Genomic DNA, 72,089 nt, shown 5'->3' on the forward strand with positions numbered 1-72,089 from the left:
CGCCTCCTTGCAAGAATTCTGGGGATCTAGAAAAAAATCGAGACTTCCATACACCTAGAATTCTTAATAGATTTAGACAAAACACTAAGAGACAAATTTAAAACCACTTGCTTGCAGGAGGAATTGCTCTAGCTTCAAAAATCTTCCTCTAATTGGCTATGTTTAGGTGATAGAAACACCTCCTTTTACCACACCAAGGCGCTCATGCAGAAAAGAAAGAACCGAATCATACAGCTCCGTTTATCATAAAGGGAATGGATCAATGATGAATCACAACTCTTTGAGATGGCCAAAGAATTTTTCAAAGATCTTTACTCCTTGGAGAATAGTGTCTTCACACCTTACTCGATATCAGGTACGTTCCTGACGATCTCGAAATGGTCTCATGCTTTTTTGAGTTCAATGATTTTAATGGAAGAAGTTAAACATGCCCTGTTTGAAATGAAACCACTTAAATCCCCTAGAATTGATGGTCCCCATACTCTATTTTTTCAAAGTCAATGGAAATTAGTTAGTTAAAGTCTATACAACCTAATCAAAGACCTCTGGTTGGGTCAACCCCTTGACCCATTGCTCAATCACACTTTAATCTCCTTGATTCCTAAAGTTAACAAACCATAATACATGAAGGAGTTTCGGCCTATAGTCTATGTACTGTAGTCTACAAGGTTATCACTAAAGTCATAGCAAATTGTCTTAGAGTTATTCTTCCTGAAGTGATTACCCCTAACTAATCAAGTTTTATCCAAAACAGGAGCATTATTGATAACATAATTATTGCTCAAGAGGTCGTCCATTCTATGAGAAAAAAATCAAGTAAGATGGGATGGGTGGCCATAAAGGTTGATTTGGAATAGGCATTTGATAAGTTAAGGTGGGATTTTATTGAGGATACATTATGGGATGTGGGACTATCGAAGCCTATGGTTAAACTCATCATGGCATGTATCACTACACCAACAATGCAAATCCTTTGGAATGGGAAGCCATCTACAACCTTCTCTCCTATGCAAGGAATCAAACAAGGTAGCCCTTTATCACCATATATTTTTGTACTCTGTATGGAAAGACTTTCTCAATCTTTTACCGCTGAGGTGGATATAGGATCTTGGCAAACCATTAAAATGGGTAGAAGAGGTATGCCTCTCTCCCACCTTTTCTTTGCCGATGATCTTATCCTCTTTGGTAACACTTATGTAGAACAGTGTACAGCTATTCAACATGTCTTGCAACAATTCTACGCTTCTTCTGATCAAGTTATAAGCCAAAGGAAAACATAAGTCTACTTTTTTAAGAATGTCTCAACTACAATTAGTAATGCTATTTGTAGTACTTTGGGCTTCCAACGAACAGATTCTTTGGGTCGCTACCTTAGAGTCCCTCTTATCATTGGAAGGGTCTCGAGCAGGACTTACAATTATATCTTAGAAAGAATTCAAACCAAACTCTCTAGATGGAAGAGCCAAGCTTTATCCTTAACAGGACGCATTACCCTTGCTAAATCTGTCCTCACTTTAATTCCTTTCTACACTATGCAGAGCACTTTACTTCCATTGTCTTGCTATCGCCATCAAAAAACTTATCAGGAAGTTTATTTGGGGCTATTCAGAGGACCACCATGGGGTCAACTTGATCAAATGGGAAGAGCTTTGTCAGCCTCTGAAACATGGAGGTTGCGGTCTCTTAAATGTTGAGGCATAAAACAGAGCTTTCATATCTAAATTGGCTTACAAGTTGGTTACTGACCCAAACAGTCTCTGGGTGCGTGTTCTCAAAAGCAAGTATAGAATACCTACTGGCATTCCTCATGATATTAGTAGGAATAAATCTTCCTACTTGTGGAGAAGCATTACTAAAGTATGGCAGGATACATCTTTCCATATAAAGTAGAAGCCAGGTAATGGCTATGGCATACGCTTTTGGTCAGATTTTTGGGTGGGTGACTCAGGTCCTTTAAACCTCTTATCCTTTGCTGATATACCTAGCCATGAGTTAGAAAGACCTATAGTAGATTTTGTTGATAAAAACGGGAATTAGAAATGGCCTCTTTTTGGTCACCTTCTTCCAGAGAATATTCTTAAGGAAATTGTAAATGTAACTCCCAATGTTAATCCCCACGATAATCCTTCTTGTTTTTGAAATCTAACTAAGGATGGAAGTTAAAGTATCAAATTAGCTTATAATGATTCTCAGACTCTTCACTGGAAAGCTGAGGAATTCAACTGGATGTAAGTTTGGAAATTGTCGACTACTCAGCGAGTTCGGACTTTCATGTGGCTTCTCTTCAAAGGCCGTCTCCTTACAAACTCTGAACGTCTCAGGCAAAAAATGATAACGAACCAGATGTGTTCTCTATGTGATAGCCCACAAGAGAATATTAATCATGTATTTAAGGAATGCCACCTGGCAACTACTGTTTGGAAGAAGGTGCTCCCTCTAGATATGCAAACTGACTTTTACAGCATGAACATTGAAGCTTGGCTGTCTCGCATTTTGTGCAATCAACATGTTAACATTTCTTGGAAAATAGGAGTCTCTATACTGTGCTGGAAATTATGGGAGGCACGAAATCTTCAAATCTTTGCTAATGAATCTTCTACTGCTGATAATATCTTATTTAAAGTCAGAGTGCTAGTAGATCACACTGTTAACACCTGTAGGATATTTGATGCTTTACTGTAATCTTGGCTCTTAGCCTTTTGTTCCTGTACAGTCTTTTTAAGCAATACAATCCTTTCCACTGAAAAAAATAAATAAATAAGAATAGCGATACTTACCATGGGACAAGGTTAAATACGTAGGCATAAAAATCATATATGTAACCAAATAAATAAATTATATAATTCAAAATTTGTAGCTTCGATAAAAAAAACTTTCTAAATTTATCTTAATTTATTGTTTATTATGTAAAAAATTTTATCCATAAAATTTAGGTCATGATTGTTGCTTTACCGTTTTCTCTAAAACAAACTAGGGATAATATTTTTTCTATTTCTCATGTTTGTCTCAATTATTAATGCAGTTCTTAAAATTTCATAGTTATCAATTAAGTTCTTAAAATTTCAAAATTATATACAATTAATCCTCTTAGTTGGAAAGAAAATGACATCATAATGACCAATAGTGTATGACTATGAAAGTTTAAGGACTTAATTACTAATTATTAAATTTATAAAACTAAATTGATAACTGAAATAAATATGAAGGATTAAAAGTTTCATTACCCTAAAAGTTATTGTACCTTCTAAGAAATTTTATTTGAAAAAATTCAATCTACCTATATATCCCAAATTATGTTTTAATAAACAAAGAGTATATTTTTTTCACAAAAAAGAGTATATTTTATTAATTAATAACAAGAACGATCTGAAATTCATAATTTTAATTTAAAAGAATGCATATAAGAAAACAAATTACTTAACTGAAAAAAAAAAAAGTTAATATTTTTATGATAAAAGATAAATAAAAAATTGAGTAAGATAAACAATCTAAAAAGTAGAAATTAAAACAAGTGTCTCCATTTTTGCCCAAAAGCCCAAAAGAATACCAAATGGATGAAATAAAAAAGGTTAAAAACCAAAAAAAAAAAAAACCTTAACAATGCAGACGCCCACACACAAATCACTCAAACTTGGTTAGTAGAGTTTTCAAGAAGTTGAAGGCTAAACTTACGTTCATATTCAAATACGCAGTGTTTAAAGGTTTGACATGTGTTTGTATTTTGCATTTGTTGCCTCCAAATGTATGTTCAGCAAAAGCAAAACTTTCCTGCGTCTCACAAATGTGATATGAACTGTATAAGAAACTTTTTTGCTGGTCTCTTGATTTGTTCTGCCTTAATTCTGACATATAATAGAAGTGTTTGGATATATATATATATATATATATATTATATTCACAAAACTATGATTTTAGTGTGTGTTTAATTTTTAGTTTATTAAAAAATTATTTATTAAAAATTCATTTAATAAAAATTAGTCCAATAAAAGTTAATTATTATAATGAAATTTATGTTTAGATATATTTTTTAAAAAAATTAATTTAGTAAATTAAAATTTATTTGTATTAATGATGATTTGTGCTTTTAAAGTATGCTTTTGAATATACAATGATTAAAAAGAACATTAATTTATGACTATTTGTAATTTTTGTTATATAAATATAATATATTAGAAACATTGAAAAAATGTGAAAAAAATTTAAAATAGCATAAAATTTAATATACTAAATAATGAGAATGAAAAATATAAAGTTTAATATGTTAGAAAAAAATTATATAATAAATAATTCAACATTCATTAATATTAAACATTAATATGACTAACAATTTGATTCATAATATACAATTTGATTTCTAATTAAATCGCAAACTCTATTTATCTCTCTATTAGAAATTACACTAGAAAAGGGGTGATGGAAATATATGCTCTTAATATTATCATAAAAGTTAATCATTTTTTCATCTTCAAAACACCTAAAATTAAAATTAGTTATAGATTTTCTTCAAAAATAAAGAACAGCATGGTTATTTATAAAATTAGGTACATATTTATTCTCTTCATTAAATACTTCAATTCTCATTTGCATTTCAAATCCATCCCAAAATTGCTTTTCAAAATCTACATTTAAAGCCTTTTTAAATCCATATTTTAAAAGTTATTTTGCCCAAATAAAAACTTTTCAAATAACATTTAACATTTGAAAAGCTAGGAAGTACTTTTCAAATGTCGAAATGCCATTTACCCAAACCAGCACTTTAGCCTCCAAAACTGATTACTGTGAAGTATCCAAACATGAACAATTGATAATGTATCTACCTCCTATTTTACCACAGTATTTTTAGCAGGAACAACCCATCTGGCCACCCAAAAAAAAAAAATATATTGAGATTTTTGTTCAAGTTTGCAAGGGAGGGAGTATATTGACGATCCACAATATTTGATTGGATGGTTTTGACGATATTATGTGTGAACTGTATAGGAAACTTTTTTGCTGGTCTCTTGATTTGTTCTGCCTTAAATATTTATGAGGCATATCTTTGAGTTTAGCAATATAGACAAAGGTGAAATGATAATTGCAGGATTTTGTAAATATGGAATTTGGATCTAGTGAAATAATTCAGGTTTAAAATAGGTGTTTTTACATGTGATGTACTTGTAATTTATATTTTACATATCTTAGTCTATCTCTCTTCTCAAATTATAGACTTAGGGTCCATCCACTGCAGCTGTTCAGGCCGTTAAAAAAATGTATATCTTTGATGTTCTATTCTTGTAATTATAGAATTGTTTATATCAATGTTTTAAGACTTGCACTATTAACTGGCTCAATTTGACTTGTTAGCTTGTTTGGAGATGGGCCCATTTTAAATCAAGCTGGGTTGACTAATTCAAAATTTGGAGCAACTGGGTCATTTCGGACCATTATGATTATCTCCTACTTTGCATTGAGCCAATTTTTTTATTTTAACTCTTAGTTCAATAATAAAAAATTTTATTCCGTTTAGAAAGATTAATGTTAACTTCCCTTTAGACTGTTATAGTAAAATTTAAATTTTGAATGTATAATTTATTAATTAGCATTATATTAATCAAACTATCGAGAAAATTGAAAACTCATAGCATTAAAAGGACAAATGAGGTAGACCACAAAAATATAGACAAATGATAAAAGTGAAAAGTTGAAACTTGATGTGCATTTGATTTTTTGTTTGTCAAAAATTTATTTAGCAAAGATCAATTGTTATAATGAAATTTATGTTTGAATATATTTTTTTAAAAGTTAATTTAATAAATTAAAAGCTGTTTGAATTAATAATAATTTGTGCTTTTGAATACGTCTCTAACATGCCTGTTTGAATATATATTATGAATGTTTAAAAAATGTAAAAAATAATATGAAGTTTGAAAAATTAGCACCTACAAATATCTCATAGAGAGACAAATGTACGTCAGCACCTAAAAAATAATATGAAGTTTAAAAAAACAGCACCTATAATCGGCACCAAGTTGAAAAAAAGAGGATAGCGATTGGAGATGGGTAAGTCACGTTAGAAGAATGAAAGGATTTGCATCATGTGGTTTGTGATGTTTTAGAGGGTATAATTGTAAAATAATGAGTTTTGACTCAATCATCAATGCCCATCTGTCACATTTGGGATGTTCACGTTGAGAGAAAATACATTTGAAGTTTTTTAGAATGGACTCTTGGAATAGACTTTTAAAGAGAAAATGAAAACAAAATAACTTCCCACATCTCAAAAGTAAAAAAGTACTTTTGAGAAGTGAAAAGTTGGTAATCCAAACAATACCTTAACATGTTAAGGCTGAATAACTTTAAACTTGATGACTTTTAATATTTTATTAAATTTATCGGTGTTTTTAATATAATTGAAAGTCATTTATTTAAATTTTATTAGCAAAAATATGATTAAGTAGATAAGTGTGTGTGAAAATGGGTTTGAAAATGTGTTAGAAATTAGTGGACCAATTTTAACATTAATTTTGGGTTTTATATATGTAGGGAGGCCCAATTTAGGGGCCCAAAAAAGAAAATTTTGAAGCTCAAGTCGAAAAAATTAAATTTTAAAAAAAATTTAAACAGGTCATGTTCGTTGTAGTAAAAATGTATTTTGCTATAGCGAAGTGCAATTGTAGTAAAACACATAGTTTTGATTGTTAGTGAACTTTTAAGGCTTGGGCATCTCATTTTCATGCATTTTTCACTTCCAGCAGCTACAGAACATCCAGGGAGAGGGGAAAAAGCCAAAGAAGGGTTGGAAAAGTTTAGATTTGGTGAAAAATTAAGGGTTTTGCTCAAGATTAATCCGATTAATCTATTTTTCTCCTTCTTCTCTTTACTTGTCATATATATTGTTGATTTTCCTGTCATGGAAGCCATGTGTGGCTAATTTTCTTTTAATCTAAGGTAACTATAAACTGATTCTTGAATTAGAGCATGTTTGAACCATTTATTTGAGCTTAATATTAGTTTTATTTATTTAATCTTGTGCTTATTTGTCTACTTAATACTTGGCCACCATTGAGTGTGAAGTTGGGGATTTAGGTTTTGCCTTGGAAAAGAAAGATCTGAACTTGACCATTAAATTGAGTAATATAGAATTAAAATTTATTATAATTTGTCAATAGGATAGGAATATACCTATTAGACTCATATAATCACATTAGAGTGAATTTGTGCCATTTTGCCTCTTCGATAATTATGTTAGAAATAGCAAATTAATTCAAGAGAGGGGAGCAATTAATCGAAAGATAATTCCTATTAATACTCTAGATTAGCAAATTAATATTAAGTGAATTTATTTGGGTAATTACATGCTCTATGAATTGAAGAAAGGATTAGCCACCCTAGGTTGCCTTGATTGTTTGTGATTGTTGAAATTTTAATTTTAATGCATTTTTTTAATTTCAATCCTTATTTTGCAAAAATCAAATCCATATGTTGCTTTGCTCAACTTAAATGAAAATGGAGACTTTGTTGCCTAATTACCAATTAACTTGATTTTTCGTGGGATCGACTTTGATTTGCCATTTACTAATTACGAACCATACACTTGTGGTAAAACATAATTGTGTGTATCAAAATTGAAAATGGCATTATCATTATTTTTAATGTTTTATTACTTACCATACACAATTACACACATAAATACTACACCCCCAATTTAAAAATATAAGGTTTTTTTATAAGGTGAAATGTTAAAAAATATTAAGCATTTTAGATCTTTCAAGATACATGTAATGAGGTTTTTCCAAACATACCCTCAATTGGGAAGTGTAGTTGATTTTTAATTGAGTCATCATATTAAATAAGAATAAATATGAAAAAAAGATGTATGATTTTATTGACAATCAATGGACTTATTGAAAGAGTAATTCAACTAAAATGACTTGCAATATTAAATTGAAGAAATATTTTTTATTTAATTATTATACCATCAATTCTATCTTCAATCTAATCAATTGAATTATAAAAATTGTGATGCTCTCACTTTTTCAATTTATCATCAATCTGATTTTTAGAACATCGATTTTTGTTCATTGATACTCCATGTGATTTTAAAGCTTTTGCTTGCACATTGCATCCTGTTTCTTTGCCCTATTCCTGAAACAAGGGTTTCAGTAAGATTAGCACAGGTGGGCGCATTAATTACAATAAGGCAGAGTGGGCCAAGCCCAATGCTTAATTACAATACAGTTAGAAAGATTCAGAAGATGATAGTCTGAAACAGAGAAGTAAAAAAGAAGACCTTAGACACTGCACCAATATCAGAAACTCTAGATAGCAGAAAAACCAATATGAACACAGACCCCAAACACTGATAAACCCATATGCTTCCATTTTGAACTCCGCTTGGCGATAACAATGACCTGCAAGTTGTGAGAGCTTTACAAATCTGTAAAAACACCGGGGAAAAAAAGAGTTCATGGTTTCAGCTATTTCGCCAGGACTATAGCCCACTACTCTCTATCATCTCAGACGTTGATTCCTTCTCTTCTGTGATGAAGTCTGAACTATCTTCAGCAACTGATGCCCCATCATTGTCATCTAAACCTGGATGGTTTCTGAACAATTCATTCTTTCCTAACTCAGATAGCTTATCCTTAGATTCTCCCTTAAGCAGCTCTACCACCTCAAGCATGGTAGGTCTCTTCTCAGGCTCCCTTTGAGCACATACAAGTGCAACAAGAATCATTCTTTTGAGTTCTTCCTCCACATACTTACCCTTTAGCTTTGGATCTGCAAGTTCACTATATCTCTTCTCAATAGCCAATGGTAGTGCCCAATCAGCTATCGATCGCTTCATTGAAGTACTCAGTTTTTCAATTGGTTTCTTGCCACTAGCAAGTTCTAGTAGGAGAATTCCAAAACTATAGACATCACAACTCTCTGACGCCTTGCCAAGCATCGCATATTCTGGTGCTAGGTAGCCAAGGGTTCCCTTCACTCTTGTTGTCACATGGGTTGCCCCATCAGGAATCAACTTAGCAAAACCAAAATCAGCAACCTGAGCCTGGAAATCTGCATCCAATAACACATTGCTTGATTTGATATCTCTGTGGATTATGTGTGGTGTTGCTTGGTGGTGAAGATATCTGAATGAAAACAAAATGTATAATTAATATACTGACTTGTACAGAAGATCAGTAATGAAGCACAAATACTTGAAAAGAATATCATACACAATGTAAAACTTCAACTTGTACTTTAAAATTATACTACTCCAGTTTCAAATGAAAGTCACAAAAGGTTGGTTAAAGTTAGTTTTGCGGTTCCGAGTAATTTTTTGTTCCCTTTTTGCCCTTGATGATTAATGTTTCTCTCACTTTGCTTATATTTGGCACCCTAGGACTTAAAAAAATAACTCATATTTAGAACTGAAGAAGCATATGTTATTTGTATTGCCCTGTATCAATGTCACAATCTGTGCTCTTTAGGTCAAGGAAGGCCACGTAGCCACTTACTCAATTCCCTCAGCTGACCCAATTGCGATATTCAAGCGCCTGTTCCAATTAAGAAGACAATCTGAAGAGTTCTGTCTATGAAGATGAGAGTGTAAGCTCAAATTTGGCATATAATCATACACGATTAATCTTTCTTTCCCTTCAGCACAATAGCCGCGTAGACTAAGAAGATTCTTGTGTCTTACTCTGGCCAGTATCTCAACTTCTGAAGCAAATTCCATATCTGCTTTGTTGCTCCAAACTTTTAATCTCTTCACTGCAATCTGAAGGTGTACATGGATTATATAAGGATATGAAGTGACAAGCAGCCACACCAAAGTGAACTCTGAAACTGGAGAGAAGTAACAAAACTATACTACTCTATCGTGTGTTAGCCATTTACGCATTCCAAATAGCTTCATTATCACAGGTGCCAGAGAAATGCCTTGATCAGAGCATTAGCAAATAGCAACTGAAACTTTAGATTTTATTTTGTTGGGACAGACACGACATTATGACCTTATCCAACATCACTACAGACCTATCCTCCAAGGAACAGAAATCTCACTTGAAATGAATGTCAAATTTCTATGTTTCACACATTTAATTTGGAATAATTTATCAAGATGAGCACTATAGTGTCCTAGACCTTCCCAATAGCAGTAAAGATTGTAGCAGAAGAAAATAACATTTATGGCAGAAAGCAATGAGATCACAGCAAGGATAATTAAATGGAGTACAACCATCAACTGAAGCTGATTTGATAGCATGCAACAAAGAATTAAAAGAGAAAGTATTAATCTCACTTGTGATCCATCCCAGAGCTGGCCCCAGTATACACTGCCAAATCCTCCTTCTCCAAGCTTGTTATCATAGTTAAAATTATTTGTTGCGGAGTGTAGTTCCTTCAAAGAAAAGACTCTCCATGTAGACACTTTCTTACCTCGTGCTTTTCTGCATAAAGGAGATTCAACTATCAAATCTCAATTGCTCATTCAAGAGAAACAAAACAGTAGCATTTAAATCTGAATCTTCACAATATATATGGTTTAAAACGTCTTTAGGTTTCAAAGTAAAGAAATACCACAAACAGTTCAGCAATCGAATGATTTAGGAATGCGTTTTAAATTATCTCTCTAGTTTACCTCCTTCAGATCAATTAGCTCATACCAGAAATCTGATAGAAACCCATAATTTAAAACCCCCTTTAGTTCTCATTTTCCACCAAAAACACAACAAACCAGGATGACAGAACAGAGCCTTGAAGCCATAATATAGAAATACCTAATCCAAAATCAACAATGATAAAGTAAAAGAAACAGAAGCATGAACAGTTATTTTAACTCACCGATTGGAACCTTTTGCACAGAAAAATAATGGGCAAAAAGCCATACCCATCCCACCTCCTGTTTCTCTTTCTCAGTTTCACTGTCTATATCTCTGACTTTCTCAATCAGTCCCAGCTAGGAAGCAAAGTACAAACTTCCAATTGACCCACAAAACAAAATATTAATCTTAATCTTCCTTCACTGTGAAAGATAACAAAGAGTCAAGGACGGTGTGCGAAACATGAGGATTCAAGAGAGACTAGACGCATGGTTTTGTGGGGTAAAAGTGGATGATGTTGCGGCGTTATGGCGACCGTTGCGTTCTGCGAAAAGCATGAAGAGAGTACTGAATATGCATTGCGTGGTTTTGGAGATGCATTGAAGAGATGTACAGGTCAAGTCGAATTAATCATTCCTTGATTTGTCAAGACAAAATACAGCTGCGAAATGCGGTTTCAACAATGGGGTCCATTTTTCTTTTTTGTTTCCGTTTCCAAGTTGAAGTTGACAAGTATAAAATTGAATACTCCATGAGCAGCTGCCCAGGGCTAAAGCTAAAGTAATTTGCGTCATAGTGAACCTAAAATGGCCAAGCTCTTGAGAAAAGATTCTTTTATGAAAAAAATTTCAGTTTGACATGTCAATAATTTTGAATTTAATTTTAATTTCAATTTACTTTTAAAATTCTTAAAAATATTATTTATAATTTTTTTAATAGATAGATTGTTTATTTTTTTCCTTGGCCAACAATAGTTTGCTTGCTTGACAAATTAGAGTAAATTGTTTGAAGTAACCAAATGATTTCTAGGGCAAGAATTTATTGCTGACAAGAATAATTGTAAATTGTACGCGGAAATATGATAAAAAGAAATAAATCCTGTAAAGATTTTAATGATCACCCAATTAAGTGATCAAATCAAATGAAAAAAAATTGTACTACTATAACAATAACAAACCTTATTTTATTATATGAATCAGTTACATATATTGTATGACATCATTATACTCTAAATAAAAAGTGAAAAATGAAAAAGAAGCCTGTATTTCAAATTTAATTTCATATACTTAGGTAATTGATTTGATGGAGTAAGATTGAATTAAACGTTTACAAATAATGTATATATTTGCTCATTTTGTTGAATCAATGCATTGATATCTGTCGCAGAGGAGAGTATGTGGCTGATACAAGATACATGAAATTTTACTTATGAAAAATATATAGTAACATGGTGGTAGAAAAGCCAAGGAGAATCTCGAAATTAGGATAAGCCTTATGAAACTTTCTTGATTGCATTATAAATGTAATTACCCTTTTAACCCATTGTTTGGATTCCGACAGGAAACTTGAATATTGAATTCAGGCATCTTCCCCCTTTTATATATATATATATATATATGTTCAATCAAATATTGTCCATATGTATTTCATAGTCCAACTGTAGTGTCACGGGATATATCCAAAGATGTCGTCATATGAAGAGTATTCCAATAATGCTTCGGGGTGGATAATACAAATAGTAAAATCCCAGCTATTGTGTGTGCTTTTTTTTTTTTGGGTAGGTATAAAGAGTAAAGTTCCCCTGATAACAAAAAAAAATCTCATGGGGTATTGGCAGTAAGAAGTAGACCTTTCTCAATTAAATTGTTACATATATATAAAGATTGGCATGTGATTGTACATACTATCGTAGTATTCTGCAGTGTTATAAGAAAACAGAAAAACAAATGGGAAAGATAAGATTCACTGGACTTGTAAGACTCACTCATGTATTGATTTCTTTTCTTGTAATATGGTGTTATACTAAAATTTAGGATCCTATAAAGATATTTGATTTTGTGACAACAACACAATGTTACAAGGATTCAAGGTTTTATTTCTTTGCTAACTGTATGTTTTATTTCTTTCCTTGTATCATGGTGTTGCCATAAAGATTCAGGGTTTTGGATCCAAATATATGAACTTCTCATATTGTCATAGAAGTGTATTGCAAAGTGGGAGAAAAATATATAAGTAAAGTATTTTCTCAAGCTTAAAAGACATTTTTCATAAGTTATTGTTGATTTAAAATATAAGACATCTTGTAATTTTAAGAAATGTCTTCTTTTTATTTTTGACCCCGTTTTGATTAATGTAAAAAACTTTAAGCGTTAGTTGTGAATAAGGCAACAGAATAAGTCACTATTTTAAAATGGTTTAATTTTTTTAATATACATTATACATGAACGTTGTAAATTAAAGGAGGTTAAATTTTGTGTGTGTGTGTGTGAGAGAGAGAGAGAGAGAGAGAGAGAGAGAGAGAGAGAGAGTTAAATTTCACATGTTAGATAGGTCCCATCTAATTTATGTACTTGCCACTCAAATTTGAATCTAATAAGTGGCTAAATCTTCTCAATTATTAAGTATCGTATCCCATGATATAATAATAACTATTTAATTTAATTGAATGATTATAAAAAATTTTATTATATAATATTTAAAAAATTTAAATTTTAAATTTTTGAAAAGAATAATATATATGAAGAGTGTTTTAATTGAGAAGATTATTTTAAATTTTTTAAGAGAAATATATCATTATAATTTTTAAATATTAATAAAATTCAATTATAATAATTAATATACTCATTGAGCAAGTAAATTTAGACCACTTAATATAGAACTCAATCATTTATCATATAATACTCAAAAATATTAAATTTTAAATTTTTAAAAAGAATAATATATATGAATAGTGTTTTTCTTATAAAAAAGAAGAAGAGTGTTTTAATTCAGAAGATTATTTTAAATTTTTTTTAAAAAATATATTATTATAATTTTTAAGTATCAATAAAATTTAATTACAATAATTTATATACTTATTGAGCAAGTAAATTTAGACAAGCATAGAACCGTTGCCTGTCCTTGTGACCTATGTTGTTAGAACAAAGATCTGTATTCCCTCATGTACCCTTTTATTCGAAGAATTGCCTTAAAAATGGAATGAATGTCAGAATGAGTTAGATCCTACCAGGGCCTTTGATATGGACATGGTCCCTTTGTACCACAACTTTTTGCTAGTGGCAATTGCACGACGAATCTAGCCAATCCAAGTCAACTTTGAATTCTAAAGAGTTCGGCGCGCACATTGACCTTAAGAATATCTTCTTAATTATTTATTATTTGAATTAATGATGATCAAATAAACCAGCCCCAAAATCTCCTTCTAAAGCAATTCCCTTTTATTTCACACAACTTTGCCTAACTCGATCAATTACACCAATTAATTTATTAAATGAACTATTACTTCATCTAACTTGACTAATTATTTTTATATTCATCAATTCATTATCAGTGTAGAATTAATATATATTTACAAATCTTATAGAATAAATGTGATTGGTTATAAATCTCTTCCTCCTTTGGCTAACATACTTTGGTAGAATGTTGATTATCTTCTCCCATTGGTCTATTAATTTTTGTACAATCAATTTAATTTTAATCTAATATTACTATTACTATTTTATTAGTTGATGTGATTGAATATTTTTTTAATTGGTTGACAAAATTTAATTTATTTTTTATTTATTTTAATTGATTTTTATCTTTTTATAGGATGGAGTATTAAATTATATTTTAAATTTGTCCTGAGTTATCTATCATAGGAGCATTAACTATGTTGTTTTTCATACTCTTAAGTCCTGCTAGAGAGTTTCTATTTCCAATACAGGAATGTTTTTGCATCTCTCAATCTCATATGCTTTAATCAATGATTGATCATCCATTTGATTAAATTAAAATAAGTATATCATTTGTGCAGTGTACAAGTTAAACTGTAATTTTAAACTTTAAAATTGAAAATATGTGTGAACAAATCTTCTTCTTCTTTTTTTTCCCTAACAAGGCTATTATTACTTAAATTGGAATTCTATAAATAATGTTATTTATATTATTTTTCACAATTTTTTCATCTCAAACACGTGCAACGCATAGACCTACATATCATACTGTTATGAGGTATTTGGACAATTTTATCCTTCTCCCCCCCCCCTCTCTTTTTTATTTTTGACATTTTTTGCATTTTCTCTTTCAAACTAAGAATTCAAATTTCGGTAAAAAAATTAAGAATTCAAATTAAATACATTGGCGGCATGTTATTCACTATATAAGGAAATAAATAAATTGATATATAAATTTATGATCTTTTATTAATATCATTTTACTACAAAAATATTATTTACTAATTTTTTAACTGCATTCAATTGATTTGAATTTTTGGACAATCCTGTGCATTTCTTCTAACAGAAAGTCAGAAACTGAAAACAAAGTGACTATAAAAGTCCAAACTAATGTGATCTTTTGTTTAATTACTCAAAGATTTATGTATTATTTACTATTATTTTACTATTTAAATGTCGTTCATTTTTTTTTTTCAACTTTGCCCTTTCATTTCAATTATAAAAAAAAAATTGAGATCAAAGAGTTTTAAAATGATCTTCTCTTGCGCGGACATTAAACATGATCCAATAGTTGACGTCTCTATTCAAATTGCACGCTTATTATTTTACCTGCACGGGCAACTCTATTTTATTATTTATAATGAATAGCGAATCCATTGATTTTCTAGAAAACCTATTAATATAGTATTTTGTGAGAATAATAAATATTAATAGCAAACCTATGATTATTGTCTCAAATTATAAAATACTTTCAAAGAAGACTCAGCATTTTAAAATATAAGACATTTGATAAAAATAAAATTTTATTAATGATATATTTTTAATATTACCTTTCATATATATTCTCTCTCTTCAATATTCTTTTATCAATAGAATATTAAATGAAAAATATTTTTGAATATTTATATTTTTATCTTGAAAAAATAATGTTGTAAAATATATTTAATGAGCTTTATTGATACATGAGATTTTTATTTAAAAATATCTTATAATTTAAAATGAAAGAAGTACTATTTTATACTATTTAATTCATAAAATAATGTTGATACCAACCAACAGCCATGCATGATTAGATGAAAGAGAAATTACTACCATTATTGTTCCTACTACTACTATTATTATTCCTATGACACACATATTTTAGCCAAACAATACCAATTGTCAGCATATCTTTCAATAAAAATTTAAATCTTGATTAATTACATTATGAGTGATTTGCTCACTCCACTAGATTTAACTGTACTAATAGTAATATTATTACTCTATCTATTCAAAAAAATGAGATATTTTTTTAGGTTGGGTGTTTAAGAACATACATTTTTCAATATGTAATTAATGTTTTTTTAAATATTCTAAATAAATAAATCATTCAACACAATGAGTTATTCTATTAAATAAAAATAAAAAGAAACATGAAAATATGATGTGTGTATAGTTTTCATTTCATATCTTGCAAAAGTATATTTAGAAGATTAAACTATTTGTTAAATGTAATAAAAGTATATTTCAAATATAGTTTGAATGTTAGTTTGGGAATATGGGTAAGAATAGGCTAGGCCTTTAACAAAAACCTATAGCCTGATCTACTTCAAGGTTTGTCTAACCTACTTACTAAATAAGCTTAGGTTAAGTACAGGGTTTTAATTAAGCCTATTTAATTAAATCGACTGGACCTATTTTTTTAAAGCCTAGCCTATGAGTTCAATAAGCCAGCCTATTTTTATATGTATATTATGTAATTTATCACAAATACATTAGTTTCACCATTTAATTTTTAATCAATTTATTCTTTTTTTATTTTTAGTTATATTTTCAATCATATTAGACTTATGTATTAATCTTAATGTTGTTACTTTATTGTTATATTGTATTGTAGTTTGTAAATCCTTTCAATTATTATATATTGTAATTGATAAATTGGTTTATATATCAGGGTTAATGAGCAAAATGAATCCTAAACTTTTGCTCAAAAAAAAAAGCTGGACCCTAAACTCTTAAAATGTGTAAAATAAACTCTAATTTAAATTCATAGCAAAATGGACCCTGACAGTTAAATTTTTAAACGTCGTACAGTTCACGTGATACTATTCACTGTGGCCCATAGTTAATGCTGACGTGTCATTGTCAATTAGCGCCATAGACCTTAAATTATTATATCAATAGTGTTTTAGATCCTGAACTTTAAAATTTTAAGCAAATTATCCCCACCATTTATGTATTAACTATTATATAGATCAAATCAGCCTTAATGTAGACGCCGTGGTGAATGCATTATTGGCTGTGGTGAACAACTCATAATTTTGTGAAATGACATTTTTGCCTCTTTTATAATATTTTCCAAACAATTGGTATCCTGTGCTTCTTGTAACATCTTAGATTTTTGTTTCAAAAATTTTTAGTGTTGTTCAGGCTATTTTGGTCAAAATGGGTGAAATATTGTTTAATGATATTTTTGAGAGACTAATGAATCTTTGGATAACCTTAGAAGAGGGCTAGATTGGAGTTTGAACGGGCCGTGGCACGGAGGGAGGCCCAAAAGAAGTTTGGGGTTCTATGTGCCATGCGCCGCAGTGAATGAGATAATGCGCCATGACGAACATGCAAAATTTGTACTTATTAATTCGCTAAATCAGACTGAAACTCAAAAGTAGGATAGAGAGAATGCCAAGAGACGACAAGCAACAATTGGTGGATACTAGGGCTCAACCTTGAGATCACTTTGAAAGCATTTGAAGAAAGATTTAGCTTTGGGTAAGCTCCCTATACTTCTCCTTCTCCCTATATTTGAATTTTCTAAGGATTTTGGGTATTGTAGGGCTTTGATTTCATGTTTTCTTGGGTAATAGCTAAACTCATCACCTTAGTTAAGGCTTTAGAGAGTTAAATCAAGCCTCTAAATCTATATTTATGGATTTCATAAAGATTTGGAGTTGTTGGTTAGGGTTTGGACAAATCCTAAGTAGAAATTTAAAGATGGAGGACAATGTAGGTAATGTAATGATATTATTTGTGTGCTGGGATGGTAAATAAGATTAATAGAGTGTGTTGGAAGAATTATTGAGGCTAAATCAAAGTTTTAGGTATTATAGGTACCTAAAATTGTATCATAAATAGGATGATATTTTGTGTGAATTGACCATTAAGGGTTTAATCTTGTTGATTAACTTTTGATCGAGTATTGTAGTACTAGTGGACGTATGTAAAGTCGTTGGTTGACCACGGTAATCCTTTTAGTGACAAAAGGGTTGAGGTAACTGAATTTTCTAATCTCCCTTTTTGTGAGTTTGGATAGTACTGTGTTAGATTTCAAAGTTAATGTTTTAGTTTAGTATTAACATTGTAATACTATGAAATTATGATTTTGAAATTATGTGAAGTGGAATGAAAAGTTTCTTTAATGTTCTAGTATTTGGAGAGTAAATGCTATTTTTATATATAACTACTTACTAAATTCTATGGTTTAAGTGAAAATGATCAATTGTGATAAATTATATGTTATGACTATATGTTGGAGCATCGAGTATGTTTGGCATGATCATTGTAAGAGGGTAAGAGTTCATCCTAGTTTGATGTTGGGACATTGTTTGAAAATTAATATGGTACACTGGCACTGTAGAGGCCCCAGTGCTCAGTGTTATATTGTTTGAAAGTCCCAGTACTATGTAAGATAGATTGAACATTGACACACTTAGTATTCATAGACAGGGGGAATCTATGGTCCCTAATAAGGAAAAGCTTTCTTGGTCAATGCTGCTTCCTACTAATGGTGAGCTTGGGCCAATCCAATCATATGGACTTGGTCCCATCTAGTTGTTAGCCCACAAATTCAGTTGGAAGACATAAGGAGAGTATAAGGTAGTGTGTTAATCATACATTTCATTCTATAACTATATGTGTAAATATATGAGTTATTATATGTTTTGAATGCAACTTCACATATGCACAAACTATTCTTACACACGAATAGTTGATTAGATTATTTGGTTACTTAGTCCGTGACTTATCCTGTGGTTACATTTTACATGTGAAGGCTTCAATAGGGATAAGGGAAAGGAAGGTACGACTGAGCATCAAGGGAACTAGCCAGATTTTATAGTCCCTTTCATTTATTTAGTTTTGTAACGAATATTGTATGTATATGCCAACTTAGGACATATATAGTTTTGTGATGCACTTGCATGATTTCTGTTGTTAATTGTAGGTATCTCAGCCCGAGTTTGTTGTATTTGTGTTGTAATGATTGTGAGAGGTCGAGATACTCGTGTAAGTATTAGCCTTATATTGATTCATGTGTTAGATTGGCCATTGGATTAATTATGAAAGGTTGTCACCCTTAGTGGAAATTATGCTAAATATGGGATTTTGGTGGCCAGATCTTGTTTGAAATGTTATTGTTGTGTTTTGAATGTTTGTACAAGTTTTTTGTAGTCCATTTGAGTTAGTTTAAGTGGTTCCATAGCTATTAGCATTTGGGTTAAGAGTTTAGACACCTCAGTAGCAATTTTGAAAGAAAAAAAAAATACCATTTTGACTTTAGGTGTCCAAATCTCATTTAGCTTTATGTTTTGGTATGAGACCAGTGCCAATAGCTATATGACTCTATGAGCTATGTACGAATGCTTGAATTCCTTGAATTGGATGTCAAATGACAAAATGGCAATTTTTGAAAGTTGGCTTGAAGAGTTGTCATGACAATAGTTTGCTATCATGACAGGGGACGTGTGCCATAGCGTGAGGCACGAAGAAGGATGTATCCATTTGTGCAGTTCGCCACAGCAGACAATGAAGTGCGTTGCGGTGCATTGTGCCTTAGTGGCTGAAAAACTTTCAGTTTAGCTTAATATTTTCATGTGAAGAATTCTCATGCTTTCGTTGTCTTATTTATTTAATTTTGAATTATAGTTTGAGCTCAAACAATCTTTTAAAAAAAATTTTCTTGGGATCCTATTTTTCTTAAATATTTTCTTAAGCTTAGGTTATGATAACTATTTATGAGATTAATGAAATCTTTATTATCATAGTGTTATTTCGTGTTTAGTATTCTGTGTGCATGATAATATTAGGGATGATGTTATACTTTTGTATACTTTATAACTCTAATTAAGTCTTATTTTAAATAATATTTATTTATTTAATAGTAAAAATTTGAAATTCCATTTGAAAAGAAGTTTAAATATCATAGGATTTTACTGACAATGGATGTGAAAGTCCATGATTTCATCAAAGAATTTAAAACTCAAATTAATTAGTTAATTAAAATTTTCTAATGTTTAAACTTCTTTTTAAATGAAATCCTAAGTTTTCACTATTAAATAAATAAAAATTATTTAAAAAATATTAAATTAGAGTTATAGAATATACGAAAGTATAATAAACCAATCGTTTGAAAAAACATTGCAAAAAAGAGTAAAAAAAAATCATTTTCACAAAATTATGGATTGTTTGCCACAACCAACAATGCATTTATCGTAGCAAACCACACTAAGACTAATTTGGTCTACATAATAGTTAACATTCTATATATAAATAGTGGGATTAATTTGTTTAAAATTTTAAAGTTTAAAATCTAAAATGTTACTAACATAATAGTTTAGAGTCTGTGACAATAATTGACAATAACATGTCAGCATTAACTGAGACCCACTATGAACAATACTGCATGAACAATAATCGCGTTTAAAGATTTAATAGCCAATGTTTATTTTACTACGAATTTAAAAGTTTAGGGTTTACATTTTAAGAGTTTAAAGTTTAGGACGCTTTTTAAACAAGAGTTCAGGGTTCGTTTTACTTATTAACCCTATATATTATATATTATAATAGTTCTAAAATATATTTAAAATGTTTAAAACTAAAATGGGAGCCTAACTAAAATGTTTACTTTTAAATAAGCTTTTAAATAGGCTTTTAAATCAAGCAATACTTTAGGTAGGTTTAGGTTTAAGCAATAAACTTTTAAATAGGCTTTCAAATCAAGTAATGCTTTAAGTAAGTTTAGGTTTAAGCCATAAAAAAAAAAAAAAAACCTCCCTTATGCAGGTTTTAGGTGAGACTCAAACATTTAATTTATTATATAGACTCAAATTTATTTAATTAAAGCTTAGCTCACTTAACTTATTTCTATTCAATTTGGGAGTTACCCAACTTGGCATGGCATTCATATTAACACGATCCTCCATGGCACTTTTGACAGGCTAGCATGAAGAGACAAAAGTCTTTGGGCATGGAAATGAAGTTTTGGTGTGTGATGACTCAGCATCGAGCATCATGGTAGCAGATTAACTTCTTAATCCAATGGTCTTTTTCGCCTGGTCTCGTCTTCAATCGTAATTAAGTACTTCTTATCAGGGATGGCCTATCAATCAACAAGTGAGCGATTGATTTCAGACGGGACTGCAAGAAGTCGCCGACTCTTTGTTGACGAAACGAATATTCTATGTTCAAAGATGCATTATTTTTTGCTGGAAAATCTTGAGCATGACGCGGATTACCCACTAGTTTATACGCCAATCAAGACCAAGTTCTTCTCTCCACATTCTTCCAGAGCTAATCAGTCGATATATTGACTTGACTTAGTCCCATCAAGACAATTACTCCTTGAAAAATTAGAATATAAGTTTTTTCTTTAAGATAATCTTAATTTAAAACAAGAGGATCTTAGTATTTGTAAAAAACAAAATCATTTTATTTCTCCTATTTATTAATGTAATTTTTATATCAGTGAATTTATGACCCATCCTCGCTTATTATAAATTGGAACTAGTGGCAATATATATATATTTTAATAAAAATAAAATTTTCATTAGCATGCAAATTATTATTAAAATTAAAAATGTTTATATTTTTCGATCCAAAGGAGCATCTACGAAAATTTGTCAAAAACTACTAACGCTAATGCACAATAAACTTTGTGAAATAAATTAATCATTTGCGGCATGCAATTTTGATTTGATTAAAATTTAATATTTAAATTTTAATTTAGTGTAATTTAATCTTTATATCTTGGGAATTTAAAGCATCAGTTTCTAAGTTTTAAGAAATAATTATAGCTCTTATAATTTTATTTTTTAAAATATAAAGATAAATATTTTAAATGATTAAAATTATAAAGATTGAGTTACACTGGTTCATAATTTAAAAAAAAAAACTAAGTTTTAACCAAGTGAAAACTTTATACATGATTGAATTGCACAAAATCAAATTTTAAAATTTAAATTTTATTTGTGCGAAAAGTACGTGATCAAATGATTTTTTTTTCAATATTTTAATACACTTATTCATTTATGCAAATTTTGTTTGTCGCATTCATAAAGCCTAACGAAGAAGGAATTCATTGGAGGGGCGGTGGTGAGAGGTTGGGGTTGGGTCTATTGAACGTGAGTTAAGGTTTATGAAGACTTATGCCTCATATTCTCCACTACTTGCAATGTTTTTATTATTTGAATTAAATTAAATCAAATGAACAACAAATACTGATTAATTAGATTATATTCCTTTTCCTGTAGGCTTTCTGAATTTATAATAAGCCTATTAAGGACGGACTCTTTAATTAGGTCCAACGATAGAAATGTAAATGAGGTTAGGAATAACAACGGAAATGTAAATAAAAATAAGGTTTGAATTCGATACAATGATATAGAAATATGTTTGCTTGGTTAGATATATTAGAATACTTGTCATGAATTTTTAGCCAATAAAAAAAATCTTTTTTAATCTATTTAATTACAAATAGTAGGATATTGAATTTTAATTTCAAGATACACACCCCTGCGCATTGCACCAAGAGCAACACTAGCAACTATCAAGATAGAGAAAGAAATTCATTGTTTCCCCCATAGAAGATATGATTTGAATGATTTCTAATTTTATCCACATAAAAAAAAAGAGGGGAAAAATAAAAAGCAATAGCAACGTGGGCAAATACAGATATGTAAAAGTTTAAAGGATGTTTTGGTCTTTTTGTTCACGAGTCCAGGAATGTTCAACATTCCATCCTTCATCCAGAGAAATCACCATTGAGCTTGAATCTTAGATTACCAAGGGAACGGAATGATGAACGGGAAAAAAAAATTGATCAAACATGCTTAATTATTGGAATCATCTTCCATTCCTTTCTCTCAAGTAATAATCTCCGCAAACCAAACAAGCCCAAAGAGTTGCTGGATATGATGACCATCGAACTTAAGTCAAGCATTCAAACACTTTCCTTGATCAGATTAAGCAAAGGAAAAAAACAAAAAACAAACAAACAAACAAACAAACAAAGGAAAAAAAAATGAAAATCTTGGCGCCATCAATTCCTGGAGTTCTAAATACACTGTAGGATAGTGGGCCAGAAGATGGGGCTCAATTGGACCAAGCCCATTCCTTAAAGCCCACTATTCTATTTCATATCAAGTATTTCCTTCTCCTCTGAAACTGGTGCTCTATCTCTGTTTTCTAAAGCTTGATGGCTTTTGAACAGTTCATTATTTTCTAGCTGAGAAAACTTATCTTTAGATTCTCCCTTCAGAAGGTCCACCACCTCAAGCATGGTGGGTCTCCTCTCAGGCTGACTTTGAGCACATGCAAGGCCAACAAGAATCATTCTTTTAAGTTCTTCCTCCACATAGCTACCCTTTAGCTTTGAATCTGCAAGTTCATTAAATTTCTTCTCACAAGCCAAAGGAAGTGCCCAATCACATATTGATTGCTTCGTTGTGGCACTCAGTTTTCCAATTGGTCTCTTGCCACTAGCAAGTTCAAGCAAGAGAATTCCAAAACTGTAAATATCACAACTCTTGGATGCCTTACCAAGCAAGGCATATTCTGGTGCGAGGTAGCCGAGGGTTCCCTTAATTGTAGTGGCACTCACATCAGTTGCCCCATCAGAAATCAACTTGGCAACTTCAAAACCTGTAATCCGAGCATGGAAATCTGCATCCAATAGCACATTGCTTGCTTTGATATCTCTGTGGATTACTTGTGGTGTTGCTTGGTGGTGAAGATATCTGAAAAAAAAAAAAAAACAAAAGGTTACATTACATAAGGTCAGCGATGAAGAACTACAACTTGAAAAGTAAAATATTAGACATGATGAAAAGCTTCAAAAATCTATAACAAGATATGTATTCTTTTTCACATGTGTACCCAGTATGTAGAGTCTTTTAAACCTTGACTAATCCGGATCAATCGAGGTCGGGCCACAAAGGCTGCAAGCTCTTCCAATGAGTATTTAACACAACTGCATACTTAGGATTCAAACTTAAGACTTTTGGTTAAATTAGTACAACTTCTAACTAGTTATGCTATGCGCTCATTGGTAGGTGTACTGTTCTTTAGATGAAAGAAAGCAAGGCCAAGACTTACGCAATGCCCTCAGCTGACCCAATCGCGATGTTCATCCGTCTATTCCAATCAAGAAGACATTCTTCAGGGTGCTGTCCATGAAGATGAGAGAACAGGCTCCAATTTGGCATATAGTCAAATACAATTAGCCTTTCTTGCCCCACAGCACAATATCCACGCAGACTAACAAGATTCTTGTGCCGTACACTCGCCAATATTTCAATTTCCAAAGCAAATTCTGTGCCTGCCTTGTTGCTCCAAACCTTCAATCTCTTAACTGCAATCTGTAGGTGTACATGGATGTGAATTATTTAGGTTCACTTCCCAATCATGATGAGAAAATTTGACACAACCCATATGTGAAAGAGGGCCTTTTTAGCTTTTAAGTTTTATCATAAGGCGACATTTTTGGCCCATACAAAAATTTTACACTTCAAATTTGGTACTTCAGTGTCCCATCCAAAATCCCATAATGGTAAAGATAGAAGCCAAACACACAAACTCCCAGTGAAAATATTATAAGGATCTATGACTATGACAGCAGACTTTTATCTAGCAGAACCAGATACCATTCATGGCAGAAAGCAATGATATCAATAAGATTAAAAACAACAAGAAACAAAAGCTGATAAGATAGCAGGCAACAAAGAATAGAAGATAAAGTCATCATCTCACTTGTGATCCATTCCAAAGTTGGCCCCAATAGACACTGCAAAATTCCCCTTCTTCAAGCTTGTTATCATAGTTAAAATTATTTGTCGCCAAGAGTATTTCTTTCAAAGAGAAGACCCGCCATTTAGGTAGCTTCTTCTCTCGCGCTTTTCTGCATAATGGAGACTCTCATATATCAATTAACAATGTAAATTTGAATCTGAAATAATGTAATTTACAAGTTTAGATCGACCTAGTTGGTTTCAGAGTGAACAAATATACAGAACAGTTCAGCAATTCAGCGATTATGATTAAGCTCTAATATCTCTCTATATTTTGCCTCCTAGATTTACCTAGCAAACTAATGATCAATAGATTTTTCTTAATCAGACCAATTTGCTCCTACCGGGAAATATAACCCCAGAATTCAGAACCCTTTGTCATTCTCATCTTCCACCTAAAACACAACTAACCAGGATGATCGAGTAAAACACACAGAACCATGAATATCTGTTTCTTTTTTTAATTAACTTACCGGCCCAGACCCTTTGAACAGAAAAATATTGGGCAAAAAGCCATACCACCAATCACTCTCAGCTTCTTCTATTTCTCTGTCAGTCTCCGAAATCAAATCTTAGAAAGCAAGCAAAATTTAAACTTTGAATTAACCCACGAAACAAAACCAGATTCTTCAAGTCCCTCCAATCCAAAAGGTGATTCTTTTTCCGTATTCTACTTGCCTAGCGTGTTTTACCGTGAACGTGAAGGATGGCAGGGACGATGAGCGAAACATGAGAACTAGATTCGATTCCAGAGTAACCGAAGGCATGTTTTCGTGTGGGAAGAAAACGCCAAAATGATGTTATGCGAACGCTGTCCTGTTAACTAGAAACTATTTTTTCGGACAAACTGTTAACTAGAAACTAGAAAGACGGTTCTTAATATCATGAATAAAATTATATTAAGTTCCCTATATTTTATCTTAATTATAAATAACTCCTTTCTTTTCTCAAAATTTATATAAGACTCCCCTAAAATCAAAATTTACATAACACACGTCTCCCCTCTAATTTAGATTTTCATTTTCAACTATCCAATCATTAAATCATTAATTTTGAACTAAAATATCCCTCTTTAATATAAATGTAGTTTAAGAGTCATTTAAGTTTCTAAGCAACTAATTATAATATATAAGTTGACAAAAATAATACTCCCCCCATCTCAAATTATAAAATACTTTTGAAAGAGTTTCTCCATTTTAAAATATAAAATACTTTAAGTACATTAAAGCTTCATTAAATGTATCAATTCTAATTTTATCATTTCTCTCTCTATAATTAATTTTCATCACTTCTCTTTTTGATATATTAAATGATGAGTATTTTTAAAAGTTTATATTTTTATTTTGAAAAAAATAAAGTTATTAAGTATATTTAATAAAATTTATTAATATGTGAGATTTTGTTTAAAAGTATCTTATAATTTTGGACGAAGAGAATATTAAAAAAATAAATTATTTATATAGTATATAAGTTTAAGAGTCATTTATATAAACTTATTTATATTTTAAGTTTCTAAGTTGACAAAAATAATATTTCAGATACATATGAATAAAAATTTAATAAATTAGAAACCTTCTTGAAAAAAAGAGTTAGGAATTTAATATAAAGAAGATAACTTAATTAATATATTTTATATTTATTTTATTAATTTTAATGTAATGTATGTTTATTAATTTTAATATTTTGTAAAATGTATATGAAAGTGAAATATAACCATAACGTTCTTTAAAATTGGAGGAGAGAGAATATATTAGATTATAAGGACAGATTAATAGTTTTAAATTTTTTTCATATATTTTAATTAATATAATAAAAATTTTAGACTCTTAAACTGAATATTCTTAACTATTTAAAAAAAAATAGACCGGAGCATAGTTTTGAAAAATAAAGAGGAATTTTTTGTAATTTTGATAAACTTGAAGGTGCTATTTGTATTTTCCCGAAATATTTGCTCGATTTTGCAATTGAATATCATGTATCAACGCAAGCTCACTGTTGGCCAAAAAGCAAGAAGAAAGAAGGCAAGCTCAAGCTTTTATTCCTTTTCGTCGGCTTATTCGTCCAGTATTGTAGCTGTACTGCCGCAATTCAAAATCAATTGGGTCCACTTTTCTGTTACGGCCCATACCAGATTTTGAAGCCAGGCTACTCAAAATCTACAACAAAAATTAGGCCCCACGATCCTTTTTCTTTCTTTCTTTTCGGGCCCAAAAAGACTGTCCATATATACTACAAGTTCAGAAAACGGATATCAACTGTTCTAAAGTTACCAACGGGAGTTGATCCGAATGGTAAGCAGTTCGGTTTCGTTTAAGCAAGGTCTCAAGTTTGAACCTTGTGTATGTAGAAAATTCTTACTAAGAGACTCACCCATCATGCCAGGTACATGATGCGGGTCGGATCTGGATGCAGTCGAGGCAAAGCTTCGGTGAATCGGCTGGGCTACCAAAAAAAAAAAAACTGCTCTAAAGTTAATCATGCTTAGAAAATCTTGAAAATGATACGAGGAAAAATTAGAATTTGAATGAAGAAAATAACTATTCAAATAATTTTAATTACGCTCCCACTACAACAATTAATACCACATGCATTTTCATATAATTGGATTATTGAATTTCCATTAATTTATTATACAATCAAATGAATCAACGAATAATATTTAAAAGAACTAAATATTAATTATTTAAAACACTCAATTTTTTTAAAAAGTCAAGGATGTATGTGTTGCTAAATATTATAAAATATTATAAAGATATAATGCTAAGGTTAAACTATTAAAAAAAACTAAAAATATAAAAAAAAAGTAATTATCATCAGAAACATAGAAGCTTGCATAAATGAAACAGGTTAATAGAGATTGTATATCCTGAACGAAAGCATTGTGCTAAAGCTTGTTGGAAAGAGCCTAATGGAAGAAATTTTTCTTATAGCAAGTGACGCACAGAGTAAATAGACAAGTGATACTAAATATTAGTAACGCACTAAAATGCATAATGAAGACAGAGTGATGAAATAGAATGCATTAGTATTCACTGTTATTTTTCTTGAAGACAAATCCATTCAACAAAATTTAAATGATCTAACTATGTGAAGCAATTATCAACAAATTTAAATTCTGCTACAATTTATAATATTTATAACTTATAAATTTTATCATGTGATCTTCTTTTCCAATACTGTATGATATATTTTGTTTGCCTTTTTAATCAACACGATGGAGGAAGTGCTAGTTAAACCCTAAAATAAATATCTCGGCTGGTTTCTTGGACTTGGGCTAATGCTGGTTAAACCCTAAGTACATTTTGAGCTAGTCTGGTCCAAAATAGAAAGCTAATAGAAGCCTGACGAGTCATCCGGCAGTCGGTGAACGTGGCAAGCTTAAATCGTGCCACGTAACACCTGAAACGTTGTGAAAACGACACGTTGTGTTAACCATTACACAAGAAGAAGAAGCTGCTTCGCATATATATCTTTATCCAACTATATAAATTTTCCCATTGGTAACTTTGAGCGGTAAGGTTAAAGCAAAGGAAAATTGAGAAGATGATGCAGGAAAAGAAGATGCAACGAGCTGAAAGCATAAGGTTTAGAGAAAGGAAAGTGAGAGAATTGATGGTGGGCCAGAAGCGGTTAGTGGAGGTACCGTACACGGCGTCGCTGGCCGATACTATGAACACGCTGGTGGCGAACAAGGTGATGGCGGTGCCGGTGGCTGCGCCTCCGGGACAATGGATCGGCGCCGGAGGGTCCATGATCGTGGAGTCCGATAAGCAAACCGGGGCGGTGCGAAAACATTACATAGGGATGGTGACAATGCTTGATATTGTGGCACACATTGCCGGAGACGGCGGTGGCGGCGCGGACGGTGGCCGTTTGAAAGTTACCGATGGCACTGAGGATCTTGATCAACGGATGTCCGTTCCCGTTTCCTCCATTATCGGTCACTGCTTTGAAGGACTTAGCTTGTGGACTCTCAATCCAAATACGAGGTTATAGTTATAATTAGAAAACCCCCTTTATCATATCTCATTCTTCATTTTATATCCTATTTATGTTTTTTTCTTGCGCAAGCAATTAAATTTAAGTGTTTTGGTCTGAGTTTCAATATATGAGAAACGATGTTTATTTTATTTTATTTAAAGCACGCAAATTTTTTGGCTATACTTGCATTCAAATAAGGTCACATGCACTTAATCAGTCAGGATCGTCTAACTTCCTCACCAAAAAAAAAAAAAAAAAAAATTCAACGTCGTATGTCTAGTCTAGGAACTATCATTTAGCAATAGAAAGCTATCTTAAGTTCTAAAAGGACAAGAATAAACTAAGACTAGAAGAAAGAGTTAAATTCAAACACGTTTGAGCTTAAATTTTCAAGTCTTCTGTAGTTCCTTCTTATTTTTGTAATTCTGTGTGCTCTTAACAGAATCTTAGTTAATTTTGGTTGCTGAATGAGGGTTTCTAAATTTGGAAAAATTTTAAATTGTTTCATTTTTCAGACAAAATAAATCACAATTATGAATAGTGCAAATTTTAGAATTCATATATTTAGTGACATCTTGTGAATTCTTAACCATAATATGTTCCTAATGTTACAATTAATCAATAAACATTTTTCTATTTTAATAGCATTTTACTTTAATTTAAATTAATAGCTAAAGATTAGATTTGGGTATATTGAAGGACAACAAACAGGACAAAACCAACATCATGAACCAAATTGAAAGTTGATATCGGACAGCAACGTACGTAACTGTATAATTAAATCTAGCGGGCTATTTCCTAGGTTGTTGACTGTCTTTCAAGTTTGAGTAATCACCAATCATGTCTCAAATGTTTCAAGAATTCACTTCAAATTTGAATTTTGAGTTAGAAAAGTGTTGGATGTGTAGTGTAATAGAAAGCATGGAAGTGTTGAGCAAAGGAGTGCATCGAGTACTGGTCCCAATGGACAGCCAAATGGAGAACGTAGCACCAGTAGGAGTGGAACTTGTAGAATCTGCTTCATGCTACAGAATGTTGACTCAGATGGACGTCCTCAGGTTCATGAAACAACACAGTGCCGATTACGAACTCCAGACTGTCTTGTCTTGCTCCGTTCAGCAACTCGGGGCCGTCAATCATGACGTTTACGCCATTACCGATCGCACCAAGCTCATCGACGCCATCAAGTGCCTCAAAACCGCCATGTTAAATGCCGTTCCTATCGTCACAGCCTCTGATTCTGATGATGACCCATCTCACAAACACCTTATTTATGTAAGATTCTCTATCTACATAATGTTGTTTTTCAGACTCTCTGTGTCTAACAAAAAGAACTCTCACATTTCTTGACTCAGAAATTGACAGGTTATCATAGATTAAAGAAATCTGTTTCTGAACGTTAGTGTTTTAGCGATTTTGAAACTTGTATATAGTGGAACACAACAATATAATTTTTTTATCTGAAAATAAGTGAAAGTTTCGAGTCTTTACTAGATTCAAGCATGTTTCCAAATTTAATGCTGATTTAGGTAGCGGGATTTGGATGCACCATCTTGTATTTTATAAATCAAATTTTTATTACCTAGATCAATCTTTATTGAATGAGACATTGGCATATTTTCTAAACAACTCTATAAGTATGAAATGCTTATAACTGATTTATGATTTTCATTGATTGTAATTTTCCTTTCCACAGGTTGACCGATTGCATTTATTCTGCTTAGTTATGTTGAAAATATTTCATTTTGTTGTATATATAATGAGAACATAAGTCAATAATAATTAAATCACATCTAAAACATATTTATAACCTAGCTATATCACGGTTGTGATTGCAGGGGAGAACGAGGAAGCTGATAGGTACATTTTCTGCGACTGATTTGAGAGGATGTTACGTGGCGACATTGAAGTCATGGTTGGGGATAAGTGCACTTGCTTTCACTGAAGAAATTGGGATGAGCCCACTCTACTCGCCCAACACTGCCACGTCGACAAGGCAACTTGTGACGTGTTATGCTGACTCACCCTTGTCTGAAGTGATCGACAAGGCCGTGACTAAGCACGTGCATAGGATTTGGGTGGTGGATCAGGATGGTTTGCTTGTGGGGCTTGTGTCTCTTACGGATGTTATTAGAGTCATAAGGCTTTCGCTTGTACCAGATTGATCGGATCACCTGATGTTTGTGAGACATTCTATAGGTTTTACTTAATTATACCAAGCCTAAAATGCAATGGGTAAATGAGCAAATTATAATTTAGTAGCAATATTTATTATGCAAATTATTTCCTCAATATTAAAAATGGTTTGTGGCCCCTGCTTTTACAAAAATTAATTTTTAATTTTGACTTTTAGCTAACAAAAATTAATATCAAATCTTATGATGAATGAAATCACTTAAGATTGTACCAACCTTATTGCCAACCTTTGTAAGGTAGGTGGTTTAAAAGGTATGTGCCAATCTTTGTAAGGTAGGTGATTTAGGAGGTATTCATAGTTATGAAGGTATTATGAGCAAAGACAACACTCTTTGCAAGGAGCACAGCCTCGCCATTCTCAATTTACAATTGTGTTCTCAATTTACAATTGTGTGCAACTTATTTTATTATGTTAAATATCAGGTTTTGCAAATAAAAAAAATGAATGACAAAGGGAGGGAGGGAGGGGGTGGGAACAAGGTGGCATGAATTTTGAGTTTGATCATGATTGCACCTAATAAAATAATATTATGAGTATTTATGTTCTATTTTCTTTAGGTTATTGGATGCTCTTGGTCGATAACTTCATAAGTATTTTTGCCTCCTTTTTAGTGTACGTTAATAAAGATTGACACATCACAAATACAGTTAATATTTAACATTGAAAACTGACAACATTAAAATAATTTAATAGTTTGATCACTTTTGCATTAACTTTAGTAACGTTATGGATATCTTGTGTCCTTTGTTTTACTTAAAATTACTGGATATCCCTAGTTGATCGCTTTGTAAGTGTTTTTACACCTTACCCTTATTGAAAAATTCAAAATACATTTTTAGATATTAAAAATAAATTTTAACAGTGAATATTTTATCAGGCAATAAAGCAGTTTGCTTCACACACATACGAGAATTATAATATTTCAAAGCTAAAGAATACTAATAATCCCATTCCCAAAACATAGATTACACATGAGCTCATTCACACTAAGCACGCACAGCAAACACAAATTGATTATGCCCTGTTGGAACCAGAAGCTGTTGATGGATAATAAGAGTAAGAAAGTGATTATATGTATAATAATAGTATTAAGGATTAAAATCCATGCAATAATGTTGTAATCATCATCAGATTTGGTCCCGGAAAGAGACAACAAAAAAGTAGGTGTGCAGGTGGGGCTGTAGCAGTAGCAGTTCTCAGGAGTAGATTTCACCGACAGACTCATGAGCACCCGCTAGCCATTAAAAATTCATTTCATGCATCCATCCTCCGCTCTGTTAGCTGATGAATTAAATTTTAGTTTCATTAACTTTAACATAAAATCTGACCCATGTCCTGAATTTTTCATGTATGTCGAAATCTTACATTTACAATGTAAATGCTATATTTTGTAAACTAGAAACAGATTTGAGCTGTTAAAATATTCAAACAATCCTAATAGATAACTCATTTATTTATTAAATCTCCAACTCCTCTCAGGCATAAAATCTATTTAATTTTCACATTGTTGGATGGCTTACATTATTAGAGGTCTAACATGAACAAATACATTACACTGATGAAGAAAAATGTACTCTCTAGAGTTCAGGCCACCTAAAAAAGTGAAGAAAAATTGTTGTGTTAGCAATGCCATGAGTGGCCGGACCAAGCTTTAAATTAAGTAAGGTCCCATTTTGTCATGATTTGGAGAGGGCGAGAGAATATTTTTCATAATTTGAAAAAAAAAACATAAAATTTACCATATATATATATATATATTTGTAATTCATGAATAATAAAATTTATTTTTTTTCGAACTTCATCTACACGATCACTATTATGTCATGTACAACTTTTTTGTTTATATCCTATCTAACCTTTCTTTATAGGATTGAGGGTTAACAATACACCACACAACAAACCCACGTACACAAATATTTTTTAAATCAAGTGGGAGTTTGATACTTTAATCTCTTGCATCCATGAATATGATAATAAGAATAGTGCCACTTAACTGAAGCTTTAATTGGCTCACGTACACTAAAACACTATGATTATTTCTTATTTTTATAGTTTTATTTAATTTTATTCTATATATATATATATATATATTAAATACACTACTGTAACATTCATTAATTCTCTTTGTCCTTCAGAAGTTTTGTTTACAATTGTCAGCTTCCATAAGATTCCATGAGATTAGATTAATTATAATAGGCCTCATACATAACCATACCAAATATTAAAAACAATAATGAAATAAGAGAAATTCCAGTATAAATTAGCAAGAATGACATTAAAATTTTAAAATAATAAATTTATTACATTTAAATTCCTGATCAAATTTTTTTAGAAAATCAGTTATAAATATTGATTTAGTCTTTTATAAATTCAAGAGTTCTAATTACAAATAAGATATTTTAATTCTAAATATAACTTTTAATTTTCAATTAGGTTTTTTATTTGTAACTACTTAAATCAATATTTGTAATTTAATTTTTAAAATATTTTATCCGAAACCTCACTATTATAAAACATTATTGACACTCTCCCTGTAAACTAAGCTGGACACCATACCATTGGCGCCGCAGCATTGTATATATTTGCCGGTCCTCTGTGGTAGAACTGTAAAAAAAGCATCAAATTCAAACCAGGCACGGTCCGCATCCGTGTGAGGTTGTTTTTGTGGACCGGACAAGACGGGGGTTCCGGTGTGGGAACTCGGGTTGGGCGGTGACCGGCTGTGGGCCGACATGAACCGCCTGGTCTCCTTCCTCTTGCACCACCAAGTCCTCGACGAACAGTTCTTGCAGCTTCACCAACTTCAAGACCTCTCCTCTCCCTTCTTCGTCTCCCAAGTTTTCTCCATCTACTTCCATGAGTCCGAGAAGCTTCTCTCCACTCTCCGATCTCTTCTGTACCTACTCATACTTACATCACTATATATCATTCATACATATTCTAATGGTTACTATACTTACATAAGCATATGCATGTGTAGAATGGATAAGGGGTTATTGGACTTGAAGAAAATGGCAATACATTTGAATCAGTTCATGGGTAGCAGCTCCAGCATTGGTGCCAAGAGAATCCGCAACGCCTGTCTTGCCTTTCGTGCTTCTATTCTACTCAATAACCGCCCTGGGTCTGTTGTTATTCCTTATTCAAGTTTCAAATACACATATATGTACTTCAGATCAGTTCTTGAAGTTTTATAAGCATCTGCATTTTATGAGTCCCACATCAACTGGTCTCAAACGTAGAATGAGATCTATAAGTGTGATAGCCTTTCCCACTTTAAGTTGGCTAGCTAGTCTCTTGGACTCTCCCTTTAGATTTATCAGACTCTCTTAAAAGGGTGAGGAGCTTTCCACTCAACAGACTGGTTTTTGGATGAGTTCTTCATTTGGACTTGTGCTCATAACACTGTATTTACTTTTCTTTATATATTTCCAGAGGCAAAATTCATATTCACTTCACTTCAGAAGACTTGATAAACTCTCATTTCAACATGCAAATATGATATATCATACATTGGATCATACAGACGCAGAAGCTAATTAACAGAGTGTTTCTATTATGTTGAACGGTGGGTTTCAGATGCTTGAGAGCTTTGGAGATGCTGGAACAGGAGTATTGCTATCTCAAGAACAAGTTACACGAATTATTCCAAGTACGTACGTACTCTGTAATCAATGAATCTAGCTGTTTACTAGTTGATTTCCATTTCTTTAATTAAATAACAAGAGACCTGACCATAATCAATGAGGCTGCATTGGTTATTAATGATATTATTATGAATACAGATAGAGCAGCAACGCGTTTTGGCAGCAGGCGTGAGATACCCGGTTGGTGCAGAATTAAGATGAATTAAATTAAAGCCCCATTGATTGGATATACGTATCGTCTAGTGATGACAATAATTAATGCAAAAATGGGCTGATTGATGCAGGCTTTTACGCCTCTGTAGGGTTCGCTTTTTCTGGTTTTGAGAGCAACCAGAGGGTGACCAACTTTTGTACTTGGTGAGGGTTTGAATGGGAAAAAAAAGAGTCAAGTATCTGCTGGCATTTGGATTCTCATGTACGAATACGTGGTGGCATCGTCCTCTTCTACATTTCACTATGCGTGTCTTTGTACCCTTTTGAATAAAACTGAATCAAATATTGTCAAAGTTTTAGTTTCGTACGTGCAGCTACCTGCTTTCATTTCATGTTTTACTCTTTTTGCAAGCAATTCACCACGCTCCCTTGGTGAATTTAACAGTGCATGCATGTTCCCATCCCCCCCCCTTTTTTTAATTTGCCATTTACATGTACACCATTTTACATGTTTGTATACAAGCATTATTATTAGCACAAAGTTCGGCCGTTGTACAAATTAAAATTGAGAAGAATTACAGTTAAATTTCAAAGAAATTGTACGTATCACATGGAAGCCGTAGCTGCTAATATATTATACTATATATGGATTTAACCTTAATTTTGTGAGATCTCAGTTAAATAAAGAAGGATCCAAATTAGCAATGAAAATCTATTATATTAGAGTAATATTGATGGGTACAAATTTCACAGAAGAGTGAGCATCTGTGGCAGAGGAATCTATTGAAGTTGATGGTCAAAATTTTGAGGAAAGTTTTGAACAAGTGAAGACAGAGACGATACCAGAGCTGTACATATATACATACACGCATATGACCACTAAGATTGCTTGAAGTTGCAGACGATGCTCTCTTAGATACTGTCACATTTATTGGAACCTGCCTAGTCTTGTCTAATCCATCCACAGTAACGTTTTCTCACTGGACAAGAAACAAAACTAATTAGTTCTACTTGGACCCTCCCTAGCTAGCATCTCGATTCTTCGCACGGCTACGATATTATGGATAATTTACTCCATGCAAGAATTTCTGATCTCATCAGAGCCACAAGGGGGGTTGGAAATTCATGTGATGCCAAGTTCACAATCCAATATGCTTATATAAAGCCCTTGAAGATTACGAGGGAGATGTGTGAATTCCGGAATCAAATTTTGAGATGACTTGATTAAGTCATTACTCTTACGAGAAAATTAAATAAATTTTTTTTAAGAAGTTGCTTGGGAATGTGAAATGTCTACAGAACCAAGTTCACTTGAATTGATGATATTGGCACATGCCAAAATTAAAGAACCTGTCCTTTTGATTGCAACTCTCTAAAAAATTCAATTCGTATTGATCTTAGGTACTGCACTAAAGCGAAATAGGTTTGGCTTAGGCTCGTTAAGAGCTCAAAAAATAATCTACTTTGTTTGCTCTCCCATTATGGGCAATGGTGGAGTTCCGTATATGCGATGGGTTAAATACAGCCCTCGTATGGAAAAAATTACATAAATAATAAGAAAAAAATATAATCTTGCATCCTTAATTTTAGAATTTTAAACTCTTTAGACATAACAAAAAAATATTTGAGTTAAAAAACTTCTTAAATAAATGATATTTTAACTAAAATTCCATAAATCTAAACTAAAAAAATTATACTCATTAGACATATTAAAAAAAATGGATCTAAGAGTTATTTATTTGATAGTAAAATTCAAGAACAACAAATTAAATTGCCCTTTTGGGTAATAGTTTTTTTTTGTTTATTTTTCAAACTAAACTCTATATCAATACTCTCAACACATTTTTTTCCCAAACAACTATTTTTTTCCAGATAAAAATATGCATAATTTTACTTATATTATTGTATTTTTTGCTTATTGTAATTATTTTTTAAAATTATTATATTATTTTTTTTTAAATTCTTAATTTTTTAAATTAAGTTATTTCATACTCCTTAACTTTGGGTCCTAACTCTGCCATTAATTATAGGATTGGATCTTATGGGATGCAAACAACAAAGCCAGAAGCCTAGCATCTGGAAAAATTCTAGGTGCAGAAGATTATTATCTAAAGAAGCTATTTTGGATCTTGATGTTGCTTTTAGATTCACTCAAATAGAATAAATGACCCAATCTTAAAGTGTATGAAAACTTTAACTACTGAAAATGGGGTTCGTTGTAATTTCCTAGACTATTCTCTATAATTTTTTTTTTTGGTCTTTTTGATAATCTTTTTCAGTAATAGTTAAATCAATGGATGTTCAACAGAAGGACAACTGCTTTGCTCTTAATATATGAGGGGCGACATTATATTATTATTGACTTGAGGGTGACCATGTGTACCTGAAAAAAAAAAATTGAGACAAATTAACACTTTAATTCGTTAAAATACCTTTGGAGTATTCAAGGTTAGTATTTGTAGCAAGCCAGTCAAAGTGGGAAAGATAACATTTAACATAGTAAAGAATGTGTTGTTCAGTATTCATTACAGTTGATGGGAAAAAAAAATAATGAAACACCGTTGATGAAAAAATGATTATAAAACAAAATGAAAGAACGAAAGAAATTAGAATTAGAAATATATATATAAAAAAAACAAAATCAAAAAGGTATTTTAGAATACCTCATTTTGCTTTCAACTCTCTCCCTCTTCTCTCCCTTTTGCCAGCTTCGAACATGGTACCTCATGAATTTGTCATTCCATGACTGACCACGAGCACCAACGTGCCGGCATCTACGGGGCGTTCATTTTATTTATTTAAACAATTGCCACTAATAGGCCATTAGCTCAAAATCTTCTATCACACCTTACTAGGGGTCTACTGCTGCTGAATCCACGTCTTTTTTACCATAGGCCCAAGAACAGTTGGGGTTGTTTTGAATTTTAAAGGATTATGCATTGTCCCACAACACCTGGAACATAATTTTTTTAATAAAAAAATACGTGTGAAAAAAATAATTATGCATACTGTAGGTGCATCCCTCGCACAACATCCTATAAGTATTAAATTTTGTCTTCTCTTCTTATTTGAAAAATAAATAAGAAAGTATGATTTAGAAGCTTTCAAATTCATATGTATCACAGAGCCCATCCTTCAACACACTTCCTTACTATCAAGTATGATCAACAAAGGTTAAATTTAGTAAAAGAAGTTAGTTCTCCATAATGTGGTGAACAAAGTTTCAAATTTTCACTAGAAAAGGTTCATATATTTAGTACCTCATAATACTTCGAATATGATGGCCTCTAATATAACGGAAGAATGCCTATGGGTAAAAAATAATGATAATAATAATGCATATGCTCCTCTTGCTTTCCAAAGATGTACAATAATACAAGGAAAATAAAGTTAGTAATAAGATCGAATTAATACTTACTCTCCTTCCAAATGGTAGTTATATTTTAGAATTATTTAAAAAATACCTAAATTTTCAATTTTAGCTTTCTTTACAATTAATATTCATCATAAAAAATTTTCTAAGAATTCAAACGATAACATATAAAAAGGTTAAAATTGAAAATATTAATTATCTAACTTTGCGTTATATTAAGAACGTCGAATATTTTTGCCCACAAATGCGCACGACTAATACCCCAAGATGTGAGGTTAAAAAAAAAAAAAAGTACTGCAAGATGTCGTGGTCTCTTTTTTTTTTAAAAAAGATTATATATATTAACAGTAAGAATATTATAATTATGAAGATTATTTAAATTAATCAAAAAGAAATTTATTTATTTGAAAAAATAAATTAATTTAAATTTTTAAATATTATAATTTTTTTTGAAAATATTAATTTCTTGCCATTACAATTTTACACCATTAATATACCAAATCTTCCCACTATTTTTTTTAAATAATCCAAATATTCGTTTGAAAAAGCGATCCTCCACGTAATAGTAAATTTTTTTTTTTTTTTTCTTTAAGAAGAAGAAGAAGCTATCAGACAAAATCGCTATAATTTAGAATAAAAAAGGAAAGGAGAGGTATTATAGAATACCTCTATGCCTCCTGTGTGTTTTGAAAGGAAAGTAATGGATGGAGGAGAGCAGATGCCAGCCCTCGAGCCCGCGTCACTTCATATGACAAGACTGATCCACCAGTGAACCACAAAGGCGAGTGAGCCGGTGAGGGCGAGGCATAAGATTTTATATTATGATCATCAATATGTTGTCTTGAACCAACAAACCGAAGATACCCCAAAAAAAAAAAAATTGAAATTAACGTGTAATTTTATTTTGATATGTCTGTCAAATAATCTTAGGTAGAGCTGAAAAAATAGGCCAGTCCTTGATGGGCTCTGGCCTAAAAAGGTCGGGCTTAAAAGGCTCGTTTTTTTTTTGAAATATCAAATTATAAGATCCGACCTTTGAGATAGCGAATTTAGGGCCGGCTCTACAAGTTTCAAGCCCTATTATTTTTTTATTAAATTTTTTATCAAATTAAATATTAATACTCTATTTCGTTACACAACTCAAAAATCTCATATCAATATGTAAATCAAGAGTACAACCATATTAATTAATAAAATGACAACAATCAAAATAAAACAACTAAATAAACCATAAACACAAACAAAGTGATAGCATCATAATGACCACATGAGATAAACCATAGACACAAGTCTGACAAAGAGCAAAATTGAGAATAAGGAAAGAACAAGCAAAAGAAAATCAGACTATAGTTCTATTCGAGCAAGAGGAGGATTTGAGAGATGCTATCGTTTAAGTCTTTGACTTTAGTGAAGCACTATTACAAACAAAAGAGCATAATGAAGCATGGTGACAAATAGAGGAGCACTGTTAGGATTTGGGAGATGCTATCAATAAAGAGAAATGATGAGAGATGAGCACAACTCACATAAACAAGAGATAAATCGTAAAGGGACAGAATCAATGAAATGTAGTTTAAAGAGTTAAGTTAGGAGATTTAGGGTTAGTTGTTATTTTTTTTAATGTTTTTTCTCCCTTGCATGTACAAATAGATCATGCTCAAACTTTTTTTCAAGTCCAAGTGTTTATCAAAAGTTAATCATTTAAATAAAAAAAAGTTATGCGAGATTAAACGTAGGGCCAGCCCATTTATTTTTTAGCCCATTAGGGCCAGCCATTTAACCCTGAATTACATTTGAAGGGTCCTAATTGTAAGCTCGGCCCTCCAATTAAACAAGCTTAAACGGGCCAACCTGATGGGCTAGGTCCGTATTCTCGGCTCTAATCTTAAGTTTATTAGCTACAAGTCCTTATCTATAAGTTATTTTTAACATGTTTGATTGACTCAATATTTCACTGTCATGTTGGTGTTGAGAATAATGATACTCTCACATATCAGGTGTTTGAACTTTACATTGAGTGAGAAAAACATGGTTTATAGGAATTCATTAATAATAAAAAATTTTAAATTTTATTAACTCAGTTCAAAAAATTAATAAGTTTTTAATTTCACTATTATTAAATAAAAATGCTTTAATAATATTTTTTCTCACCAATGTCAAATGAAGATAAAAGAAAAAATTTGTAACAAAGGAAAAAATTTGTAATAAAAGTTCAATAACGTTCCTTATACTCTCAGAGTCTCCGGTCCACAATGTAAGAAATTGGTGACTTGACTATTTTATATTTTTAAGAAAACTTACTTGAAACCTTAGTTTTCAAAAATTGAATATCTCTAATTATATTCTCATTATATGTCCTCTAAAAGTGTTTTAATTATGACATTGATAATTGAAATTTCAATGAACCATTTTTTTTTAAAGAAAGAACAGCAAATGAAAGTATAGCTGACAAAAAAACTATGAAAACAACTACTTTATGTTTTAAGCCAAGCATGGTTTCTCAAAAATGTTATATTTCATGCACCAAAAGTAGTAAATAGGACCAAAAAAATTGCAATAAAAGTTTATTTTTGCTCCTAAAATATTTTCTGATGAGTATATAGCACCTTAAATTATTGGTGGGAGCAATTTTTTTCTGAAACCAATTAAAGTAGAGCATTTTTGGTCCTTATTGTCAAATTCTTAGCGTTGATCATTAGAAATATTAAATGAAACTCCAATATTGACTATTAGAGAATTTAATTAAAATGAAAAAATGCTCCATTATAATTACTTGAAGACAAAATTGCTCCAAATATTAGTTTAAGGTACTGGGCGCTCTTTAAAGAATACTTTAAAAGTAAAAATGCACCTTTACAAAAAAAAATATTTATATTTTCTCTATTAAAAAATATAATTTATTTTTAATTAAATCTTACCCCCAATAAAGTAATTTTTTATCTTCAAACTAACTCTATCTTTTCATATTTACCCCTATTTAATAGGGTGTTTCACCTTAAAATAAATATAAAATAATTTATTTAATAAGGGTACTTTTAAAAAAAAGTAATGATTACCCCTTAAAATATTAAAAATATTTTATATTTTTTTAATATCTAACCTTTAAAAAAATGTCTTATATTTTACAACCGAAGAAGTATCTACCTGTGCCTTAGAATTAGGACAAATATAGTATAGCTCTTTTTAGCTTTCATCAATGGATTAATTGTGATTTTTGTTTAGTTCCTTTTGTTGATTTAATGGACATATTCGTTTCATCTTAGTTCCTATTTCGTAATAATTTGAAAGCATTGAATCATCTAAGATCCTTCTATTTTTCCTCTTAGATCTATATAAAATTTTGGGGCACAGAACAATTGATAAAGGGATTAAAGGGTAAAAATATTTAAAATTTTTTTTACCAAAAAACTTGATGTCTTAAACTTTTATTTAGAATAACTTTACCCATAAATTTTAAAAAGGGAGCAATTTTGCCTTAATGTTAAATATGGAATATGTTGACTGTTAAATTAATGTTTGACCAAACAATTTACACATGTCATTCTTTCATTGGTGCACTTCTTCTTGTAATCAAATGGACTTGGAGAGAAAAACTATAGCCAAACCTGAAATTGGGAGCTTGAGCAAACAACCAAGTCAGCAAGAACATGATTGAGAGGCCAAAATGATGGAACAAAGGCACGATCAACTCAGAATCATTGAGAGCAATAACCCAATCAACGAAATTGAAACCCTAAGCAACGAAAATCACAAGCATTAAAAATCCAAAGTAGCTAAGCGGTAGATGCCATGGTTCGTCGAGGACTTCAAAACTCGCATCGCAAGAGATCTCTTCGATTAAATGAATGCTCGCCAAAGATTTTGGCGTCATTGATGGATATCATTGAGAGAGAGAAGCTTGTGATTGTTGGTTCCAAGAAACAATGGCGTTTTGTTTTCCGGAAAGATCTTGGTCCCTAGAACCAAACCAAGCAACACAAGGCATCTGAAGATTACACCTCTTGTTTCTCTCACTCTCAAAACCCTACTCCTTGATTCTATCTACACCTTGCATAAAAACATACCAATCCAAAAGCGACGCCAAGGCTATAAGATGAAGAAGAAGCTCTTTGACTTGGATTCAACTAACAGGCATTTATACATTTTAATATATAAATAATTTATTTAGAATAATGCAAAAATATATCAGTCACTTTAAACATCTTTGTAGAAAAAGAAGCATTTTCATCCTTTATTTTTATAATAAACTCAACATATTTTTTTCATTTTATATTGAAACCACATAATTTCTATTGACACGTCCTAGTAAAAGAAATCATAACAACTTAAATATGCCATCATAAGTTTCCCTTCACCTTCCTCTTCTACATGTAAGCAATAAAATTTATTTCTCAAATTGTCAATGCATTTAACCAAAGTAAAAAAATCTTTTTGTTAAAAAGAGGTATTTTGAAATACCTCATATATTATTGCTTTTGGTGTCGAGCTCGGGACCTTCAAATTAAATCATCAGGGATTTACCATGAAGATTAAATTTGTTGGTGTTATTTTTTGGATCCATTTATTTATTTAATCAATAATCACAATACAAGTCTAGTGCTCATTATATCATAATATATGGAAAAAAAATTATTAATATAAAAAGATAAATATCGAATTATTGATACCTCTTTAAATGGCAAATTATACGGAATGAATTTCTTTATTTATGTTACTACAAACCTTCATCTTGATCTTATGGTAGAGAGCATACAAAATAGAGCTCATGTACATTAAGTAATAATGAGACCCGTTACTCACTTTAGCCAGAAAAATTTCCTCTTTTTTTTCTAATTTTTTCTTGCTCTTATCATACTAAATTCTGTAACTTCAACATATATACAGCAAAATGCCTATGCATGTTAAAGATATTTTAAATAGTTTAATACGACGTGCGTGGATTGCCGCAGTAAAAAAATGTGAGATGTCTTAAAGTTTTTTTTTTAGGAAAAAAAAATTCTTCTTTAAAAAATGTAAGTATTACACATATTAATTACAGCCTTACAGTAAAAATTAGCAAATGCGAAAAATTAATATCTTAATGATAAGAAAGCTATAATAAAAAACATTAACTATTTATAACAGTTAATACTTGTGATTTATTTAATATACTTTATTTCTTTTTTCAATAAAGCCAAATGACATTGAAAGGGTAAAAAAAAAAACAAATCCCGAAATGGAGTTTTACTGCAAAAAATGAAAAAGTTTCCATATGTTATGTAAACATTTATATAATTACATAAAATATAGAAAAAAGAAAAGAATAGAAAAAAGAGGTGTTTTAGAATACCTCTATTATTACATGTGAAGGACACTGAAGGTTTACGTTTGGATGAAGAGTGGATACCTGCGATTGAACCAAGGATTCAAGATGACCACTGAACCACAAACACACAGAAGCAGGTGGGATAGTCACATAATAATAAAACCTTTGTTGTTTGTATAGAACCCACTTTATCACACTAATTTATTCTAAATGTTAAGAATTCATTAATTGCTTTAAATATTTATGGGCCAATAAATATTATTTATATTTGTCTTAAAAGAGAATTAAATTTATAATTAACACTTAAAGCCATAATTTGTCCTGATTTTATCTTTTTCTTAAAATATTGCAATTAAGAGATATTTTGATAATACTTCTTCCAATGTTTAGTGCTTACATTTAGTGTTTAATAGTACTTTAAATAGTATTACCTTTAATAGGAGGATACTTGTGAGTAACAAAAAAAAAAACTCCTTCAAATTCTAAAAATAGGAGTTAAATAATTGATTTATAAACATTAAGAAAAATAATTTAAGTTATTTCTTTTATAATCTTATTATCATGCAATGATTTAAAAACTGAATTGAATCAAGCAATCGGACCATTTATCGAAGCCACTAAGGGCTCAGTTTGAAACAAAAACTGTCTTTATAATTTAGCCAGATTGGACTATAATTGAGTCGCTATTAAATTAGAAACTGAAGTTGAATCGGAAACCGAAGTAGTTTTTAAAAAAGTGAACAGTTTTAAACATAATATTTAAAATATTTAAAATTTAAAAAAATAAAAATTAAATCTTATTAAAAGCTAACTTTATTTTAGACAATTTATATATATATATATATAATATAATTTAAGACCATTTTTATATAGATGTCAATAATTATATGTGCAAATATAAATATTTTTAACTCTACCCATGTATAATTTAATCAATATTCATTTATATTTGACTAGTTATGAAATTATAATTTATAATATTATTAATTTACAGTCATGTTTTGTCATTTTATTAACACAATATAAATTTGTTTTTATATTTGTTTTATATATAGATTTAATATTATTTTTATTTAATTATTATATCATCTATCTAATTGCTAATCTAACATGTTAGATCATAAAAAATTAAAAATCAAGAACCATTGATTTGTCTAATTCAATATCCGGTCCAACTCTTAAAATATTGTTTGTGGTAAGATGAAGGATATATTTTGGCTCATAATTCTTGGTGGGTCAACCCAACCTGACCTACCAAAAAAGACCTTTTAGGCTCCTAAGTCATTTTCCAAGCTTTAGTTTTGAAAAAATTAATTATTTATTTTTTTTAATTTTAATTTAATTCTTAAATTTTGATTCATTATAACTAGATCTTTATAGTTGTAATTTAATAAAATTTTGACTTAATACAATTCAATTCTTATAATTTTGACCATTTAAAATATTAATTCCTACATCTTAAAAATAAAATAGTCCTAAATTTTATTATTTTAAAATAATTTTAATCATTATAATTTTTATAAAAATTAAAATTTTTGACATTTTAAAATATTAGTTCCTAAATTTTAAAATAATTTTAAGCTTTATAATGTTATTTTTAAAAAAATATCTTGACTAATATTTTTAATGATTAAAACTGTAAAAAATAAGTTGTACCGAGTCAAACTTTTAAAAATCAAGTAACAACAAATTAAAATTTAAAAATTGAGTCAAATCTCAATCAAAATTACATAAATTAAATGATTAATTTTCGTTTTAATTTTTATACATTTAAATAATAAATGAAAAGAGAGATATTTTGAAATAACTCTATGAGATTATGATTTTCTTTTTCTTGTATTTTTCCCCTAGATGCCAGTTCGACTCGTGTATTGCAGTTTAAAGACACTGGAGTAAACCACAAAGACACAGAGCAACTGGCGGAATTAGTGATGAAATAGAATCTATAAATTGCGACGCCTGCGCGATATCACCGTCTCTTCTAACCTTTCATCTGTTTATTTATTTATTTATTTTTTACATGTTCTTATGTAATTTAAAACTGTAACTTAAGTGCACAGTTTTAGAGATTAGCTTTTTTCTAATAAAAATAATGTATTTGAGAAACACCTCATCTTCTCTTCCCACTCTTTCTCATTAACATTGGTTTATAAAATAAAATGAAAAAACAAAATTTCACTGATTTTTTTTTTTTAAACAAGAACAATATATTGCAAAAGAAACACTAGTCCTTTACAAACAAAATGGACCCAAATCAAATAAATTTGGACTCAGAAGAAACACAAACAAACAAAGCCACATACAACTTAAAACTTATGAAGAAAAGGGCCTTTAGATAACCAGCCCACACGGCAGCCCCCGTGGATAAGGAGATCCTTGAGTCCACAGTGCATGTCATGCTTGAGCGAATCAGCACCATCTTTAGAAGAGGGGGTGCCATTAAGGTTGAATAAAAAATTGGATAAGGCTAGACTTTGGCCTGAAATCTAATCTCTTGTATGAAAAGAATTAGGTTAAACAATCTATAATTCTATTTAGTTCAATTGTAATTCAAAGATTGATAGAATCGGACTTTTCATAAGACTAAAAGATTGGTCCTAATAGTCAAATACTCACTTAGCTTTTTTCCCCTCCTGTATGAGAGGTAACAATTCATTTCATCCTAATAAATTTAATTAAGATAATAAAAATACTTACAATCATAAAAATCCATAAGAATTTCTAACGACAACAACAAAAAACAAATATTTTAGTTATAATCCACATGATTCAAATTCAAAACTTCAATAACAACAACAACATCATTTAACAAACTTCAACATGTCTAATATACATTACAACAACAATTTAGTAGTAAATTAAATTAAAATTATATTAAATGGAAGGGTGAGATATGAATGAAGGAAATATTGCGGTCAAACTATCCAAATATATTAAAAATAATTAAAATTATATTAAAATAATTTAATAGAATCGGACCGAATCAAGTGGTCTAAGAGCCTTCCTATCTGGTTCAACCCGAGAAGTTAGTTTAGTCTTTTAGATTTCTTTAATATTTTAGACCAATTTTTTACTGAACTAAATAGGACCGGACTTGTTTGGATCGAGTTGAGTTGGATAGCACAGCCAAACTTTTACACATCTCTAGATACCACAAAGGTATAGCCATATAGTATAGAGAACAAACCATCCTCATGGTAATGACTAACAAGCCAAGTAGCAGTAACAACATAACAAAATTCCAAAGGAATCACCTTCACCCACAAACGAGAAACTTGTTGTAAAGTGAACTGAGGGCCAAAAGCATGTAATTTGCAAGAAATAAAACACACCAACCTAACCGCAAAAGTTAAGTAGCCTGAAGGATAGAGGAAGATTATGACACTATCTAATCTATATAAGACGATTAGTCGATAACCATACACACACAACTCAATTTCTTTTATTATCTTTGAACTCTCTGAAGTCTCTGGGACCTGTGGGTTGTGCACCTGTCTACACTCGAGGTAATCGAGATTTCTCAAGTACTATGGATTCTTCAGGTACGCATACATCACTTTACTTGTTTCTATGAATTGAGATATTTAAAGCTAACACTTGGTTACGAATTTTGAATTTATATATACCTCAATTTTATTTATGTGTGTGAATCTTTGCTTCTTCTTCGAGTTACTGTACTGTTTCATAAAAAAAAAAGGAGGGTTTTGTCATCACCGTTACACCTTGACTGTTACGTCGTTTTGCCTTCACCATCGATGGAGATTCTTTAGCTGGCGCCATCTCCATTGTCCTGGTTTAACGTGGTCATCGGCGTTTCCTCCCCTCTTCAGGTTCACGGCGGCATTCCATTCTTCAGCGTTCCCTCTTACCCCTCATTCACGACGCTGTGACAGTGTCTTTCCCATAGTTCTGGTCCGCTGGCGTCATGGGTGGCTGACGGCATCTCCCCTTGTTCACGTTGGCCAGCGTCTTGGTCGTTGCACAGGCTGCAGCGTCCTTCCATAGCTTCCAAGGGCTGCTGGCAGCTGGAAGAGGAGATGAAACCGGGTCAGATGAAGCGGATCTTGGGTCTTAGGGATTCGGTTCATCTGACAGGGGCCCATAATTTGGTTTGGGCCTAAATTTTTTTTTAAAAACGGAAGGGAGGTGGTGGTTCTGGGCTAAAGCTGTTTGGGCCCAGATCATTATTAAAAAAAATATTTCTATTAATTGCGTTTCAGCCTCAGTTTTAAATTACCTCCTTTGACCCATAATTTCTTAAATTTATGAATTAAACCCAAGATATTTCTAAAAATTACATTTTAGTCCCTTAACTTCTAGAATTATAATTTTGACCCAAATCTCTTCCAGAATTATTATTTGCCCCTGATTACCTTTCAAAATTTTACTTAAGTCCTAAATTTGTTTCCTAATTCCCAAAAGACCCTAAGGACTTTTTTTAAAAAAATTATTTTGTTTTGTCCTAAGGTCATAAAATTTGTGATTTTGTGAATTATTGATGATGCTTAGAATTTAGTAACATTGATAATGGATATACCCCATAGGTGTGACATTATTAATGTAATTTTGATGGTTGGTTTTGAGGATAGGCTAATAGCACTTCTTTAATGTATTAGATATTTATTGTACCCTATAGGTATAGAAATATTTAATGTATTATTTTGTATGGACTTTTACATGAGCTAAAATTTTATGGTATATGGCCTTCTTGGTGCATGATTATAGTTGCATAATTGATAATCGCTTGTTGGGGAATTCTGTTTTATAATTATGTTATGCACGCATAATTAATATTTCCCAATTTCTATTTTGCGATTTTAATTTCTGCTTTTACGCAACTATCCTTTATGAAGGCTCTCAATAGGACTAATTATGATGACTAGAAAGAGTTCTTGAATATGTATTTGACCATTTTTTAGAAAGATTTAGATCTGAGAGAACCCAAGCCTACGGATCTCTCTTTCGAGTCCAGTGCTTCTGAAATGGCCTTCCATAAACAATAGAGTGAGTCCAACCTGATCTATCTAGCGATCATCAAGTACACAATTGATAAGGAAATTAGGGTCAACATTCCTGAAAATGATATTGCAGTGGAGTACTTGAAAGTTATTGGTAACAAATATAAGAAGCTTGACAAGACTCAAAAGAACTATTATCTGTCACTTCTTGACAATACTCGATATGACGGAGTTTCTGGTGTTAGGGAGCACATTCTAAAGCTTGTTCATTACTATAACAAGCTTAAGTCATATGGGATTGATTTAGGTGAAAGTACCTTGATTTACTGTGTTCTTCAATCACTGCCATCAGAGTATGCATTCTTGAGGACTTCATACAACTCACAAGAAGCTGAATGGTCTGTTGACCAGATGATATCGATAATCACTCAAGAAGAGGAAGCTATAAAGAAGAATTCCTCTCACTCAATAAACTACGTTTCTTATGGCTCTAGCAGTAAATTTGGAGGTCATATAAGAAAAAGGAGAAGAAACATGATGCCCCAAAGAAAAATAATCCAACCTTTAAGAAAGATGGTGATAAGAGTGAGAAGTCGAGGAAGAAGCTCTTTAAGGGGTTATTCAATTATTGTAAGAAACCATGTCACATTAAAGCCAATTACTTTAAAATGAAGAACAAAAAAGAAAGTGAAGGTACAACTTTTCAAACTGCCCTCTAGCACTAGTCTGTTTTGAATCTAACACTATTAAAACTTTCTTTGACTCATGGTGGTTGGATTCTGGTGCCACTGTACATGTTGTGAATTCTCTACAAAGGCTAAAAAACCAGAAGGTTCCAAGTAAGGCACATAAGTCAGTCTTTGGCATAGCAGGGAGTAAAGCATCAGTTGAATGCATTGGAACTATTTCATTGTATTTAAATTCTGGCCATGTTTTACATTTAAACAATATTGTTTATGTACCTTTTACGAAGAGAAATTTAATTTCAACTTCTGTATTAGATATTTGTGACTATTCATTCTTCCAAGGAAATGGAAAAATTGACATTTGTTTTGATTCCATTAATGTTGGTGTTGCTTCCTTGATATATGGTTTATATCGATTGAATAATTGGTCACTTGAACTTCCTAATCTCCATATCAATGTTGCTATTGGGCATAAATGTCAAAGGCCTAATGATAATTCCTTTATGTTATAGCATTGTCGTTTCGGTTATATCTCTTGAGAGAGATTGGAACGCATGGCTAAGCAAAGTGTCTTACAAAACCTTAATTTCTCAGATCTTGAAACTTGTGTTGATTATATAAAGGGAAAATTCCCTGTCAGAGCTAGAACCAAAGGGGCAAAGAGGTCTGAAAATACCTTAGACCTAATCCATACTGATATCTGTTGACCTATCACACCTCCAGCTATGGGTGGTTTCAGATATTTCATCACCTTCATAAATGATTACTCTCGTTATGGATGGATTGAACTCTTGCGTGAAAAGGGTGAGTCCCTTAATGCATTCAAGACCTTTAAAGCAGCAGTCGAATTGAAATCTGGCAAGTTGATTAAATGTGTGAGATCTGATAGAGAAGGAGAATTTTATGAGAGATATACTGAGACTGGCAGGAACCCTAGACCGTTTGCTTTGTACCTTCAAGAGCATGGCATTGAAGCTCAGTATACTATGCCTAGCACCCCGCAATAAAATGGGGTTGTAGAAAGGCGAAATCGTACTCTCATGGATATGGTTAGAAGCCTGATCAGTCACTCCTCACTACCAGAATTTTTGTGGGGTGATGCACTTAAAACTACTGTCTATATTTTGAATCAAGTTCCTAGCAAATCAGTTCCAAAGACTCCATATGAGTTGTATTTTAAAAGGACTCCTGTGCTGAAGCATATGCGAGTTTGGGATTGTAAAGCACAGGTAAAACCTTATAATCCACAACAGATAAAGCTTGATGCTAAAACTGTTGATAGTTTCTTTATTGGCTATTGCATCGAATCTCGCGGGTACAGATTCTATTGTCCAAACTAGGGTAATTGAATCTGACTGAGCTTATTTCTTTGAAGATGCTTTAGATAGTGAGAGCTCTGTGCCTAGGCATATTACTTTGCATGACGAAAGTAGCATTTTGCCTATGCCTATCTTGACAACCCCTCATGTTGACAGAAATAATGCTGTGGATCAGGATGAAGCTCAAGATGAACCATCTTTAGAAAGTGATAGGGATCTGGTTGTTGAACCAAGACGGTCCTAAAGGGTTCGCAGGTCTGCTATTCTAAATGATTACATAGTGTATTTGCAAGAATTTGATTCAGATGCTATTAATAGTTTAGACCCAATATCTTACCAAGAGACTATTTTTAACTCATATTCTTCTGAATGGTTAAAGGCTATGAGTGAAGAAATTGCCTCTATGTATCGCAATCACGTATGGGAGCTTGTAGAGCTACCAAAGGGTTTTAAATCGATAGGTTGCAAGTGGGTCTTTAAAACAAAACGAGGAGTTAGAGGTGAAATTGATAGATATAAAGCCAGACTTGTAGCTAAGGGCTGCAGCAAAAAAGAAGGCATTGATTACATAGAAACTTTCTCTCCGGTATCCACTAAAGATGCTTTTAAAGTGGTAATAGCTTTAGTTGCACAGCTTGATCTTGATTTTCACCAGATGGATGTTAAGACTGCATTTTTGAATGGTGATTTGTATGAAGAAGTTTACATGACACAACCTGATGGTTTTGTTGAATCTGGTAAAAAACATCTAGTGTGCAGATTAAAGAGATCCATCTATAGGCTAAAACAGACCTCTAGGCAATGGTATCTGAAATTTGATAAAGTTATCACCTTGTTCAGTTTTGTTGAGAATGTCTCAAATCAGTGCATCTATCAAAAGTTTGATGGGAACAATTTTGCCATTCTTGTTCTTTATGTTGATGATATCTTATTAGCCAGCAATTCAATAAATTTCCTCAATGAGAAAAAGCACCTATTGTCTTGCCATTTTGACATGAAGGATATAGGTGAAGCCTCCTTCGTTCTTGGGATATAGATTCATCGTGATAGCTTTCGTGGTATTCTTGGTTTATCATAGACCACTTTTATTAAAATTCAGAATGGATTCATGTTCTCCTTCACCTACTCCTGTACAAAAAGGTGAGCTGCTGTCAGAGTTACAGTGTCCCAAGGATGATAAGAAAAGAGTTGAAATGAGAAAGATACCATACTCTTCCGCTGTCGGCAGCCTTATGTATGTTCAAGTGTGTACTTGACCAGATATAGCCTTTGCCATTAAAGTGCTGGGTTGATACTTAAATGATCCAGGTCTAGATCATTGGAAGGCTGCTAACAAAGTTATGAGGTATCTTCAAGGTACAAAGAATCATATGTTGACTTATAGAAGGTCAAATTCTCTTGAGGTTGTTGGGTATTCTGATTATGACTTTAAGGGATCAGAAGATCTTGAAATTGTTGGCTTTTCGGATTCAAATTTTGCCTCTTGTCTGGTTGATCGTAAATCCACGACTGACTATATTTTCATATTGTCTGGAGGAGCCGTCTCTTGGAAAAGTGTGAAACAGACACTTACAGCAGTTTCATCATAGAAGCTGAGTATATTGCTTATTTTGAGACTACACGTCACGCTATATGGTTGAGGAAGTTGATATCTGGCATGTGCCTAATTGAGTCAATATCACGTCCTCTAACCATTTACTGTGATAACAAATCTGCAGTATACTATGCTAATAATTATAGAAATTCCAGCTGTACAAAGCATTTTGATATCAAAATTATGTTTGTGAAAAAGAAAATAGCTGAGTCTCAGACTCGGGTGGTACACATTCCTGGCACGCAGATGCTTGCAGATCCACTAACCAAGGGCTTACCTATAGAAGTTTTTCAAAATCATGTAACTTGTTTGGGTTTTGTAAATTCCTTTGATGCCCTAGTTTAGTGGGAGTTTGAGAACCTTTTATATTGCAATTTCTCTTTAGGTTTTGTTTTTTTTCTGTGAGTTATATTCAGTTCAATTAGATGCGTCTATATCATTTGTGTCCCCATAGGATTCAATGATTCTATTGTGGTACGCTATGCATGTCACTTGTTTTCCCTTAGGAATCAGTGATTTATGTTGTTATCTTACTAAGCTGTGTTTGGAATAAAAATTGTATATTTTATTCAGATTATAAGACATTATATCACTTGTTTCCCTATAAGATACAGTGATTTTGTGGAGTTTCATTTTCTGAATCTTGTTTGTGGCTTGTTAATACAACTTGCTTAATTAATGCAATTCAAGTAGGAGATTATTGAAATATTTATTTATTTATGGATTAACATTAATTAATAAGCCCAAATAAATTGATCCTTATGATCTTGTGTGGACCGTGATAGAAGGACCACACAAGTGAGCCCAATGGGCAGAGGCTCACCCCACAATCCAGTAGCCGTTAGTTATTTCCTATCTTTTAACTGACTGAGTCAAAGATAATAAAATATATAATTATTTATTATTTAATAAAGCGATTACCAATCTAATCTATATAAGACGATTAGTCGATAACCACATACACACGACTCAATTTCTTCTATTATCTCTGAACTCTCAAAAGGCTTTGGGGACCTATAGGTTGTGCACCTGTCTACACTCGAGGTAATCGAGATTTTTCAAGTACTCATAGGTTCTTCAGATACGCATACATCACTTTACTTGTTTCTATGAATTGAGATATTTAAAACTAACACTCTACCCATTTCATAATCTTCTATCAGCATCTGTTTCATAACATAAAAAAAATCTTTGGTAAGATCGGAAAGGGGATACAAATTTTATTTTTTTAAGAAAATCCAAAGACTTAAAAAATTATTTTTTAACAAAAATTGGGTGAATATTAAATAAAATAAAATCAAACTATATACTATCACTCGTAGGTGAATGAAATAAATAATTAAAATTAGAATCTTTCTTCGTACATCTCACGAGATTTTTTACAATTTTATTATCAACATTTTATTTTTACCTTTCATTTAAACTATTTATTATCACTCGAGCTGTTTAATGTGCCAGCGTGAATTGTTAAACTAAACTTTAAAATTGCATATTAATTCACTCGGAATAGATGTAAAGCACATGCCCACAATTTAATTAGATATAGATTCTTAACTGCCTCACTCTTTTTTTTTTTTTTTTTAAATCTCTAGTGACACCCCTACTAATTAATTTATTGCATAACAAGATATTCAGAATAATTCAAAAATATCTCTCAATTTAAACATCTTCGTGGAAAAATAAGCGCTTTCAACCTTTGTTTTTAATTATAATAAATTAAACGTGTTTTTTTTCAATTTATATTAAAATCGCATAATTTCTACCAACAGTCCTAATGAAAGGAGTATAACATTCAAACATGAGGTCTTTAAGTTCCCCGACTCCTCCCACTTTTATGTAAGTAACGAAATCTACTTCTCAAATTGTTATAAATCTTTTGTTTAAAAGAGGAATTTTGAAATACCTCCCATATTATCTTGTTATCGAACTCGGGAACTCCAAATGAAAGCCTCATGTATTTACCATGTAGACTAACTTTGTTGGCTTTAATTTTAATTTGGCACCAATCTATTTATTTAACCAATAGTCACAATACAAGTCTTGTGCTGATTATACCATGTTAAAATAGAAATAAATTATTATTATTATAAAAAGAAAAATATTATTACCTCTTTAATTTTAAGTTCTTTTTTTCTTATTAGTATTTTCATATTGGGCAATTATAAGGGTGAAAATAGGCCAAACTCTTAACAGAAGCCTACAACTTGATCTACTTCAAGTCTAACCTAATCTATTTATTACATAGGCTTAGGTTAGACTCAAGCTTTTAATTAAATCTATTTAGTTAAATAGGTCAGGTTTATTTTTTTAAGGCTTACCCTATGAGCTCAACAGGGTGGCTTATATATATATATATATATATATTATGTACTATGTCACAAACATATCAGTTTCACTATATGATTTTTAATTAATTTATTCATTATTACTTCTAGTTATATTTTCGATTATATTTAACTTATATATTAGTTTTAATGTTGTCACTTTATTGCTATATTATATTGTAGTTAGTAAGTTTTTTTAATTCTCATATATTGTAATTGATAAATTAGGTCATATATTATATATTATAATAGTTCTAAAGTATATTTAAGAAATTTAAAATTAAAATGCGAGCCTATTTAAAAGGCTTTACTTTTAAATAGACTTTTAAATAGGCTTATAGGTTAGGCTAAACTTTAAGTAGACTCAGATCTGAATTTAAAAAAAGCCTTATATAGGCTTCAAGATAGAATTAAATCTCTAATTTATTACTACACAAACTCAAAGTTATTTAGTTAAAATTTAACTCGATTCAGCCTATTTTTACCCTTAGGCAATTATATTGAATGAGTTTCTTTATTATGTTGCTAAAAACATTCATGTTGATCTTATGGTAGAGAGCATGAAAATAGATATAACGAGTTATGAGACCCCTTATTTCACTCAGAAACATTTCTTACTTTATTTTTTTTCTTGCTTTTATCATACTAAATTTCAGGGACAAATTTGCAATACATCATTTTGAATTTGTAACTAGATTTTTTAATTTTAATAGAGAACACAAATTTTAATAATTAAATTTGAAAAGTAACATGTTATTATTTAAATACTTTTAGGAATTTATAACTTTTTTACTCAAATTTGCAATTCTATTTTCTTAAATTTTTAAATTGTTTTCTTGATTTAAAAATTTCGAAAAGATTGCATTAGACTTGAAAATACCAATTAAAAATTTAAGGAACTTATTTTACATTTTAAAATTTATTAGGACTTTATTTAAATAAAATGATTCCACTAAAATTTATAACTCAAGTGTCACTGCCCTGAAAAAATTAATGAAAACACGATGGATGAAAAAATGATTATAAAACGAAATGAAATTAAAGATTTTTTTTTTTTAAAAAAAACAAAGGTATTTAGAATACCTCATTTTGCTATGAAAGCTTCTGTCTCTCTTCTTCCCCTCTCGCCAGGTTCGAACAACACCTCAATCTCAAGAGTCAAGAATGTGTCCTCCTCTATATGATGTACCATGAGGACCAGTGTGCGTTTTACTTATTAACAATACTCTTCCTTTACAATCAAAATTAATGTACATGCTTCTATTATTTTCCAAAACTGTCCTATAAATACAATACAGGAAAATAAAGATATTAATCAGATCAAATTAACACGTCCTTTATTGTAATTAAGGGGTCGTGCGTGTTATAACAATTTTTCAATATTTATGCCCAGGTATCCCTGCGCTTAATACTGCAAGATCATAGTGGTCTCTGTTGTTTTTTTTTAAATAGATATATTAATATTAAGAATATTATAATTATGAAGTCATTTATAGTAATCATAAATAAATTAATTTAAAATTTTTAAACATTCATAATAACAAAAATTGTGAACATGCTAGATTTCTTCTTTTGTTATTCTCTATTGCTCGATATCATGGAAAATCTAAAATATTACCACTGCTCATACTAATATGAACTCTCCTTACGTAGGACTATTCTTACAAATAACAATTTTATCACAAATACCTTATAAATACTTTTAACATATTTATTTAATAGCACATTTCAAAATTTAAACTTAAAATTTTAGGATAAATTAATTCAACTCACTCAACCAATTAAATTAGACACCTCTCAATAACATATTAAAATTCTTACCTTCACAATTTTACGCCATTAATGTACCTAATCTTCAAGCTAGTTTTTTTTTTTTTCTCTTCAAAATAATCAAAATATTCCCATGAAAAAAAGGATCCACCGCGAAATATTAAGTTTGTTTTTAAGAATGAAGGAGGAGGTTGAGCCATACAGTATGAAGACAAAAATACTGCTATAATTTAGAATGATGGGGGAATATAAAAGGAAAAGAGAGGTATTATAGAATACCTCCATGTAGCATTCGTTTTGAAGGGATACAGAATATGGTGTGGGGAAGGAAACACCAGCTCTCGAGCCCACGTTATCATTGCAAATGCAATGACCGTTCCGATACTGAACCACCAAGACAAGAGAGCCAGTGAGATCTGATTCCCGATAAAACATTTTATCTTATTATCACCATGGAAAATGAAGTGTGTGATGCTATTCCGACAGCTTCTAAAATAATCATAGGTTTGCAATATTTACACTTTATTCTATCATATTTTAATCATTTTTAATATATCTTATCAAAATTTTAAAATAAGAAAAACATCAAAATTTATTAATTACATATGTTTAAAAATTTAATAAGTTTTTAACTTTATTCTTATTACATACTTTAATAACGTTCTTTGCCTCATCAACATTTAATAGAAGTAAAATAAAAAATTCTTGATAAAAAGTCAATAACATATCTTATACACATGACGAAAAAAAAAATCTATCTATTAAAATAGAGGAAGGAGGTTGGTAAAAAAAAAAACGGAGAGAGGATTATTGCTTTTTTTTTTTTTCAGTTTTCATTGATTAATTAATTTTAGTTATTTTTTAGTTTCTTTTGCTGGATGAGCGAACATATTTGTTTCATCTTAGTTCTTATTTTGTAATAATTTGAAATCATTATATTTTTTTTTTCTTTGTAGTTCTACATACAATCTTAGAAACACAAAACAATTGAGAAAAACGGCTGAAAAATAATTGAGAAAAATTGGACCCAATGGAGGCCTAGCCTATTAAGACAAAGGTGAATGTTCTTCGAACATTAATAATGAGATGGAGTCAGATGGAGTCATTTATATTTTAACTTGGATCTTAAAAAATGTACTCTCTTCGTTATTTGATATACTTAAATTCTAACCAACTTCTATAATTTATGATAGTTGGTTAAATTTAATAATTATGTTTGCAATTTAATAAATTGGACTAGATTATTCTTGTAATTAATAAAATAAGTTTGTCTCATGAAAATATATTTTAATTTTATGATGGGAAATTAAAAAAAATACAATAAATGCTTCTTGAATTTTGTAATATTTTTAAAAAAATTATTAAAGATATGGTGAAAACGGGGAGTCTTTAAACTAAATTTTAAATATGTAAATAATTCACTTAATTAGAATAAATGTAAAGCACAAGCCCATGACTTAATTGCATCTAAATTCTTAACTCCATCACTTTTTTTTCCCACTAGTGATATGATACCTCTACAAATTAGGGTACAATTCATTACTACTAATTCAACGATTAAATTAACATTCTATATTTCAATATATATATATATATAACTTGTAATAATACAAAAATATATCGCTCATTTTAAACATCTTTGTAGAAAAAGAAGCGTTTTCAACCTTTTTTTTTTATAATAAACTCAACAATTTCTTTTTCATTTTATATTGAAATCACATAATTTTTCTCGACAAGTGTTGATCCTCTTAAAAGAAATCATAACAACTTAAATATGCCTTGACCCTTCTCTTCTACATAAGCAATAAAATTTATTTCTCAAATTGTTTATATGCATTTAACCAAAGTTAAAAAAAATCTTTTTGTTAAAAGGAGGTATTTTGAAATACCTCATGTATTATTATTTTTGGTGTTGAGCTCGGGACCTCTAAATTAAATCCTCAAGGATTTATCATGAAGATTAAATTTGTTGGTGTTATTTTTTGGACCTATTTTTTATTTAACCAATAATCACAATACAAGTCCAGTGCTCATTATATCATAATTATTTGGAAATAAATTATTAATATAAAAAGATAAATATCGAATTATTGATGCTTCTTTAATCGGCCAATTATATGGAATATATTTCTTTATTTATGTCACTAAAAAGTACAAACCTTCATGTTGATCTTATGGTAGAAAACATACAAAATAGAGCTCATGTATAAGTACTAACAAGAACCCTTTCTTTAGCCAGAAAAGTTTCCTTTTTTTTTTTCTAATTTTTCTTGCTCTTATCATACTAAATTATGTAACCTCAACACACACACACATATATATATACCAAAATTCTTCGGCATGTTAAAGATATTTTAAACACTTCGATTCTACGTGCGTGGATCATGCATGCCGCTGTCAAAAATATGAGATGTCTTGAAGTTTTTTTTTTTAGGAAAAAAAAACTTACTTCTTTAAAGAATGTAAGTATTACACATATTAATTACAGCCTTACAGGTAAAAAATAGTAAATGCAAAAAATTAATATCTTAATGATTAGAAAGCTATAATTGAAAAAAAATAATTATTTAGAACAGTTAATACTTGTGATATATCTAATATGTATACTTTATTTCTTGAAAAAATGACAATAAAATTCTTTTGAATTATATAAATAATAATATGGTCACTCAAAATGTCATAATTCTAATGAAATCCTTATGAACTTCTATGTTAATAAATTTTAAAGTGAAAATATTATTTTACCCTTACTAAAAATAACAAACCTCAATTATAACTTTTATTTAAAGAATCACAACATTTATTTTATAAATCATAAGAGTTAAACAAGAAATCACAATTTATCAATTATAATTTCTGTTATTAAAAATCAAGTCTCAATCACAACTTTTATTCTATAAAATAACAAGAGTTGAATAAAAAATTATAATTATTAAAAAAATAAGTTTTTAAAATAACAAATTCCGTTCACAACTTTTCTTTAAAGAATCACAACTTTTTTAAAAAAATTATAAAAATTAAACAAAAAATCACAACTTATTAATAAGAGTAAAATGGTTATTTTAATTTAAAATTTATTGATAAGTAGACCCTTAAAAACTTCAATAAAATTATGACATTTTAAGGAATTGGATTGTTATGTATATAATTTGGAGGTATTTTATTGTTATTTTTTTTATTTCTTTTTTTCAATAAAGCCAATGACATTGAAAAGGGGGGAAAAAACAAATCCCGCTATGGAGTTTTACTGCAAAAAATAAAAAAAGTTTCCATATATTATGTAAACATTTATATAATTACACAACAGAAAAAAAAAAAGAATAGAAAAGAGAGGTGTTTTAGAAAACCTCTACTCTTGCATGTGAAGGTTTAGGTTTGGATGAAGAGTGGACCTGCAATCGAACCCAAGATTCAAGATGACCGCTGAACCACAAACACGTGTAAGCAGGTAGGGTAGTCAAATAATAGTAAAACTTTTGTTGTTTGTATAGAACCCACTTTATCATACTAATTTATTCTAAATGTTAAGAATTAATTACTTTAAATATTTATGGGCCATTAAATATTATTTATATTTATCTTAAAAAATAATTATATTTATAATTGACACTTAAAGCCATAATTCATCCTGATTTTAGCTTTTTTATTAAAATATTGCAACTAAGAGATATTTTGAAAATACTTCCTCTGTTATTTAGTGCTCACATTTAGTGTTTAATAATATTTTAAATAAAATTATCTTTAATAGGGGAATTCCTGTGAGTAACAAAAAAAAACTCCTTTAGATTCTAGAAGTAGGAGTTAAATAATTGATTTATAAAAAATAAGATAATTGATTTAAATTATTTATTTTATAATCTTATTATCATGCAATGATTTAAAAACTGAATAATTTGACCATCTATTGGAGCTGCTAATAGCTCGATTTGAACTAAAAAATACTTTCTCCATTTAAAAATATAAGGTATTTTTTGAGGAGTTGGGTGTTAAAAAATGTAAGACATTTTTAATTTTTTGAAGTGTAATCATTACTTTTTCTTTAAAAGCGCCTCTATTGATAGTGACTTTATATTTATTATAGGATATTTAATAGAGATAAATATGAAAAGATAGCGTTAGTTTAAAAGTAGGAAACTACTTTATTGGGGGGTAGGATTCAATTAAAAATGCCTTACATTTTTAAACAAAAAGAGTATTTTTAAAATTGAGTCAAATTGAACTGGAGTTGAGTCACTATTTACCCAAAACTCAAAGTTGAATTAGGAATTGAAGCAGTTTTTAAAAAATCAGATGATTTTAAACATAATATTAAAAAATATTTACAAATTAAGAAACTTAAAAAAATTCAAAAATTAGATCCTATCAAAAGCTAACTTTATTTTTGAACAATTTATATATATAAAATATAATTTAAGACCATTTTTGTATAGATGTTGATAATTATGTGCGCAAATATAGATACTTTTAAATTTATTCATGTATAATTTAATCAAAATTTAACTATATTTGACAAATTATAAAATTATAATTTATAATATTATTAACTTGCGATCATGTTATGTCATTTTATTAACGATTTAACATAACATAAATTTTTTATTTTTATTTTATATATACATTTAATATTATTTTATTTAATTACTACATTATTGGTCTAACTGTTAGTCTAACAAGTTAGACCATAAATAAAAATTGAGAATAATTAATTTTTTTAATTCAATATCTGACTCAGTTCTTAAAGTATTGTTTGTGATAAGTTGAAGAATAAACTTTAGCCCATATTTTTTGATAGGCCAGCCCAACCTAACCTACTAAAAATGACCTTTTAGACTTTTTTTATCCCCTGACCTTGTAGGTTGTCTAAGTTATTTTCCCAACTTTAGTTTAAAAAATATTAATTAATTAATTAATTTCTTTAATTTTAATTTAATTATAACTTAATTTTTAAACTTTAATTTATTATAATAATTTTGATTTAATAAAATTTTAACTTGGTACAACTCAATTCTTTAAATTTGAATCATTTAAAATATTAATATTTATATTTTAAAAAATAAAATCAATCCCTAAATTTTATTATTTTAAAATAATTTTAAGCTTTTTAATATTATTTTTTAAAAAATATCCTGATTAATATTTTAAATTATTAAAAATATAAAAAATGAGTTGCACTAAGTTGAAATTTCAAAATTAAATTATGATCAAATCAAACTTTAAAAATCGAGTAACAAGAAGTTAAAATTTAAATATTGAATCACAACTCAATTAAAATTACATAAATTAAATGATTAATTTTTGTTTTAATTTTTATACATTTAAATAATAAATGAAAAGAGAGATATTTTGAAATACCTCTATGAAATGATGATTTTTTTTTTATTATTTTGGGAGATGCCAGTTTGAACTCGCGTGCTGCGGTTTGAAACACTCAGTGAAACCACAAGGACGCAGAGTAACTGGCAGAGTTGTTTGCAAAACAAAAATCTATAACTTGTGCGCCTGTGCAATATCACCGTATCTTGTATCCTTTCACCCAAAAAAACATATTTATTTATTTATTTTTTACTTGTTCTTATTTATAGTCTTAGATATTAGATTTTGTTTCTAATAAAAAAATGTATTCGAGAACACCTCATCTTCTCTTCTCACTCTTTCTCATGCCAGCTTCCCGCATCTCAAGGTATTAACTTTAGTTTATAAAATAAAATAAAAAACTCAATTTCACTGCTTTTTTTTTTTTTTAAACAAGGACAAATTATTGCAAAATTAAAATTAGTCCTTTTACTGTTACAAACAAAATGGACCCAAAACAAATATATTTGGACTCAAAAGAAACACAAATTGAAACTTATGAAGAAAAAGGCCCTTGGATAACCAGCCCACAAGGCAGCCATCGTGGACACACAAGTTGCAGACAAACATAAGGACATCCTTGAGCCCACAGTGCATGTCATACATGAGCCAATCAGCGCCATCTCCAGAAGAAGGGGGCACCGCTAGGACTGAACAAATGACGAGATAAGATTGGACTTTGACTTAATTTAAAATTTAATTTTTTTTATAAAAAGAATTAAGTTAGATTACTTGTAGTCCCATCTAATTCAGTTATAACTTAAAGATTGACAATATCAGACTTTATTTATTAGACTAAGAGACTGGTCCTGGTAATTTAATACTCACTTAGCTTTTTTTCTTCCAATATGAGAGGTAACAATTCATTTCATCATGATAAACTTAATTAAGATAATAAAAATATCTATAATAATAAAAATTTATAATAATATCTAACAACAACAATAAATATATCAGTTATAATCCACATGGTTCAAATTCATGACTTAAAAAATAATAGCAACAACATTAAACAAACTTTAACAATATGTCTCATATACATTACAACAACAATTTAACAGCAAATTAAATTAAAATTATATTAAATAAAAAGGGTGAGATATAAATAAAAGAAACGCTATGTTCAAACTATCTAAATATATTAAAAATAATTACAATTATATTAAAATAATTTCATTGGATTGAATCGAACCAAGTGGTCTAAATGTTTAGTTTCCTGTTTGATTCAACCTTAAAAGTTAGTTTGATCTTTTTGATCTCTTTAGTCTTTTGAACCAATTTTTTTTATTAGACTAAATAAGACCGGACTTGTTCAGGTCGGATTGGATTGGATAGGACAACCGAATATTTGCACATCTCTAGATACCACAAAGGTGCAGCTGTATAGTATAGAGAACAAACAATTCTCATGGTGACGACTAACAAGCCAAGTGGCAGCAGCAGCATAACAAAATCCCAAAGGAATCACCTTCACCCACAAACGAGAAACTTGGTGTAAACTGAACAGGGGGCCAAAAGCATGTAACTTGCAAGAAATAAAACACACCAACCTAACCGCAAAAATCAAGTAGCCTGAAGGATAGAGGAAGATTATGACCCTACCCATTTCATCTTCTATCAGCAAAAATCTCTGGTAAGATCGGAAAGGGTATACAAATTTATTTTTTAGAAAAAATCCAAAGACCTAAAAAATTATTTTTTTAACAAAAATTGGGTGAATATTAAATTAAATTAAATTAAACTATATACTATCACTCGTAGACGAATGAAATAAATAATTAAAATTAGAATATTTCATCGTACATCTCAAGAGATTTTTTACAATTTCATTGTCAACATTTTACTTTTGCCTTTCATCTAAGCTATTTATTATCACTCGAGCCATTTGATGTTACAGCGAGAATTCATTGAATTGTTAAACGAAGCTTTAAAACTGCAAACTATCAACAACAACCTCATTATGAGTTTTTCAAGAATACTTTTGACATATCTATTTAATAATATACCTCAAGATTTAAGTTCGAAATCTTGTAATAAATTAATTTACCTCATTTAACCAATTGAATTAAGCGCTCGATAACATGTTGGATTTCTTACCTTTACAATTTTACACCATTACTATACCTAATCTTCAGGCTATTTTTTTCTCTCAAAATAATCAAAATATTCCTATGAAAAAAAGGATCCACCACGCAATACTAAGTTTGTTTTTAAGAATGAAGAAGAAGAAGATTAAGCCATATATTATGGAGACAAAATGCTGCTATAATTTAGATATAGGCGAATACAAAAGGAAAAGAGAGGTATTCTAGAATATCTCAATGCAGCATTCGTTTTTAATAGATATTGGTGTGGAGATGGAGATACCAGCTCGCGAGCCTATCCTATCATCAATGTGTTGTCTTGCACTTGGAAAAATGAAATTAATGTATGATTTTATTCCGACATGCCTCTAGAATAATCATAGGTTTTCACTGTTTACACTTTATCACTTTTAAGATTCTTAATCAAAAATTCAAAATAAAAAAAAATCAAAATTCATTAATTAAATATGTCTAAAAATTTAAGGATTTTTTAACTTTATCTTTATTACATGCTTTAATAACATTCTTTGCCTCATCAACATTTAATAGAAATAAAATAAAAAAAATTTTTAATAAAAAGTTAATAACATGTCTTGTAAACATGACAAAAAATGTCTCTCTTAAAAATAAGAGCAAAGGGATATTGCTCTTTTCAGTTTTCATTGATTAATTAATTTTAGTTGTTTTTTAGTTCCTTTTGTTGGATGAGTGAATACATTTGTTTCATCTTAGTTCCTATTTTGTAATATTTTGAAATCATTGAATCCTTTTAGATCTGCGTATTTTAACTTTTTAGTTCTATATACAATCTTGGGGGCGCAAAACAATTGAGAAAAACGGCCGAAAAACAATTGAGTAAAAATGGACCCAATACAACCCTAGCCCATTAAGACAAAGGTGAATGTTTCTGAACATTTATAATGAGATCAAGTCATTTATATTTTAACTTGGATCATAAAAAATTAATATACTAAAAATTAAATCGATCATTAAATCAATTAAAGTTAAGATTCAGGGTTAAATCGGGGTTAAACAAGGATTAAATTGAAATCAAATTAATCATAATAAAATAAAATAATTTAAATAAAAGGACATTAATTTTTTTCGGACCTTCAAAAGAATATTAATTCTTAAAATATTCATCCATATCATTGTTTTTGAAACTATTTCACACTTCATTAATATTAATTTATCTAAAAATTAATTTTCCCACTCATCTTTCTCACTTATTTTTGTCATTTTCAAATTTGCAATTAAAAATACATATAAATATTTGATAAAAACAGGTAAATATATTATTTAAATTGAATATATAAAACACAATACTTTGCTCCTTAGCCCAATGCTCTGGCTGTCGAAAAAAAGTAGGTCATGTCATTTTGTGGTTATTTATCTTCCCAGAAACATTAAAATGTTTATTCCTTGTGGAAGTTTATTACGCATTGGATCGTGAATATATTATCATTCAATCTATAATCTTTTATTATACTTTTCAAAGCATCTCTCATATGATTTCACATCAGACTTTTCTTTTCAGTTTTTTCAATTATCGTGATGTGTGCCTTGCTTTCGTCTTCTCCTTCCTTTCCTCCTCCTCCTTTCCAGTTCATGGCTAGCAGATGATGAGTGTTGCCAAAGGCCGAGGACGAGACCTATAGACCCATGGAGATCATAGATGAGAATGCCGTCGAACAAGCCAAGAAGGTCAAAGCTCGAAAAGAGAGCTCACTGCGCAGGACAACAGAGGAGAGTTAGTCAGGGATGAGAGGCGAGACCAAGAAGCGATTACATGAGCACAGGGAGAGGATTCGGTGATTTAACCATTTAGAGGTTTTTTCTTTTTGTTTTTATTAAAAGCAACCCGCTTAACCCACCTGATTTATGAGATTGAGCGAGTTAATCTTAGGTCACTCAGGTCAATTTAGGTTAATTGATGTCATCTCAAAACACAAAACTGAATCAGACACATGATCGAGTCATCAATTCACCAATTTAACCAACTGATCTAGTTTGGTTTTACAAATCATGTCAAAAAAATACTCTATTCATTACTTAATATACTTAAATTTTAACCAACTTGTGTAATTTATGATAGTTAGTTAAATTTAATAATTATGTTTGAAACTTAATAAATTAGACTAGATTATTCCTGTAATTAATAAAATAAGTTTGTCTCATGAAAATGAATTTTAATTTTATGATCGATAATTTAAAAATTACAATAAATGCTGCTTAAATTTTGTAATTTAAAAAAAAACAATTAAACATATGGTCACCTGGAATAAAAAACGGAAGGAGTAAATAACTAAAATTTATGCTTATGTGGAACTTTTTTACTATCAACATTCTACTTTTCATATAGTTATTTGAGCTATTTGATGTGACAACGGGAATCTTTAAACTAAATTTTACAAATGTAAATAACTCACTTAATTAGAATGATTGTAAACCACTAGCCCAGAGTTTAATTACACATAAATTTTCTTAACTCCATCACTCTTTCCCCCTCTAGTGATATGACCTCGACAAATTATGGTACAATTCATTACTACTAATTCAACTGTTTGTGTTGCATTGGAGGAGCTAGCCTTCCTTTCAATGGTGCCATTTGAAATGATTAAATTATTATTCTACATTTCAATATACACATAATTTATGTAGAATAATTCAACAATATATCACTCATTTTAAGCATCTTTGTAGAAAAAGAAGCATTTTCAACCTTTATTTTTATAATAAACTCAACATATTTTGCTCATTTGATATTGAAATCACATAATTTTTATTGATGGGTGTTGGTCCTGTTAAAAGAAATCATAACAACTTAAATATGATGTCATAAGTTTCCCCTGACCCCCTTTTCTACATAAGCAATAAAATTTATTTCTCAAATTGTTTATATGCATTTAACCAAAGTTAAAAAAGAAATCTTTTTGTTAAAAGAGGTATTTTGAAATACCTCATGTATTATTGTTTTTGGTGTCGAGCTCGGGACCTCTAAATTAAATCCTCAAAGATTTACCATGAAAATTAAACTTGTTAGTGTTATTTTTTGGACCTATTTTTTATTTAACCAATAATCACAATACAAGTCCAGTGCTCATTATATCATAATATTTGGAAATAAATTATTAATATAAAAAGATAAATATCGAATTATTAATGCCTCTTTAATTGGCCAATTATATGAAATGAATTTCTTTATTCATGTCACTACAGACCTTCATGTTGATCTTATGGTAGAAAGCATACAAAATAGAGCTCATGTATAAGTAATAATGAGACCCCTTACTTTAGCCAGACAAATTTCCTTTTTTTTACCCCTAATTTTTTCTTGCTCATATCATACTAAATTCTGTAACTTCAATATGCATACACCAAAATGCCTATGCATGTTAAAGATATTTTAAATAGTTTAATACCACATGCGTGGATTATGCATGCCGCAGTCAAAATTTGAGATGACTTGAATTTTTTTTTAAGGAAAAAAATTTCTTCTCTAAAAAATGTAAGTATTATACATATTAATTACAGCCTTACAGGTAAAAAATAGCAAATGCGAAAAATTAATATCTTAATGATAAGAAAGCTATAATTTAAAAAACAATAACTATTTAGAACAGTTAATACTTGATATATACAATATGGGCCAATAAATATTATTTATATTTATCTTAAAAAAGAATTATATTTATAATTGATGCGTAAAGCCATAATTCGTCCTGATTTTAGCTTTTTTATTAAAACATTGCAACTAATAGAGATACTTTGAAGATATATATTCCACATTTAGTGCCCACATTTATTGCTTCACGCAAGGACTAGCCTTGATGTTGAGGGGGCCAATTCTTCTAAAAAAATATACCACTTTCATTAAAATATATATATAATACATATTTTTACCATATCATACCTCCAAATAAGTTAATTAATTATTTTTAAATTAATACCATCTTTTTATGTTTGTTCTTATTTAATATGATGTCTCTTGTAACAGTACGGAGCCACCCCTTGGGCCTCGACTCGGTACTGGACTCTGGCCCATCACTGGACCAAAGCCGACTTTCCTACAGGTGGTACTGTGGTTATTCCTCACCACTGCCTCTCCAGGGTCTTTTGGAACCTCCCCAGACTCGAACCTCCAACCTCTACCACCTTAATGAAGTTGAGGCGAAGTCTGGTACCATTGAGTCAAGTGACTCAATGGTACCAGACTTCGCCTCAACTTCATTAAGGTGGTAGAGGTTGGAGGTTCGAGTCTGGGGAGGTTCCAAAAGACCCTGGAGAGGCAGTGGTGAGGAATAACCACAGTACCACCTGTGGGAAAGTCGGCTTTGGTCCAGTGATGGGCCAGAGTCCAGTACCGAGTCGAGGCCCAAGGGGTGGCTCCGTACTGTTACATAAAAGGTGACTCAATGGTACCAGACTTCGCCTCAACTTCATTAAGGTGGTAGAGGTTGGAGGTTCGAGTTTGGGGAGGTTCCAAAAGACCCTGGAGAGGCAGTGGTGAGGAATAACCACAGTACCACCTGTGGGAAAGTCGGCTTTGGTCCAGTGATGGGCCAGAGTCCAGTACCGAGTCGAGGCCCAAGGGGTGGCTCCGTACTGTTACATAAAAGGCGCCTTTTATGTAACAGCCCTCCTGGGTCACCACTGCCTCTCCAGGGTCTTTTCCCAGGCGCTGGACAACACACATGTCACCACATGATTGCCGGCTTTCCCACTAGTGGTACAGTGGTTATTCCTCACCCCACCCTCACGGGGGTCTTTTGGAACCTCCCCAGACTCGAACCTCCAACCTCTACCACCTTAACAAAGTTGAGGCTAAGTCTGGTACCATTGAGTTTTGACTCAATGGTACCAGACTTAGCCTCAACTTTGTTAAGGTGGTAGAGGTTGGAGGTTCGAGTCTGGGGAGGTTCCAAAAGACCCCCGTGAGGGTGGGGTGAGGAATAACCACTGTACCACCAGTGGGAAAGCCGGCAATCATGTGGTGACATGTGTGTTGTCCAGCGCCTGGGAAAAGACCCTGGAGAGGCAGTGGTGACCCAGGAGGGCTGTTACATCTCTCCTGAAAGAAAATGGTTAAATAATTTATTTAATTAAAGGTATATTTAGAGAAAAAACTCATTAATTATACATTAACAACTAAAAATATTAATATCTAACCTAAAAAAGTATCTTATATTTTTAAATAAAATGAGCATGTTCATGCATAAATTGTTAATGAAAGATAAAAGAGAAAATTTATGATAAAAATTTTAATAACATAACTTATAAATAAGACAAAAAACCATTCTCTCTCTATTTTATAAGTAGAATAGGAAGAAATATTACATAAGTGCATGTATATATTTCATCTAGGTATACTAGGCTTCTTTTATCCTTTCTAAGACTTTTTATGGGGTTAAATATTTGGTGGCCACACTCACCAATCATCAGATAGGTAGTTTCGCCCTTGGCTTCACAATACTTTGAACATAATTATCTTTAATTAGAAGATACCTATGAGGAAAAAAAAAATACTCCTTCCAATTCTAAAAGTAGGATTTAAATAATTGATCTCTAAAAATTAAGAAAGTTAATTAGAAAAAAATAACTTTAAATCCGTGTACTTTGCTCAAGTTTTATTATAAGTCTCTATACTTTTTTTTTTAATATTTTAAGTTCCTACACTTTTATATTTTGGTGTTCTAGGTCCCTTCATGAATAATGTTATAGGGACTTATAATATTAAAAAATAAAAATTTAGAGACCTATAACATAGAAAACAAGTGCAAGAATTTATAGTAAAACTCAAGTAAAGTGTAATACTTCCTTCGTTCAAAATGTAAGGTACTTTTTAAGGAGTTTGATATTAAAAATGTAAGGCATTTTTAGTATTTCAAGATATAATTATTACTTTTTTGAAAGTGTCCCTATTGATAATGACTTTATATTTATTGTAGGGTGTTTAATAGGGATAAATATGAAAAGATAAAATTAATTTGAAAGTAAGTAACTACTTTATTAGAGGGCGAGATTCGATTAAAATATTTTTTTTTTTAATAGAGAGGGTAACTCAAAGTTATATTTTTCTTTTTAAGTTATTTATTTTAGAATCTTATCATCATGGCTCCTGCTTGTGATAGGCCAAAGAATGGCTTTGTAGTTGAAGTTTAGTGCTAATCGTGATGCTTGCTTTTATGATTCTTATTCTGGTTATATTTTAAGAATGTATTGAAATCATTAGCTAATAATTGAGCTGGTAAATATATTTACCTATATGGCTTAATTATTTGTATCAATATATGTGTTACAATTATTTAAACTTTTTGATATATTCTTCACGGGAGCAATTTGGATTTGGTATTGTCATTTGAAATAATTTAATTTAATTTTTCACACAAGTACCATTTTCATGGATGATGCGTGATGTACGAAATAATGGGAAAAAAAAGTTGAATATTTTATTTCAAATTTTAAAAATTTATATAAAATGTAAATTTTTAATAAAATCTCAAGAAATTTATTTACGTAAGTTTAGTTTCAGAAAAATTAAGTATTTAGTTCTTTTAATTTTAACTCAATTATAATTTAGTTCTTAAATTTTAATTTGTTATAATTCAACCTTTATAATTTTAATTCAATTATAACTTAGTTTTTAAATTTTGATTTAGTGTAGCTTAATTCTTGTTATTTTAACTATTTAAAATATTATTTTTTATATTTTAAAAATTTAAAATAATTTTAATCTTTATAATTTTATAAAAATAAAAGTTTTAATAATTTAAAATATTAGTTCCTAAATTTTAAAATAATTTTAAGTTTTATAAACTTATTTTTTTAAAATATATTAAGTGATATTTTAAATGATTAAAATTAAAAAAAATTAATCTTTTAATCCTTTAACTGTTAACTCATTTATAACTCAATCTCTCAATTATGACTCGCTGTAACTCAGTTCCAACTATAACTCGTTGCGACTCAATCCCTCAACTTTTGATTAACCTATAATTTAGTCTTTATTTTTTAATTTTTTTAAAATTTTTTATCAAATAAGAGAGATAAAAAAATGCTCATATACTATTCTAAAATATCCTTCTTTTGTTCATTGATAGATACGAGCTAACATGAAAAAAAATTAATAAAAGTTTAGGACTAATTTGTAATGATTCAAATTTAAGGATTGAGTTATAGATAAGTTATAGTTGAAAGACTGAGTCACAATGAGTCATAGTTGAGAGATTGAGTTACAAGTGAATTAAAAATTAAAAGGATTAAAAGATTAATTTTTTCATTAAAATTATACAAAGTGAGTTGTATTGTACTAAATTAATGTTTAGAATTTGAATTACAATCTAACCAAAATTTTAAAGAATAAATAATATGTTAATATTAAAGATTGAATTATAAGTCCGTTGAAATTACATGAATTAATTGATTAATGTTTGCTTAACTTTTTATATATTTAAATTTAAATTTAAATAATAAATGAAAGAGAGATATTTTGAAATACGGGAAGGTCTTTGTGTTGTTTTGTCTTTTTTTTTTTTTGGGGGGGGATGCCAGCCAGAGGTCGAACTCGTGTCTAGAAGTTCGCAAGCCCTGAAGCAAACCCTGAAAGCACGACCTAACTGGCGACGTTACTGACAAAATAAATATTTGTTAGCCTGTGCACCATCACCATATCGTCATCACAGATATCCAATAACCTTTCGTGCAAACAAATATATTTATTTTTCTTTTACATGTTCGTATTCAATTAAAAACTTAACCTTAAATATATAGTTTTAGATATTAAATTTTTTCTAATAAAAAAAATACTTTTTTTGTTAAAAAATATAAAATATTTTAATTAAATTTTATACTTTAATAAAGTAACTACCTACTTTTAACTTAACTTTATTTTTTATATTTATTCCTATTAAACACTCTATAATAAATATAAAATAATTTTGATATGAGTACTTTAAAAAAGGTAATGATTACACCTTAAAAAATTAAAAATATCTTACATTTTTAAATATCTAACTCCTTAAAAAATATTTTATATTTTTAAATGGAGGAAGTAATTGATAACACCTCATCTTCTCTTCCCACTCTTTCTCATGCCAGTTTTTAGCATCTCAAGATGTTAACTTTAGTTTATAAAATAAAATAAGAGGCTCAATTTCATTGAAGTTATGCAAACCACTTTTCTATTAAGAATAAATAAATTTCTTTTAAGACAAAATGGAGATTTTAGTTTGATTTCAACTTTTTTTTTGTTCCAAATTATCTTTATTAGTCCTAAGTAGTACCAATAAATTTTATAGTTAGATTTCTTGACAATAAAATATCTCTACAAACACTAAAGGTGAAAATGGATTAAATTCTTAATAAAGGCCTACTTTAGACCCATTTTAACTTATTTACTAAATAGACTTGGGTTAGGTTTAGGCATTTAATTAGACCTATTTAATTAAATAGGTTAGACTTATTTTTTCAAGATTTAGCTTGAATCTAATAAACTGGCCTATTTAACATCCGTCCATCCATACATACATATGTGTATATATATATTATGTAATATATTACAAACATATTATTTTCATCATTT

The 72,089-nt window shown here is 30.3% G+C and overlaps 4 protein-coding genes across 6 annotated transcripts; 2 read left to right on the forward strand and 2 right to left on the reverse strand.

Moving 5' to 3' along the window:
- Nucleotides 1-8,136: 8,136 nt before the first annotated feature.
- Nucleotides 8,137-11,231, reverse strand: LOC129288559 (PTI1-like tyrosine-protein kinase At3g15890). The gene is made up of 4 exons (XM_054925190.1): nt 10,813-11,231; nt 10,271-10,418; nt 9,486-9,748; nt 8,137-9,116 (listed from the first exon to the last, which is right to left on the reverse strand). The coding sequence occupies exons 1-4, from the start codon at nt 10,860-10,862 to the stop codon at nt 8,471-8,473; spliced, it is 1,107 nt and encodes a 368-aa protein (XP_054781165.1). The 5' UTR covers nt 10,863-11,231; the 3' UTR covers nt 8,137-8,470.
- Nucleotides 11,232-22,813: 11,582 nt separating this feature from the next.
- Nucleotides 22,814-25,590, reverse strand: LOC129288687 (PTI1-like tyrosine-protein kinase At3g15890). 3 transcript variants are annotated; one of them, XM_054925402.1, is made up of 4 exons: nt 25,444-25,590; nt 24,728-24,875; nt 24,074-24,336; nt 22,814-23,715 (listed from the first exon to the last, which is right to left on the reverse strand). In XM_054925402.1, exons 1-4 carry the CDS (start codon nt 25,530-25,532, stop codon nt 23,109-23,111), a joined length of 1,107 nt encoding a protein of 368 aa, XP_054781377.1. In that variant the 5' UTR covers nt 25,533-25,590; the 3' UTR covers nt 22,814-23,108. The 3 variants fall into 3 exon arrangements, with proteins under 3 accessions (XP_054781377.1, XP_054781378.1, XP_054781379.1); XM_054925403.1 differs by having other exon boundaries at nt 25,239-25,580; XM_054925404.1 differs by lacking the exon at nt 25,444-25,590 and adding an exon at nt 25,110-25,228.
- Nucleotides 25,591-28,335: 2,745 nt separating this feature from the next.
- LOC129287764 (SNF1-related protein kinase regulatory subunit gamma-like PV42a) lies at nt 28,336-30,965 on the forward strand. Its single transcript, XM_054923995.1, has 3 exons — nt 28,336-28,754; nt 29,655-30,021; nt 30,585-30,965. Exons 1-3 carry the CDS (start codon nt 28,378-28,380, stop codon nt 30,909-30,911), a joined length of 1,071 nt encoding a protein of 356 aa, XP_054779970.1. The 5' UTR covers nt 28,336-28,377; the 3' UTR covers nt 30,912-30,965.
- Nucleotides 30,966-31,959: 994 nt separating this feature from the next.
- LOC129289290 (pseudo histidine-containing phosphotransfer protein 6-like) lies at nt 31,960-34,791 on the forward strand. Its single transcript, XM_054926066.1, has 5 exons — nt 31,960-31,999; nt 33,599-33,839; nt 33,924-34,067; nt 34,523-34,595; nt 34,729-34,791. The coding sequence occupies exons 1-5, from the start codon at nt 31,960-31,962 to the stop codon at nt 34,789-34,791; spliced, it is 561 nt and encodes a 186-aa protein (XP_054782041.1).
- Nucleotides 34,792-72,089: the final 37,298 nt, after the last annotated feature.

The sequence above is a fragment of the Prosopis cineraria genome, unplaced genomic scaffold (assembly GCF_029017545.1).
Source record: "Prosopis cineraria cultivar Desert tree isolate PC_DT_omini unplaced genomic scaffold, ASM2901754v1 PC12, whole genome shotgun sequence".
Classification (NCBI taxonomy): Eukaryota; Viridiplantae; Streptophyta; class Magnoliopsida; order Fabales; family Fabaceae; genus Prosopis; species Prosopis cineraria.

Bases quoted from the DNA above. Each gene is read 5' to 3' on its own strand.
- LOC129288559 (XM_054925190.1), bottom strand. From the start codon at position 10,862: ATGGGTATGGCTTTTTGCCCATTATTTTTCTGTGCAAAAGGTTCCAAT. The intron at 9,749-10,270 runs GTGAGATTAATA...GTACACCTTCAG, and splicing joins AGCTCTGGGATGGATCACAA to ATTGCAGTGAAGAGATTAAA. The intron at 9,117-9,485 runs GTAAGTGGCTAC...GTTTTCATTCAG, and splicing joins GGGTCAGCTGAGGGAATTGA to ATATCTTCACCACCAAGCAA.
- LOC129288687 (XM_054925402.1), bottom strand. From the start codon at position 25,532: ATGCCTTCGGTTACTCTGGAATCGAATCTAGTTCTCATGTTTCGCTCA. The intron at 24,337-24,727 runs GTGAGATGATGA...GTACACCTACAG, and splicing joins AACTTTGGAATGGATCACAA to ATTGCAGTTAAGAGATTGAA. The intron at 23,716-24,073 runs GTAAGTCTTGGC...TTTTTTTTTCAG, and splicing joins GGGTCAGCTGAGGGCATTGC to ATATCTTCACCACCAAGCAA.
- LOC129287764 (XM_054923995.1), top strand. From the start codon at position 28,378: ATGGTGGGCCAGAAGCGGTTAGTGGAGGTACCGTACACGGCGTCGCTG. The intron at 28,755-29,654 runs GTTATAGTTATA...TTGGATGTGTAG, and splicing joins ACTCTCAATCCAAATACGAG to TGTAATAGAAAGCATGGAAG. The intron at 30,022-30,584 runs GTAAGATTCTCT...TTGTGATTGCAG, and splicing joins CTCACAAACACCTTATTTAT to GGGAGAACGAGGAAGCTGAT.
- LOC129289290 (XM_054926066.1), top strand. From the start codon at position 31,960: ATGCCCTGTTGGAACCAGAAGCTGTTGATGGATAATAAGA. The intron at 33,840-33,923 runs GTACCTACTCAT...ATGCATGTGTAG, and splicing joins TCCACTCTCCGATCTCTTCT to AATGGATAAGGGGTTATTGG. The intron at 34,068-34,522 runs GTCTGTTGTTAT...GGTGGGTTTCAG, and splicing joins CTACTCAATAACCGCCCTGG to ATGCTTGAGAGCTTTGGAGA.